The sequence below is a fragment of the Monodelphis domestica genome, chromosome 4 (assembly GCF_027887165.1).
Source record: "Monodelphis domestica isolate mMonDom1 chromosome 4, mMonDom1.pri, whole genome shotgun sequence".
NCBI classification, from domain to species: domain Eukaryota; kingdom Metazoa; phylum Chordata; class Mammalia; order Didelphimorphia; family Didelphidae; genus Monodelphis; species Monodelphis domestica.
Window position 1 is genome coordinate 423,467,338 of NC_077230.1, and position 72,089 is coordinate 423,539,426.

Genomic DNA, 72,089 nt, shown 5'->3' on the forward strand with positions numbered 1-72,089 from the left:
TGTCCTCTACGAAACCTTTCTTGGGGCCATCATCTGCTAGTGTCCTCCCTCCCTAATTACTTTGTATATAACTAGGGAACCTGCCTTGAAGCCAAGAAGAACTGGGTGCAAGTTCTGCCTCAGACACATACCAGCTTCTTAATTTTTTTTCAAGCTGCTTTTTCTCCTCACTGACCAAAAGAACTCAAAGGCTAGTAGTGGTTAAGAACCAGGGCCCAAAAACTGGAAAACGAGGGGATGCCCATCTATTGCGGAATGGCTGAGCAAATTGTGGTATTTGTTGGTGATGGAATACTATTGTGCTAAAAGGAATAATAAAGTGGAGGAGTTCCATGGAGACTGGAACAACCTCCAGGAAGTGATGCAGAGCGAGAGGAGCAGAACCAGGAGAACATTGTACACAGAGACTAATACACTGTGGTATAATCGAACGTAATGGACTTCTCCATTAGTGGCGGTGTAATGTCCCTGAACAATTTGCAGGGATCTAGGAGAAAAAAAACACTATTCATAAGCAAAGGATAAACTATGGGAGTGGAAACACCGAGGAAAAGCAACTGCCTGAATACAGAGGTTGAGGGGACATGACAGAGGAGAGACTCTAAATGAACACTCTAATGCAAATATTATCAACAAAGCAATGGGTTCAAATCAAGAAAACATGTAATGCGTAGTGGATTTACGCATCAGCTATGGGGGGTGGGGGGGAGGAAAAAAAATGATCTATGTCTTTAATGAATAATGCTTGGAAATGATCAAATAAAATATATTAAAAAAAAAAAAAAGAACCAGGGCCCCCCTTGCATTGGCAGGGAAATTTGCCTCCCCCAAGATTTCCACCTCCCAGTCCAGGGTCCATCCCTGTTCCCCTAACATTTGTTGCATGTTCACATTTATATGTTCCCCCAATAGAATGCAGCCATTCTATTTTCTCATGTTTTATCCCCAATACCCAGTAAAGTGCCTGGCACATGATAGGTGTCTGACTAAATGTTTCTGGATCAACAGCTGGGTGATCCTTGGGTCCTGCCTCCCACAATCTCCTCTGCCCAGGTATTGGGTGACAGGAAGTCAGCTAGAGAAGAGCAACCCTGTGCAGACTCCTGCATCTCACTCTGGAGCCATTGAACGCCTCCTGCCACCGATGGCCGCCTAGGACAATTTCCCACAAACACACTCTGCAACAAATCCCCAGTTACCCTGCCTTGTCACCACTCTCCTGTAGACCCCAACACCTCATGGCCAGACATTCCCCAGAGGGCCTCTGGAATTCCTCCATGTTGGACCACTGAGTCATTTGGAAACCAGACCTGGTTGCGGCGCTGTAAACCTTAAAATTTCTTAGACTTATAAATGTTGGAAATTTCACCATTGGGAAATTTCATACTTGGAAAATTTCTTACTGATAGTCTATTGGAATGTGAAGCCCATTGGCATGGGAGGTTCCTCCTCCTCCCTTCTTAAGATTACTTTAGGACTGAAACCTTTTGCTGAACAATGGAAAGGACTTTGACCTATGGTTAAGCACAGAACAGGAATTTCTTTGAGTCATGATTGATTTTAGAATTGTTACAATGGAGATACTTGGAATCAATCTCCACCCTACTCAGTCCTAACGGGATTGAGGAAGGGCTGCAGCATAGATCAAAATTTAATTATTCCAATCTCTACCCTACTCAGGGTAACAGGATTTAGGAAGGGCTGTAGCAAAGGATCAAAGATTTAATTATTTGAGAATATGACTTTCAACAGACATGTGCAAAGCCAGAGACCTCTGGGTGGTCCTGGGTTAAGCTAAAGCCTCCATTGGCACAGGGAAATTGATGGACAGTGATTGGTAGATGTGAAAACTGAGGGGAGAGAACTTGGATGGTTTCCTTAAAGATAGAGGGGGCTGAAGACTCGGGAGGGAGTTGAGGAGTTTGTCTGAGTGGTTGGAGTGTGCTCTGAGAAGCTTGCTCTGAAGGAAGCTGAAGGTGGGGGCCTTTGAGACTGTTTCTCCATTTTGGTCACGTGAGTAATAGGAACTGATCTCTTTTCTTTGCCCCAGCTATCTAAGGGCTTGGGCCTTTTGGCCCAGCCTAAACAGAGGGGGTATTTAAGCCCTATTCCCTTCTCTCCCCTTCTCTCTCTCTCTCTCTCTCTCTCTCTCTCTCTCTCTCTCTCTCTCTCTCTCTCTCTCTCTCTCTCTCTCTCTCTCCCTCTCTCTCTCTCTCCCTCTCTCTCTCTAATTCCTTTCTTCTTGTAAACCTCAAAATTTCTTAGACTTATAAATGTTGGAAATTTCACCATTGGGAAATTTCATACTTGAAAAATTTCCTATTGATAGTGGGTCTGTAAAGATTAAAATTTAGAGGAGATGGGGAGACTGAGGCAGGTAGAAATTAGTTTCTCTCTGCAAGGAGTATTATATTTTTTAGAGGTTTAATAAAGGTTAAAGATTAAAAAATATACAAGTAAGAAACATGTGCCTAGGCTAGAGGTCTAGACAAAATAACCTCACATCATGGAAGAGACGAGCCTGCTCCAAAACGGAAGTCCAAAAGAGCCAAGACCGCCTTCAAAAGCCTTTGAATCAGCTTAAATACCTTCGTGATCTCAGCCCAGGTGAGATTACAAGGCATTCTGGGGAAGTGGAGCAAAGGCTCATGGGGATTGTAGTTCTGTATTTGAGTCTATTTTTTACATTTCCCCCCTTTGATCGTTTGCAAATAAATTAATTTTTTTCCAAAGGATCATGAAAACATAATCAATTTAAAGATTACAATAATTTGAAGATAAGAGAAAGAAAAGAATAAAACCAATAATTACTGGATGCATTGACAGTAAGCCAGTTAAGGGGCAGTCCCCTTTGGCATGAAAGTATGCATGCAAATAAATGTTCATTAACTACACCCAAAGTTCATTTTGTGCAGTTCGTGGTCTGGAGGCTTCTTCATGATGGCTTCTCCAACAGTTCAGTTTCTGAATTCAGGGAAGTAGCATCTCCTTTACCTAAAATTCTTCTCAAAAGGAATTTAAACTTTGCAATTTAAATAATGATATTTTTTTACATTCCCCCCGTTAAGAGGGTGATATATAAAAAAAAGGGATCACTTAGGGATGCATGGCTGAGGTATGAGGTATATGAATCAATTGGCAAGAGATATTAAAAAGACATCAGAAAAATCAAAAGGAAAGAAAAATTTCTGGATGAAAATATAGACTATCAAAGTCTTATGTATAAAAATTCCAAGTAGAAGAAAAATAAATCTATAACAGGTCCTTCAATCAGGGCCCACTCAAAATGATCTAAGTAATGATACATTTACCCAGTCAGTGCCAGGACTACAGAAAGGTACCACACTATGAGAGGCAGAAAAAGGGACCAGATTATAGGAGCCAAGGTTTCGGGATTACTCGTCTGTGAGTATCTTCAGGGTGAGTGTGGAGACAAGGAAAGCCTATGTCTTAACACATGTTAAACATAGTAACCTCGAGTCTTCACACTAGGTTCAAGACCTTTGTATTGGCCTAGAAGTGCATCAATCCATCCTAGATTGGCCTTTCTTTGGCTCTATGAAATGGCTCTTGTGTGTATCTCTTGTCCTGGAATCAGACAGAATCATTAAGCAAAGTCCCTTCGTGGTCGCCATCTGTAAAGATTAAAATTTAGGGGAGATAGGGAGACTGAGGCAGGTAGAAATTAGTTTCTCTCTGCAAGGAGTATTATCTATTTTAGAGGTTTAATAAAGGTTAAAGATTAAAAAATATACAAGTAAGAAACATGTGCCTAGGCTAGAGGCCTAGACAAAATAACCTCACATCATGGAAGAGACGAGCCTGCTCCAAAACGGAAGTCCAAAAGAGCCGAGACCGCCCTCAAAAGCCTTTGAATCAGCTTAAATACCTTCTTGATCTTGGCCCAGGTGAGATTACAAGACATTCTGGGGAAGTGGAGCAAAGGCTCATGGGGATTGTAGTTCTGTATTTGAGTCTATTTTTTACAGGTCTTGACTATTGGAATGTGAACCCCATTGGCATGGGAGGTTCCTTCTCCTACCTTCTTAAGATTACTTTAGGACAGAAACCTTTTGCTGAACAATGGAAAGGACTTTGACCTATGCTTAAGCATAGAACAGGAATTTCTTTGAGTCATGATTGATTTTAGAATTGATACAATGGAGATACTTGGAATCAATCTCCACCCTATTCAGTCCTAACAGGATTGAGTAAGGGCTGCAGCCTAGATCAAAATTTAATTATTCCAATCTCTACCCTACTCAGGTCAACAGGATTTAGAAAGGGCTGTAGCAAAGGATCAAAGATTTAATTATTTGAACATATGACCTTCAACAGACATGTGCAAAAGCCAGAGACCTCTGGGAGGTCCTGGGTTAAGCTAAAGCCTCCATTGGCACAGGGAAATTGATGGACAGGTGATTGGTAGATGTGAGAACTGAGGGGAGGGAACTTGGATGGTTTCCTTAAAGATAGGGGGGTCTGAAGACTCGGGGGGTTGGAGAAGTTGGTCGGTGTGGTTGGTGTGTGCTCTGAGAAGCTTGCTCTGAAGGAAGCTGAAAGTGGGGGCCTCTGAGACTGTTTCTCCATTTTGGTCACATGAGTAATAGGGACTGATCTCTTTTCTTTGCCCCAGCTATCTAAGGGCTTGGGCCTTTTGGCCCAGCCTAAACAGAAGGGGTATTTAAGCCCTATTTCCTTCTCTCCCTTTTCTCTCACTCTCTCTCTAATTACTTCCTCCTATTGTAATTAAACTCCATAAAAGATTGACTGCTGACTTGAGTTTTCATTTAGGAATTACATAGCTGAATTCCTTGGCGACCTTAAATTAATATATATCAGTCTTTTAAAAGTGATTTCCTTGTCACATTGTGGCTGACCACACGGGAGTCTAAAGAATCCTCTCAATAAACTTCTGAAATTCCTTGCCTTTTTTCTATACCGTCTCACCACTTAATCCTTTTTTTTAACAAAAAACTTGGCTTAAAGACACAGCTGCTAGAACACGTGAGTATAAAAAACTTTTTCTCTTTTCTCTTTTCTCCTTAAGTTAAATTGGAATCAGCAGTTTTTTCTTTTTCTTCCCTTTAATCTTAAGGGACAGCTAGGTAGCTCAGCGGATTGAGAGCCAGGCCTAGAGACAGAAGGTCCTGGGTTCAAATCAGACCTCAGATACTTCCCAGCTGTGTGACTCTGATAGACAGAAAACAGCTGTTTTTAATCTCAGCAACAGGACTCTAAACTCCTGGCTGGAAGAGCTGTTTCTAAATATCCTTTCCCTTAAGGAACAACTTCCTGGATTAAGAAAAAAAAAACAACCTTGTGGAAAGTTTGTGGCTTTGCCTTGCTCCCCACGTGTTTTGTGAAATTACAAAATATATTAAAAAAATGAGTACTACATTCTTTGACAATTATATGGCAGCTGAAGAAGTAGGGGTATTGAGGAATTGCAGGATACCTCCAAATTTTTATATTAATAGGTACTGTCATTTTTGTACTCCTCAATACTATATTTAGAGATGATAAAATAAAAAAAAATTGAGGATAAAATAAAAAAATGAGGATAAAATTAAAAAATGAGGATAAAATAGAAAATATTGAGGATAAAATAGAAAATGTTGAGGATAAAATAGAAAATATTGAGGATAAAATAGAAAATATTGAGGATAAAATAGAAAAAATTGAGGATAAAATAGAAAAAATTGAGGATAAAATAGGAAATATTGAGGATAAAATAGAAAATGTTGAGGATAAAATAGAAAAAAATGAGGATAAAATAGAAAATATTGAGGATAAAATAGGAAATATTGAGGATAAAATGGGAAATATGGAGGATAGAATAGGAAAAATTGAGGATAAAATGCAAGCCCAATTAGAAGATCTAAAAAGTTTCTTACAGGATCAATTGGCAAACAACCACTTTACCAGAAACAGACCTGTTTCTGAACCTTTGAATGAGGAAATTTCCTTCCCTGAAATAGAGATGGAAAACACCTTCCCTATAGCCCAGTTAACAGACTGCTTCTCTCATGCAGTGCAAATCTTGACTGAATTTAATCCCCAAAACCCTTCCCCTGCAATCCCAGTTTCTCATGTTCCCTCTCCTACAGAAAACCAAATTCCAATGCAAAGGAGATCTTGTCCTCCTAGAGAAACCTGTCTTTGTCAAACTGACCCACAGGCACAAAATTCAACTAGAGGCCTGTTTCCTCTAAGAGAAGTACCTGAAATAGGACGGAATGGGGATGTGGTGACTTTAAGACATAGGATACTGTTTACTCCCCAAGAAATTAATGAATTTACACGAAATATCCCCACATATGAACAAGATCCTTTTCTAGTAACAAAAAAGATGGGAGACATATTTTTTCAGTATAATCCGTCTTACAAGGACGTTGAGAACTTACTACAGGCTTTTTTAAGTGAACGTGAAAAAAATAAAATAATTGCTCATGTCAACAAAACCTGGAGGAGTAATGCAGCACATTGGCCATCTCAGGATCCCAAATGGGACTATAACAATCCTGAGGATTATCTACAACTATACCTTTGTAGAGAGGCCATCCTCACGGCCATGAAGGAATGTGCAGACAGTACAGATAAGTGGATGGAACTGGAAAAAAATAAGCAAAAGGAAGAAGAAACACCCTCCAGATTTATGGATACAATTATCGAGTTTGGGGACAGATACTTAGATTGGGACTTAACTAAAGAGAGTAGTTTAAGACAGGTTAGAAGAATCTTTGTAAATAACTCTTGCAAAGCAATTAAGAATTATTTTAGAACGCAATGCCCAAGATGGTCAGATATGGACCTTGAAGAACTGCGAAAAACAGCTATATATGTTTTAAAGGGAAACAAGGAAAAGGAGGAAGAAAATAATGATGACATGGAGGAAATGAAGAAAAAAATGAGATATTTAATAGATAGGATGACTAAATTAGAAAGTGGGCATGATAATGAACCAACGACAATTGCCCCTCTCCAGAAATCCAATTATCAATCCATTACTTGCCACTTGTATGGGAAGAAGGGCCACAAAATGATGGAATGTAGAACCTTTCTTAAGATGTTTGGAAGGAATCCACAGTTTAATAATAGTTTTAGAAATAATAACTATAGAAATGATGATAATGGTTATAGAAACCAGAATTCTAGAAATTATAATAATGACTATGGAAATAACTATAATGAATATAGAAATAAGAAGTTTAGAAACCAGAATTATAGAAATAGGAATTGGGAAATTAATGACAATGCTCAAATTGAAGAAAATTATAATGATAATGAACAACAACAATATATGAGAAATGGCGCTCGTCCAAAAAATACTCGAGGTACTAATGACCCTCAGAGAGGTGCCCTTCAGGGGGGTGCCCAAGGAATATCCCAAACACAATGATGGTGTCTGCGGGGGGCTGGGGCACAGGAATCAGAGGATACAACCTTTGATTTCCCAGACCCTGGTGTCCTACTACCTGTTGTCCCTATCCACTGTCCTCCCCATACTATTGAACCCCATGTTACCTTAGAGGTGGGTAACACCTCTTATGATTGTCTATTAGACACCAGAGCTTCCTGGTCTGTATTAAAGAGAACACCTGATTTACAATGTTATTCTATTGGCTCAGAGAATGTAATGGGAGTATCAGGAATAACCCAAAGAGTTAAAAGACTTCCTCCTAGAATGGTGTCTGTAGGACCCCTAGAGGTACAACACTCCTTCCTTTTGATGCCTGACTCCCCTTTAAATTTACTGGGGAGGGACCTTCTATGCAAACTCAGAGCCACAATAACCTGCTCCCCAGATGGCTCATTATCATTAGAAGTACAGAGGAATCTTTAAATTTACTCCCTGTACTTCTCTTGGAAAACCAGGAGGCAAAAGAGCCTTCCATTTTTGAAATACCTAAAGATATACCGGAGTCTCTTTGGGCCACATCTTCTTCTGATGTAGGCTTACTTAAATCTGCTGTTCCTGTTCAGATAAAAACTAAATCTAGCCCACCTCCTTCTATCCCTCAGTATCCCCTCTCAAAGGAGGCAATTGAGGGTATTACACCAGTTATTAACTCATTAATAGAACAGGGAATAATAATCCCTTGCAAATCTGAATACAACACGCCCATCCTGCCAATTAAAAAACCAAAAAAAGGGCCCGATGGCAAGCACATCTATAGATTCGTACAGGATCTAAGGGCAGTGAATAATCACGTTATAGACACTCCGTAGTTTCTAACATACATACTATTATTTCATCTATTCCTAGCACAGCTACATACTTTACAGTAGTAGACTTGTGTTCAGCTTTCTTTTCCATACCTATACATGAGAACTCCAGGCATATTTTTGCTTTCACCTGGAAGGGCTCACAATATAACTGGTGTTGGCTGCCACAGGGTTATGTCGAAAGTCCGAGCTTATTTGAGCAAATTTTGAGCCAAGACACAGACAATATAACATTTAAAAATGGCAAATTAATCAAATACGTAGATGATCTACTATTGGCTTCAACAGATGCAAAAACATGTCAAGAATATAGCAAACACCTTCTTTTGGAATTGCACAAAAGAGGACATAAAATCTCTAAGGATAAAGTTCAATAGTGTCTCCAAAAAGTAGAATATTTGGGATTCATCTTGACTGCGGGTGCTCGTTATATTTCTCCAAAACAAATTGAGAACATTCAAAAATTGAGTGCTCATACCACTAAGAAACAGCTGAGAGCAATTTTAGGAGCAACAGGGTTTTGTAGACAATGGATTCCTTGCTATGGGGAAATCACAAAACCCCTTATAGCATTAACAAAGGATTCAGTTCCTGAACCCCTCAAATTAGAGCCTGAACACTTGTCAGCTATATCAGATCTAAAAAAGCCTATCATGTCTGCCCCTGCTCTAGGCATCCCAGATTACAACAAGCCATTTACTTTATATGTGCATGAGCGAAGAGGAGTAGCCTCTGGTGTGTTAACTCAGACTTTGGGACCTTCTCAGGGCCCAATTGCTTATTATTCTGCCCAACTAGATCCAGTAGCAGCAGGAGCACCACCATGCCTTAGAGGAGTAGCTGCTACAGCCTTACTAGTAACAAAAACCATTGATTTAATATTGGGATGTCCATTAACAATAATGTGCCCACATGAGATTGAAGCATTATTGATAAAACATAGAACACAGGCATTCTCGGATCAATGAATTACAAGGTATGAAATAACCTTATTAAATAGTGAAAATATTACCTTGAAACGCTGTTCAACTCTTAACCCTACCACCTTGCTTCCAGATTTACCTACTTCAGGAGAACGATTACATAACTGAAACATTAGTGTCCATGGCAGAAAAGCCTCGAGATAATCTCTTGGACACTCCCTTAGACAATGCAGATTTGATTTTATTTACCGATGGTTCCTCTTTTATGAGGGATGGCATACATTATCCTGGAGTTGCCGTAGTCTCAGAATTTGCCACTGAATGGTCAGCTTCACTACCTTCTAACATTAGCTCTCAAGGAGCAGAACTCATAGCTCTAACACAAGCTTGTATAATTGCCAAGGATAAAAAGGCAACATTTTATACGGATTCTAGATATGCTTTTGGCATTTGTCACTCAGTCGGGATGCTATGGCTCCAGAGAGGATTTTTAACCTCAGCTGGAAAATCCATAGCTAATGCAGAAATTATTAATGAAGTTCTTTCTGCTCTCAAAGTGCCTAAAGCCCTAGCTGTAGTTCACTGCTCTGCCCATACAGGTGGCTCTGACCCTGTCTCTAGAGGAAATGACCAAGCAGATGCAGCTGCAAAACTAGCAGCCATAGAAGGACCTGTATTAATTTTAACATTAACAACCACTGATAATTTAAATTTATCACTTTCCTATAATGAAAAGGAAGTGGAAAAATGGAAACAAAATTTTAAAGCAAAACAAATTAATGGAGTATGGGTGTCATCTGAAGGAAAACCCCTGCTCCCTAGAAGTTTCTATAATCAAATTTGCCAATCTATTCATAAAAATGGTCATTTTGTCACCCAGGGCATCGTGGGCTCTGTCAAGAGAGTATGGATAGCCCCTGGTATAACTACTATAGCCTCTAAAGTATGTTCAGCCTGCCCTATCTGCCAGGCATATAACCAACATGCATATCATGGAAAAGCCTTTTGGGGACATCCTCTGGCTTACACACCTTTTGAACATCTACAGATAGATTTCATAACAATGCCAAAGGCTGAACGTTATAAATTTTGTCTAGTAATTGTAGATCAACTAACCAGATGACCGGAAGCATTTCCTACGACCCGAGCCACAGCAGATTTTGTTGCAAAGATACTTTTAAAGGAAATTATTCCTCTTTTTGGCCTGCCAGCACGTATTGACTCCGATAGAGGGAGTCATTTTACCGATTCTGTCTTAAATCAAATATATTCTTGCTTGGGGATAACTCCAAAATTCCATGTTCCATATCACCCCCAGAGCTCAGGCCAAGTGGAGAGGATGAATAAAGAACTTAAGACTATGATTGGCAAATTATGCACTGAGACCCATTTAAAATGGCCTGAAATTCTCCCTCTGGCCCTATTTTATCTTAGAAGCAGGCCTAGAGGAGACTTACATATTTCACCATTTGAGATGCTTTTTGGACATCCGCCTATACAGGCTAAGCCTTTCTCCCCGGCTTATACATCGCTATTAGGGGGAGATATTACTATTGCTTCCTATATACAGGAGTTACAGCACAAATTACGTGAACTTTATGAATCCAGAGCTGCAGTACAAGCTGGACCATTAGACTTTTCTCTGCATGACCTGAACCCAGGAGATAAAGTTTATATCAAGAATTTCAAGCGAACTGGAGCAACTGAACCTTCATGGGAAGGACCATTCCAAATATTATTAACTACTCCAACATCTATAAAGATTGGAGAAAGAGACTCTTGGATTCATTGCTCACATGTGAAGAAAGCATCTTCTGCTGAGACTGATTGACTCTATCCTATCATATGAATTGTGACTCTATCTTATCATATGAATTGGAGATAATAATCCATAGACAAATGGATGCTTTTTTTTCCTCAAGAATATATTGAATTACGGATTTTTTCCCTTATTTCCCTTATTTTTTTCTTTTATTTTTTGAGCAGAATATTTGATTTTTTTTCTCATTTTTTGTACTGAAGGTACACATAATTAATATTAATATTATTTTTTCCTGCAGTAATACAAGTTAATATATATACTCTTGCTATAATATCAATATATGCCTAAAAGCTTTAAACTATGGGAACCTGCCATTTATTGATAAAATATTATAGGACTGTGATTAATGTTTGTGTCTGATTCCAGGAAAAGGGATAAAAACAAGGAGCACAGACTAAACCTGAATAGTGCCAATAGAGCACACAAGAAATATTAAAGTGAGACTCGAGGTTGCGACGCTTAACTTATGTTTAAGTCGTAGGACTTCCCTGTATCTACACTCTTTTCGAAGTACTCAAACAAGTACAAAGCTTGACTATCATGCTGGCTCCCTATATCCCTGAGGAAAAAATCAGACAAGGGAATGACATTTCCCCTGAGGTGATTATCTGTAGTGGATGGAATGTTGGACTTGGGGTCAAGAAGGCTTGAATTCAAATCCTGCCTGTGCTAGTTAATAGCTCTGTGACTGGCCAAGTGACTCGGTCTCTTTCTGTCTCATTTTCTTCCCTGATGAAAAATGGTGCCACAATTGCAGGGTCATTGTGAGAATCCAATGAACTATTCTACTTGAGCACTTCGTATGCCCTCTGGCACTTGAAAGGTAATATTGACATTTTTTCCTTAGGGAAAAGCTTTCCTCTTTGGGAAAGTTGCTCCTGGGTGGAGCCCCAAATGATCTCTTTAATCCTCTCCTTGCATTGAATTTGTCTCCTCTTCTTTCAGCAGAGACCTCAGCAGGATCCACGACCTTCTGTCCCAGTTTTACCCTACAGAAGGGGGCCCCTGGGAGCCTCTCTCTTGGACTTTCCTGGAGGAAATGGAGGTAAGAAGGGCAGGTAGGTGGCTTGGTGGAGAAAGACAAGGTTGGAGATTTATCCTCAGACACTTCTTAGCTATGTGACCCTGGATAAGTCACTTAATCCCAATTGCCTGGCCCTTACCTCTTTTCTGGTTTGGAACCAATGTCTAGTACTAAATCGAATACGGAAAGCAAGGGTTATTTAAAAAATACAAGACAAAAACAGAGGAGATGCTGCAGGTGTTCTCCCCCCTGTCATCCCTGTTTAAACGGGATCCTCTCTTTCTTTCACAGAATTGGGAGTTTGGGGATGAACAGACCTCCAAGGCAGCCAGGCCTCTGGCTCGCCAGCAGTAGGTAGTCTGGAGGGCAGACCTGCTGGACCCACCTGGAAAGGGTACATCAGTGACCATCTTCTCACCCAACAATACTCCGCCTGCCTCATATCCTTTTAAATGTGTCAACATGAAATCTAGAAAGCCCCAACGTGTAGCCCAGTAAGACCTAAAGAACCCCAAGTTTCAGGACTAGCTTGTAGGTTGGAGACCCCAAAGCTTGTCCTTGTTCCCTGTTCCTGTGAGAATCCACCCTGAAGGGAATCTCAGGCTGGCAGTTTCAGACTGAATGCTGGACCCCAAGGTAAGACGATCCCCATCAGGTGGGGCCAAGCCCCAGCCAAGCGAGTCTTTAGCACAGTGGGCGGCTCTTCAGTCTCATAAACTGAAGGCCCCAAGTTCGACCGCCGAAAGGGGGATGTGGTACAATGGGGAAGCTTCCAAGGCAGAAAGAGGCACTCAGCTTGTGCTTAGTTCCACCACAGTGTGATTGTCCTTTCCCTTGGGGTCCATTATTCAGACTGAATCTGCTAGCCTGGTCTTCTGTCTGGGTGGATTCTCAGGGAACAAGCACAAGCTTTAGGGTCTCCAACATACAAGCTAGTCCTAAAACTCAGGGCTCATCAGTTCTTACTAGACTACACGTTGGGGTTCTAGATTCCACATCGCCATTATGTAAGGCTAATATAAGACAGAGCCGGCAGAACCAACCTACCTTGGCCCTGACTGACCTGGACTTCCAGATCTTCCCTGAGGTGAATCAGCTCTCCTGGGGCAGGCAGTGGCCTGGGTGACTTGGTGCAAAGTGGCCAAGACAACTTAGCCCACATGGAAATAAGCAGCCAAGTCCTCCGGAAACTTGTCTGGAGAGTGTAGAAGCCCTTGCATTCCCTCAGTCTTGGGGACCTCCACAGCCAGGAACCTCTGAACTCTCATGTGATCTCTGGGGGTGATAAGCAGGAAGGTATGAGGGGGCAACTGGGTAGCTCAGTGAATGGAGAGCTAGGCCTACATATGAGAAGTCCTGGGTACATATCTGGCCCCAGACACTTCCCAGCTGTTTGACCCTGGGCAAGTCACTTGACCCCCATTGCCTGGCCATTACTGCTCTTCTGCCTTGGAGACAATACACAGCATCAATTGTAAAGTGAAAGGTGAGGGTTTCAAAAAAGCAGGAAGCTCAGAGTTCAGGGAGTCTCCCCTCCTCAGGCTCCTTCCTGTGGGAGTGGGTCACGCTGGGGCTTCTTCCTGCTCACTGGCTAACTGACCCCTCAGAGAGCAGGGTCCTCTGAAACAACAGTAACCCTCAGGGCTGGCAAAAGAGGCTCCGGAGCCGGCTATTCTGAAGGCCACATCCTGAAAACAACTTGACCCAGTCAAGGGGGCACCCAGACAGCTTGGAAACAGAAAGAGACAGGGGAGCCTGTAGCCCCCTAACCAGATCATTCCATCTGAGTCTCAACTAAGGTCCCTGCCTCAGGGCATACTCAGTCTGAGCTTAATCTTATCACCAGCCCTCAGAAGCCACGGCCCCTCCCCCTTAGAGTGCAGGCTCGTCTGGCCAGCAAAGGCATTGAAATACATCTGAGAGTATCAAGCCAGGCTCAGAGTATAGAAGTAAGGCAACAGAGAAGCATCGGGAGGGAAATGAGGAGGGTTGTAACACCAAAACACTGAAACACCAGCAATTCCGGGCTTCCTGAGGAAGACAGACAATTTGCCTGGGGCTAAAGCCACTGAACACCAGACAGATAACAGAAGAGCCAGCCCCCCTCACTCAGAGAGAGATGGCAAACAGCACAGAAGCAAAAAAGCCTCAAAACAACAAGAAAAACAAGAAGGGGGCAACTTTGGACACACTTTATGGAGCAAAAATTCAAAATACAGAAGAGATAGAATAAGAAACACAAGCAAATGCGCCGAAACCTTCCAAAGGAAATGGAAACTCTCCACAAACTTTGGAAGAATTTGAATTAAAAATGATCAAAAAGATGGAAGCCTTCTGGCAAGAAAAGTGGGAATTAATGCAAAAAAATTTCACGCAACTACAAAACTGGTTTGACCAAACTGAAAAGGGAAACCAGGCTTTAAAGGTCAGAAATAGGCAACTGGAAGACAACGAGCAGGTAAAAGAGCAAGAATCAATAAAGCAAAGCCAAAAGATCAAGAAATTAGAAGAGAACATAAAATATCTCACTGACAAGGTGACAGACTTGGAAAATAGAGGAAGAAGAGATCATTTAAGAATAATTGGACTACCAGAAAAGCCAGAAATAAACAGAAAATTCGACATCATAATACAAGGTATAATCAAAGAAAATTGCCCAGAGATTCTAGAACAAGGGGCCAATACAGCCACTGAAAGAGCTCACAGAACACCCTCTACACTAAACCCCAAAAGACAACTCCCAGGAATGTAATTGCCAATTTCCAAAGCTTTCAAGCAAAAGAAAAAATGCTACAATAAGCCAGAAAAAGACAATTTAGATATAAAGGAATGCCAATCAGGGTCACACAAGACCTTGCAAGTTCTACTCTGAATGATCATAAGGCATGGAACATGATTTTCAGAAAGGCAAGAGAGCTGGGTCTTTAACCAAGAATCAGCTATCCAGCAAAACTGACTATATACTTCCAAGGGAAAGTATGGGCATTCAACAAAATAGAAGATTTTAAACTTTTTGCAAAGAAAAGACCAGAGCTCTGTGGAAAGTTCAATATTGAAAAACAAAGAGCATGGAATCCCTTAAAAGGTAAATAGGATGGAAAAGGAAAAGGAGATAATTGTTTCCTTTTCATTTATTCAAACTCTCTTCTATAAGGACTACATTTATATCAATCTATATATATATTAATATATGGAAAATGTAATGTGTAAAAAGTGGGAAAAGAAAAATCAAATAGAATGATCTTTCTCACACAAAGATTCACACGGGAAGGGGAGGGGAAGAAAACTCCTTTACGAAGGAGAGGAAGAGAGTTTTACTTAAAGCTTACTCTCAGGGAAATCAACTCTGAGAGGGAAAAAACATCCAGATCCATTGGGATCTTGAATTCTATCTTACCCAACAAGGGTAGGGAGAAGGGAAAACCAAGGGGGGAGGGAGAAGGGAAAACAAAAGGGGAGGGAAGAAAAGGGGGGTTGGGGAGGGAACAAAAAGGGAGGGGCTAGAAAGGGAAACATCAAGGGAGGGGACAAGGGGGACTGATTTAAAGTAAATCACTGGATTAAAATGTTATAGCTAAAGAAGAAAGGTTAGAATTAGGAAAGGATATCAAAATGCCAGAGAATTCAAAAGTCACAATCATAACTTTGAATGTGAATGGGATGATCTCACCCATAAAACGTAGAAGAATCGCAGAATGGGTTAGAATCCAATACACTACCATATGTTGTCTTCAAGAAACACACATGAGGTGGATAGACACCCACAAGGTCAGAATTAAAGGATGGAGTAAGACATTATGGGCCTCAACTGATAGAAAGAAGGCAAGATTTGCAATCATGATATCTGATAAAGCCAAAGCAAAAACAGACGTGATTAAAAGGGATAAGGAAGGTAATTATATTTTGTTAAAAGGGACTTTAGATAATGAGGAAATATCACTAATCAACATGTATGCACCAAATAATATAGCACCTAAATTTCTAATGGAGAAATTAGGAGAATTGAAGGAAGGAAGACAGTAAAACCATATTAGTGGTAGACTTGAACCAACCATTATCAAATTTAGATAAATCGAATCAAAAAATAAATAACAAAGAGGTAAAAGATTTGAATGAAATCTTAGAAAAAGTAGAGTTAATAGACATATGGAGAAAAATAAATAGGGACAAAAAGGAATACTCCTTGTCAGCACCACATGGCACATTCACAAAGATAGACCATACACTAGGTCACAGAAACATGGCATACAAATGCAGAAAAGCAGAAATAATAAATGGAGCCTTTTCAGATCAAAAGGCAATAAAAATAATGATCAGTAACGGTACTCAGAAAACCAAATCAAAAATTAATTGGAAATTAAACAATATGATACTCTAAAATCATTTAGATAGAGAGGAAATCACAGAAACAATTAATAATTTCATCAAGGAAAATGACAAATGAGCGACATCCTTTCAAATCTTTTGGGATGCAGCCAAAGCAGTAATCAGAAATAAATTCATATCCCTGAATGCATATATTAATAAACTCGGGAGAGCAGAAATCAATCAATTGGAAATGCAAATAAAAAAACTCGAAAGCGATCAAATTAAAATCCCCCAGCACAAAACCAAACTAGAAATCCTAAAAATTAAGGGAGAAATTAATAAAATCGAAAGTGATAGAACTATTGATTTAATAAATAATACAAGAAGCTGGTACTTTGAAAAAACAAACAAAATAGACAAAGTCCTGGTCAATCTAATTAAAAAAAAGGAAGGAAGAAAAGCAAATTAACAGCATTAAAGATGAAAAGGGGGACAGCACCTCCGATGAAGAGGAAATGAAGGCAATCATTAGAAATTACTTTGCCCAATTATATGGCAATAAATACAGCAATCTATGCAATAAGGATGAATATATACAAAAATACAAACTGCCTAGACAAACAGAAGAAGAAATAGAATTCCTAAATAATCCCATATCAGAAAATGAAATCCAACAGGCCATCAAAGAACTCCCTAAGAAAAAATCCCCAGGGCCCGACAGATTCATAAGTGAATTCTATCAAACATTCAGAGAACAGTTAATCCCAATCCTATACAAACTCTTTGACATAATAAACAAAGAGGGAATTCTACCAAACTCCTTTTATGACACAAACATGGTACTGATTCCAAAACCAGGCAGGTCAAAAAAAGAGAAAGAAAATTATAGACCAATCTCCCTAATGAATATAGATGCAAAAATCTTAAATAGGATACTAGCAAAAAGACTCCAGCAAGTGATCAGAAGGGTCATCCACCATGATCAAGTAGGATTTATAGCAGGGATGCAGGGCTGGTTCAATATTAGAAAAACCATCTACATAATCGACCATATCAACAAGCAAATCAACAAAAATCACATGATTATTTCAATATACACAGAAAAAGCCTTCGATAAAATACAACAACCATTCCTATTGAAAACACTAGAAAGCATAGGAATAGGAGGGTCATTCCTAAAAATAATAAACAGTATATATCTAAAATCGTGAGCCAATATCATCTGCAATGGGGATAAACTAGATGAATTCCCAATAAGATCAGGAGTGAAACAAGGATGCCCATTATCACCTCTACTATTTGACATTGTATTAGAAACACTAGCAGTAGCAATTAGAGAAGAAAAAGAAATTGAAGGCATCAAAATAGGCAAGGAGGAGACCAAATTATGGCTCTTTTAAGACGACATGATTGTCTACTAAAAGAATCCTAGAGATTCAACCAAAAAGCTAATTGAAATAATCAACAACTTCAGCAAAGTTGCAGGATACAAAATAAACCCACATAAGTCATCAGCATTTCTATATATCTCCAACACAGCTCAGCAGCAAAAACTAGAAAGAGAAATGCCATTCAAAATCACCTTAGATAAAATAAAATACCTAGGAATCTATCTCCTGAGACAAACACAGGAACTATATGAACACAACTACAAAACACTCTCCACACAACTAGAACTAGACTTGAGCAATTAGAAAAACAATAACTGCTCATGGATAGGACGAGCCAATATAATAAAAATGACCATCCTACCCAAACTTATCTATCTATTTAGTGCCATACCCATAGAACTTCCAAAAAATTTCTTTACTGATTTAGAAAAAACCATAACAAAGTTCATTTGGAATAACAAAGGATCAAGAATATCCAGGGAAATAATGAAAAAAAAATAGAATTGAAGGGGGCCTTGCAGTCCCAGATCTCAAAATATATTACAAAGCAGCAGTCATCAAAACAATTTGGTACTGGCTAAGAGAAAGAAAGGAGGGTCAGTGGAATAGACTTGGGGCAAGTGACCTCAGCAAGACAATATATGATTGATAAACCCAAAGATCCCAGCTTTTGGGTCAAAAATCCACTATTTGATAAAAACTGCTGGGAAAACTTGAAGACAGTGTGGGAGAGACTAGGATTAGATCAACATCTCACACCCTACACCAAGATAAATTCAAAATGGGTGACTGACATGAACATAAAGAAGGAACCTATAAGTAAATTAGGTAAACACAGAACAGTATCCATGTCAGACATTGAGGAAGGGAAAGACTTTAAAACCAAGCAGGACATAGAAAGAGTCACAAAATGTAAAATAAATAATTTTGACTACATCAAATTAAAAAGCTTTTGTACAAACAAAACCAATATAACTAAAATCAGAAGGAAAGCAACAAATTGGGAAGCAATCTTCATGAAAACGTTTGACAAAGGTTTAATTACTCAAATTTACAAAGAGCTAAATCAATTGTACCAAAAATCAATGCCATTCTCTAATTGATTAATGGGCAAGGGACATGAACAGGCAGTTCTCAGCCAAAGAAATCAATAGTATTAATAAGCACATGAAGAGTGCTGTACATCTCTTATAATCAGAGAGATGCAAATCAAAACAACTCTGAGGTATCACCTCACACCTAGCAGATTGGCTAACATGACAGCTATGGAAAGTAATGAATGCTGGAGGGGATGCAGCAAAGTAGGGACATTAATTCATTGCTGGTGGAGTTGTGAACTGATTCAACCATTCTGGAGGGTAATTTGGAACTATGCCCAAAGGGCGATTGGCTGCTCTTTGATCCAGCCATAGCACTGCTGGGTTGGTACCCCAAAGAGATAATAAGGAAAAACACTTGTACAAGAATATTCATAACTGCGCTCTTTGTGGTGGCCAAAATTTGGAAAATGAGGGGATGCCCTTCAATTGGGGAATGGGTGAACAAATTGTGGTCTATGTTGGTGATGGAATACTATTGTGCTAAAAGGAATAATAAAGTGGAGGAATTCCATGGAGACTGGAACGACCTCCAGGAAGTGATGCAGAGCGAAAGGAGCAGAACCAGGAAAACATTGTACACAGAGACTAATACACTGTGGTACAATGGAAGGTAATGGACTCCTCCACTAGGGAAAATGTAATGTCTCTAAACAATCTGCAGGGATCTACAAAACACTATCCATTTTATCCAGAGGATAAACTGTGGGAGTAAAAACACCGATGATAAGCAACTGCTTGACTACTGGGACTGGGAGGGAATGACTGAGGAGAGACTCTAAATGAACACTCTAGTGAAAATACCAACAACATGGAAATGGGTTCGAACCAAGAACACATGTGAAACCCAGTGGAATTGTGCACCGGGAATGGGAGAAGTGGTGGGAGAGGGGTGGGGGGAGGAAATGATAATGATCATTGTGTCCAATGAATAATGTTTGTAAATAACCAAATAAAATAATGTTTAAAAAGTCAAAGAATAAAAAAATAAAATAAAAATAAAAAATAATAAATCCCACCTGGTCATAGTGAATAATCCTTGAGATAAGTTGCTATAGTCTCTTTGCTAGTATGTTATTTAAGATTTTTCTATCTATGTTCATTAAGGAGCTTGGTCTCTAATTTTCTATGTTTTTAGTCTACCTGGCTTAGGTATCAGTGCCATATTGGTTTCATGAAAAGAATTTGGTAAGACTATTGTCACATAGTTTGTGTGGTACTAGGATTAGTTGTCTATTTTGATGTTTGATAGAATTCTTTTGTAAATCCATCTGTCCCTTGGAATTTTTTCATTGATGGCTTGTTCAATTTCTTTTTCTGATAAGGAATTATTTAATTATTTTATTGCCTCTTTTGTTAATCTAGGCAATTTATGTCTTTGCAAATATTCATCCATTTCACCTAGATTGTCATATTTATTGCCATATAATTGGGGAAAATAGCTCCAAATAATTACCTTAATTTTTTCTTCATTAGAGGTGAGATCACCCTTTTCATTAGATACTGGTAATTTGATTCTCTTCCTTCTTCTTTTTTTTCGTTAAATTAACCAATACTTTATCTATTCCATTTGCCCCCCCCCCAATAATTCATTAGTTCAATAGTTCTATCACTGTCAATTTTTAAAAAATGTCTTCTTTAATTTTTATGACTTCCAATTTCATCTTTATCTATGGATTTTTAAGTTGTTCCTTTTCTAGTTTTGTTTTGTTTTGTTTTTTAGTTGCATTCCCAATTCCTGGATCTCCTTTTCTTCTATTTTGTTGATATGGGATTTTGATTTGCTGACTCCTCATTGTCATTCTCATCAAAGAAATCGGTGATTATTTCTATGATTTCTTCAGGCCAGTTTTGATGGCCTGAGCATGTGTGTAATTTCCCCTGGTGTGGAGATATTTAAGAGGATTAAAAGTGATTAACTAAAGGATTAAAACTGAACAGGTCTGTTACCTTTAACTTTGCAGCTGGCAGTGGGAAAGATGGGAATGGCCCTACAAAGGATGGCGTTTGCCATGGTCCTTGTCTAGGAGCTGTGGCAGACGGTTAGTAACTGGAGGAAAAAACGTCCGTGGACCAGCCTTGTTCGGGCGGACGTGGGGCCAAGCCCAGCACTCTGTAGGGACTAGGTAGCCCTGTTGTGGTATTGGAGTCCCACCTGACAGGATGTTGATAATAGCCTTTCCTGCACCCCATTCTCTATGAGAAGAGTGAGCTGAGGAGGGGAAGGCCACGTGCAGTGCTGCTGAAATCCCAAACAGGCCGTGTGGTCAGGGTTGGATTATAAAGATATTAGGGGAAAGTGCAATAACTAGAAGTCCCGGGTGGGAACTCCATTTCCTAAGAGAGACTCCCAAGCAGGATGGGAAGGGGAGGGGTGCTGAAGAGAGAGCCGGGAGGAGGGGGCGGAGCCAGTTGCCAATCAGTCAGGCAGGCCGGGAAGGGGCGGAGCCAGTTGCCAATCAGCCAGGCAGGCCGGGAAGGGAGAGGGAATAGGGTCAGCCTCCAGGGGTGGAACAGAGCAGGGGCTTCTGGGAAACGGGAAGTCGAGAGCAACTTCTGTCCCCTGCTCCGGCAACACTTCCAAAGATTTGAGCAGCTTCGCGCATTAGCCGGCCAGAGAGGAACTTGCTCACGGACTAAGTGAACGGGTAATGAATTGCTTTATGAAGTGGTGGAATTAGGGGGGCTGGGAAGGGCCGCCATTCACGAGGAGGCTAGAGGGAAAAGGTGAACGGGGTCTAGAGGCTGAGGGCATGGCGTGTGGGGGAGGGTGGGATGGGATGGGGAGCAGGTAGGTCGGAGAGGAGGAGGGCCGGGTGCATTTTCCCCTTTTCTCTGGGTTATCGCTCCGAGCCCCAGGCAAAGTGGACCCCCTGGACGGCAGAGAGCTTCGGGTCTCCTTTTTGTAGGGCTTTTGGGCCGGGACCAACTCCTTCCTGTCTGTGCTATCTTGGGGCTCACCCCAAAGTTATGAAGCCAGACAGCATGCCAGATCGGGGCTGGAAAGGATTTACCACAGGAGCAGAACCCAACAACCAAGCTGTGCCTCCATGGCAACCGTGTGAATTTTAGTTGCTATGAACCCATCAGGCTCCTTTACTCGTGGGGAAAGTTTCCCTGGGACTCCCGAGTTATTTCCTGTGAAACGTCCTGACTACAAGGTTCCATTTTCCCAGACCTGTTGGACCCAGGCACCCTAGCTCCTCCCCCCCCCCCCCCCCCCCCCGCCCCTGCTCCACTTCTTTCCCAGCCCTCAGACCTCCTGTCAGGCAGCACAGTCCCAGTCAGCATCATGTCTCTGAGCCTCAGACTTCTGGTTTTCCCTGTGTCCACATGGAATCTAGAAATCCCAAACTTGTAGCCTAGTAAGACCTGATGAATCCCAAGTTTTAGGACCAGCTTGTAAGTTGGAGACCCCAACACTTGTCCTTGTTCCCTGTTCCCATGACGATCCACCCGGAGGGGAATCTCTGGCTAGCAGTTTCAGACCAAATAATGGACCCCTTTGTGATATAGTGGGAGAGGCTTCTGGAGACAAGAAGAGTCACTTGGTTCCACCTGACAGGGATTGTCTTTTACCTTAGGATCCATTAAACTTGGGGCTCATCAGATTTTACTAGGCTACAAGTTTGGGGTTTCTAGATTCCATGTTGACACCTGGCAGCTCCATCCCAGAGCTCCCCCATGTTGGAACTGCTCTTGTGACCTCTCTGGACATTCCCTACCCTTGGAACCTTGGATCTCATTAGATGTGTCACTCTTCCCCAGTTTCCTAGCGTTCCCCTCCCACCCCCGATCCCCAATCCCCACAGGGATGCAGAGATTCTAAGACTGAAGATCAGGGTTATTTTAAAAACAAAACAGATTTGCAAAGCTGAAAGTGATCTATAAATGTCAGCTCTTGTTCCAGGAAGTTCCTCCCTGACCTGTTGTCTCCTCCTTAGGGTCTTTTTTGTCCTGGAATCCTGAGCCCAGCTGGGCCTACTGAAGGTGCTTCCACCCTGCTGCTGGCTTCCTGGGTGCAGTGGTCTTTCTCTTGTGCTAACACTTACTGGATGCTCTGTCCCTGCAGGTTGTCTGGGGCTCACCACTGGAGCACTGGGAGGAACCTCTCTGACCTCTAAAGCTCCCAGGAATTCCCTGGGGAGAACTCATCTGACTAGAAAGGAACCCACAGTGTCCTGGAGATCAGGAAAAACTGAGGCCAAAGAGCTGTGGATTTCCAGTTACAAAGGGAGGCAGAACCCCCATTTTCCCCAGAGCGATTTGCTGCCAGCAGCTCCCAGTCCAGGGCTGGGCCCTCTCAGGAAGCCTGATGCAAGGTTTCTCTTTGTGGACTTTGTGCTCAGGAGGAGGGCAGGAGTACTCAGCAGAACTTTCTAAGCCCTTGGGGAAAGGAGAAAGAGACAAGCAGAGATTTGCTGCTCAGAGTCTACTTGGAGGACAGGAGCAAAGGGCTAGTGTGTGTCTGCCTCAGGGCACCTGTGGGGGGGGGGAGGTGAGGCCCTCTGATCCTGACTGAAGCAAGTGGGCTGAGTGGAAATACCCAGGCATTAGTTAGGGATCACTTTGGAGGTCCTGAAGGTCTCATCCTCCTGCTCTGGCCTCATGCTGGGTGTTCCAGGAGGATGGCTCCCTCCCAGACAAGCTTCTCACCCCCAGGTATCTGCTTTCTAATTACTTCCCAGAGTTGTCCCCATCTCCACAATTACCCTGGTCACACAGACTGTCCAGAGGGATCCAGGAGTCCTGTTTCTTCCAGGGTTCCAGCTCTCAGATTCCATTTTCCAGCCTCCAGATCTGCCTCCACCCTGTCAGTTCCATCTTCTTACCCACAAACCCACCTTGGGGGAAGGAACCCAAACTCTTTCCTGGGCTTGTGTCCTTGACATTTAGCTCCCTGTCTCCAGTTTCCCTTTAGGGACTGAAAGCCTAAACTCTTCCAGAAGCTCCCCAGAGTGCTCTGCACTACTAGTTCGACCTCGGTTCCCAGTCTTCCTACTTTTCTAAGGGTGAGCAGCCAGTGAAGGATCTTGTGACAGGGGCTCCTAAAATGGCAATGAGCATTGTACCTCACCTTGTGAGTTACTGTGCCATGAGGAATGGATGGTCAAAAGCAGGGCCATATCCTCAGAAGCTCCAGAGCCTGACAGGTAGGGACAGACGAGACTTCTAGCCTAGTCTAGTTACTCCTCATTGTCTTGTATTATCAGAGTCAGCTGATTGTTCTTAATTCACTAAGTGAAAAAGGCTCTTCATCCAGGAGGAAATGACATGAAACTTAATGCCATAATTTATAAATTGGTGGGATAAAATCAGTGATTGAAGATGGCCAGGGCTCTGTTCTCATGGGGTAGGGATCAAATTAGTTCTCCCACTCCCCTGAGAGCAGGTTAGGGTCCTGGGTAACTCCTGTGGGGCTGAATTCACCCTCTGTAAATCCCTGCAGGCTCAGCTCCTGTCCTGGAAGAGGAAGGAAAGGCATCTTCGCCCCTTCTGGGATCCTGCTCCTTCCTAGCTCAGTCTGCTGAGGACCAAGGTCTGGCCCAAGAAGAGGCAGAGAGAATGGCCCCTGGGAAGCCCAGAACCTCCTCCCTGGTAAGTGTAGTCTGTCCACAGACTTGACCAACATGAACCCATCAGGCCATTTCTGTAAACTCCGAAGATTGTCCAGTAGTCAGCAGTACCTTAGGGGTGGATCGTTTCTTTACAAAAATAGGCATGAAGTTGAGTAGACCAGTAACAACACTGCCCTGCTCACTTTTCTTTGAAACTGATATACATTCCCTCCCCCTCCCCCAAATTGCCACACCCCACCCCACCATAATTTGGTTTCATTACACCTGACTGACAAGGACAGACACTTCACTCATTGGAGTGGATGGAGGGATCATTTCTTTGTTCTTTTTTTGCTTGCCTAGTATCCCCCTGTCCCCACTATGCCCAATTTCTCTCCCTCCCTCCCCTTTGTTTCTTTGAACCAAGCTCTCCCTGTGTTGCCTGAAGGTTCAGGAAGACCCCTTCCCAGTGGAGTCTGGTGAGGATAGGCCTGAATCAGAACTCTGGCAGCTTCCTCAGCTCTTGTCTTTGACTGTGCTGTCATCAGAGCAGAAATTGTCCCCCTGGTGCTGCCCATTTCCTTTTTCCTCCAGTCAGCCAAGTCTTCCCTCATCCCTCTGGATCTCTCCTCTTTACCATATCTAAGGACATTTCAGTGAGCATTTAGTCAGGGTCTCCTCTGTGCCAGGCTCTGTTCAGTACATTGGAGGATAAAGAGGAAAGGGTATGCAATATAGGTACTCTGAGTGGGAAGGCTGAAACTCTTAGAGAACAGGAAAATCATTTTGTTGAGCAGGTGAAATTTTCTCTGAGCCTGGAATGCCAGAGACCAAGGTGAGAGAAGAGAATTTTAGATGGAGAGATTTGGTCAATAACAGCCAGGGGCCAGTGTGCCTGGGTAAGAGGGAGAGGATACGAGGAAGGTGTAAGACTGGAGAGGGTGTAGGTGTACCTACTATGTGCCAGGCACCTGTGCATTTTCTCTCATTTGATCCAGTCCTAAGAATTGTCATGGCCCCAAGAAGGCAGCATGGGTGTTAGCCAGGCAGGCGGGCTGCCATTTTTGTATCCACTCCAAGGGCACCATAGACTAAGAGTAGGGGATTGTTATATGTAAACCTTAAAATTTCTCACATATAATAAAATTAGGACTCTGGTCCTTATCATTTAATAAAGTTTATTAGAATTACTTGGCTAGGTAACAAACAAGAAATAGTTATAAAGAGTAAAATAGCCCGATCCGGCTCCCATGTGGGTGCTGTAAAGGTTAAAATTGTTGTTGAGACTGAATGTAATAATTATATTTGGTCGCTAAGGATTTCATTTATAAAATCCTAATGAAACAACCAAACTCAAATTTTTATGGTGATTTAATTGATATAGTGGAGGAGATTAAGAAGAAGGAAAAAGGAAGGAGCTAGTATTGGGCAGGGAGATTAGAAGATCTAGAAAGTAAGGGTTTGAGTGGGAAGGAGGAAAGAATCAGCCTGACCTCCAAAGGGGCTCAGCTAAAATGCCTGAACCTGAATCAACTCAAGGGCAAAACTCATCACCCAACACTCCAAGATGTCGAAATGCCTAGCACACTCTCAGCTGGAGTTGCCTCTCCACAGAAAGAGGAAGAGAGAGGAAGTGACGTGCCATAGATAGACAGTTTTATATCACTTTCCTGGGTCTTATTTGTACCAATGATGGCTTAGCTTGACTTAGGACAGCCCAGGGGTCTGTCTGCTTTTTCTGCACATGTCTGTTGAAGACCATCTCCTCAGATAATTAAATCTTTGAGTTTGGTGCAGACCTTTTTAATCTTGTTAAACTAAGGAGGGGGAGAAATGTAGAATTTCCAAGACCTGATTCTGTTATTCCAAATATCTTTATTATTACTGATCAGGAAATAGCTAAATCAGATCTTCTTTTTTTTTTTTTAATATATTTTATTTGATCATTTCCAAGCATTATTCATTAAAGACATAGATCATTTTCTTTTCCTCCCCCACACCCCCATAGCCGATGCGTAAGTCCACTGGGCATTAGATGTTTTCTTGATTTGAACCCATTGCTTTGTTGATAGTATTTGCATTAGAGTGTTCATTTAGAGTCTCTCCTCTGTCATGTCCCCTCGACCTCTGTATTCAGGCAGTTGCTTTTCCTCGGTGTTTCCACTCCCATAGTTTCTCCTTTGCTTATGAATGGTGTTTTTTTTTCTCCTGGATCCCTGCAAATTTTTCAGGGACATTACACCACCATTTATGGAGAAGTCCATTACGTTCGATTATACCACAGTGTATTAGTCTCTGTGTACAATGTTCTCCTGGTTCTGCTCCTCTCGCTCTGCATCACTTCCTGGAGGTTGTTCCAGTCTCCATGGAACTCCTCCACTTTATTATTCCTTTTAGCACAATAGTATTCCATCACCAACATATACCACAATTCGCTCAGCCATTCCCCAATTGATGGGCATCCCCTTGTTTTTCAGTTTTTGGCCACCACAAAGAGCGCAGCTATGAATATTTTGTACAAGTCTTTGTGTCCATTATCTCTTTGGGGTACAGACCCAGCAGTGCTATGGCTGGATCAAAGGGTAGATATTCTTTTGTCGCCCTTTGGGCATAGTTCCAAATTGCCCGCCAGAATGGTTGGATCAGTTCACAACTCCACCAGCAATGAATTAATGTCCCTACTTTGCTACATCCCCTCCAGCATTCATTAGTTTCCTTTGCTGTTATGTTAGCCAATCTGCTAGGTGTGAGGTGATACCTCAGAGTTGTTTTTATTTGCATCTCTCTGATTTTAAGAGATTTAGAACACTTCTTCATGTGCTTGTTAATAGTTTTGATTTTTTTTTATCTGAGAACTGCCTATCCATGTCCCTTGCCCATTTATCAATTGGAGAATGGCTTGATTTTTTGTACAATTGATTTAGCTCTTTATAAATATGAGTAATTAAACCTTTGTCAGAGGTTTCTATGAAGATTTTTTCCCAATTTGTTGTTTCCCTTCTGATTTTAGTTACATTGGTTTTGTTTGTACAAAAGCTTTTTAGTTTGATGTAGTCAAAATTATTTATTTTACATTTTGTGATTCTTTCTATATTTTGCTTGGTTTTAAAGCCTTTCCCCTCCCAAAGGTCTGACATGTATACTATTCTGTGTTTACCCAATTTACTTATGGTTTCTGTCTTTATGTTTAAGTCACTCACCCATTTTGAATTTATCTTGGTGTAGGGTGTGAGGTGTTGATCTATTCCTAGTCTCTCCCACACTGTCTTCCAATTTTCCCAACAGTTTTTATCGAATAATGGATTTTTGTCCCAAAAGCTGGGATCTTTGGGTTTATCGTATACTGTCTTGCTGAGGTCGCTTTCCCCCAGTCTATTCCACTGATCTTCCTTTCTGTTTCTTAGCCAGTACCAAAATGTTTTGATGACTCCTGCTTTGTAATATAGTTTTAGGTCAGGGACTGCAATGCCCCCATCATATGTGTTTTTTTTCATTATTTCCCTGGATATCCTTGATCTTTTGTTCTTCCAAATGAACTTTGTTATGGTTTTTTCTAAATCAGTGAAGAAGTATTTTGGTAGTTCAATGGGTATGGCACTAAATAGATAAATAAGTTTGGGTAGGATGGTCATTTTTATTATATTGGCTCGTCCTATCCATGAGCAGTTAATGTTTTTCCAATTGCTCAAGTCTAGTTTTAGTTGTGTGGCGAGTGTTTTGTAGTTGTGTTCATATAGTTCCTGTGTTTGTCTTGAGAGGTAGATTCCTAGGTATTTTATTTTGTCTAAGGTGATTTTGAATGGCATTTCTCTTTCTAGTTTTTGCTGCTGAGCTGTGTTGGAGATATATAGAAAAGTTGATTATTTATGTGGGTTTATTTTGTATCCTGCAACTTTGCTAAAGTTGTTGATTATTTCAATTAGCTTTTTGGTTGAATCTCTAGGATTCTTTAAGTAGACCATCATGTCATCCGCAAAGAGTGATAACTTGGTCTCCTCCTTGCCCATTTTGATGCCTTTAATTCCTTTATCTTCTCTAATTGCTACTGCTAGTGTTTCTAGTATAATGTCAAATAGTAGAGGTGATAATGGGCATCCTTGTTTCACTCCTGATCTTATTGGGAATGCATCTAGTTTATCCCCATTGCAGATGATATTAGCTGATGGTTTTAGATATATACTGTTTATTATTTTTAGGAATGATCCTTCTATTCCTATGCTTTCTAGTGTTTTTAATAGGAATGGGTGTTGTATTTTATCAAAGGCTTTTTCTACATCTATTGAGATAATCATGTGGTTCTTGCTAGTTTGCTTGTTGATGTGGTCAATTATGTGGATGGTTTTCCTAATGTTGAACCAGCCCTGCATCCCTGGTATGAATCTACTTGATCATGGTGAATGATCCTTCTGATTACTTGCTGGAGTCTTTTTGCTAGTATCCTATTTAAGATTTTTGCATCTATATTCATTAGGGAGATTGGCCTATAGTTTTCTTTCTCTGTTTTTGACCTGCCTGGTTTTGGAATCAATACCATGTTTGTGTCGTAAAAGGAGTTTGGTAGAACTCCCTCTTTGCTTATTATGTCAAATAGTTTGTATAGTATTGGGATTAACTGTTCTCTGAATGTTTGATAGAATTCACAGGTGAATCCATCAGGCCCTGGGGATTTTTTCTTAGGAAGTTCTTTGATGGCTTGTTGGATTTCCATTTCTGATATGGGATTATTTAAGAATTTTTTTTCCTCTTCTGTTACTCTAGGCAGTTTGTATTTTTGTATATATTCATCCTCTTCTCCTAAATTGGTGTATTTATTGCCATATAATTGGGCAAAGTAATTTCTAATGATTGCCTTAATTTCCTCTTCATCGGAGGTGCTGTCCCCCTTTTCATCTTTAATGCTGTTAATTTGCTTTTCTTCCTTCCTTTTTTTTAATTAGATTGACCAGGACTTTGTCTATTTTGTTTGTTTTTTCAAAGTACCAGCTTCTTGTATTATTTATTAAATCAATAGTTCTATCACTTTCGATTTTATTAATTTCTCCCTTAATTTTTAGGATTTCTAGTTTGGTTTTGTGCTGGGGGGTTTTAATTTGATCGCTTTCGAGTTTTTTCATTTGCATTTCCAATTGATTGATCTCTGCTCTCCTTTGTTTGTTAATATAAGCATTCAGGGATATGAATTTACCTCTGATTACCGCTTTGGCTGCATCCCAAAAGGTTTGAAAGGATGTCTCGCCATTGTCATTTTCCTCGATGAAATTATGATTTCTTCTTTAACTAAATGGTTTTGGATTATCATATTGTTTAATTTCCAATTGGTTTTAGATTTGCTTTTCCATGTACCATTACTAATCATTATTTTTATTGCCTTGTGATCTGAGAAGGCTGCTTTTATTATTTCTGCTTTTCTGTATTTGTGTGCTATGTTTCTGTGACCTAATGTATGGTCAATTTTTGTGCATGTGCCATGTGGTGCTGAGAAGAAGGTGTATTCCTTTTTATCCCTATTTATTTTTCTCCATATGTCTATTAATTCTAATTTTTCTAAGATTTCATTCACTTCTTTTACCTCTTTCTTATTTATTTTTTGATTTGATTTATCTAAATTTGATAATGGTTGGTTTAAGTCTCCCACTAGTATGGTTTTATTGTCTATTTCTTCCTTCAATTCTCCTAGTTTCTCCATTAGAAATTTGGGTGCTATATTATTTGGTGCATACATGTTGATTAATGATATTTCCTCATTGTCTAGAGTCCCTTTTAACAAAATATAATTACCTTCCCTATCCCTTTTGATCAGGTCTATTTTTGCATTGGTTTTATCAGATATCATGATTGCAACTCCTGCCTTCTTTCTATCAGTTGAGGCCCAGAAGGTCTTACTCCATCCTTTAATTCTGACCTTGTGGTTGTCAACCCACCTCATGTGTGTTTCTTGAAGACAACATATGGTAGGGTTTTGGATTCTAATCCATTCTGCTATTCGTCTACGTTTTATGGGTGAGTTCATCCCATTCATCCCATTATGGGTGAGTTCAAAGTTATGATTGTCATTTGTGGACTCCCTGGCATTTTGATAGCCTTCCCTAATTCTAACCTTTTCTTCTTCGGTTCTACCTTTTAGTCCAGTGATTTACTTTGAATCAGTCCCCCTTGTCCCCTCCCTTGATGTTTCCCTTTTTAGTCTCTCCCTTTTTGTTCCCTCCCCCTTCCCCCTCTCTTTCCCTCACTTTTTGTTCTCCCTCTCCCCCTCCCACCCTTGGTTTTCCCTTCTCCCTACCATTGTTGGGTAAGATAGAATTCAAGATCCCAATGGATCTGGATGTTTTTCCCTCTCAGAGTTGATTTCCCTGAGATTGAGGTTTAAGTAAAAAAAAAAAAAAACCCTCTCTTCCTCTCCTTCTTAAAGGAGTTTTCTTCCCCTCCCCTTCCCATGTGAATCTTTGTGTGAGAACGATTATTCTATTTGGTCTTTCTTTACCCCCTATTTATACATTACAATTTCCCCACATATTAGTATACATAGATAGATATAAATGTAGTCCTTATAGAAGAGAGTTTGAGTAAAAGAAGAAGATAACATTTTTCCCCTTTCCTTAATATTTACCTTTTCAGGTATTCCTTGCTCTTTGATTTTCGGTATCAAACTTTCCACAGAGCTCTGGTCTTTTCTTTGCAAAAAGTTGGAAGTCTTCTATTTTGTTGAATGCCCATACTTTCCCTTGGAAGTATATAGTCAGTTTTGCTGGGTAGCTGATTCTTGGTTGGAGACCCAGCTCTCTTGCCTTTCTGAAGATCATGTTCCATGCCTTACGATCATTCAGAGTAGAACTTGCAAGGTCTTGTGTGACCCTGATTGGCATTCCTTTATATCTAAATTGTCTTTTTCTGGCTTCCTGTAGGATTTTTCTTTTGTTTGATAGCTTTGGAATTTGGCAATTACATTCCTGGCAGTTGTCTTTTGGGGGTTTAGTGTAGAAGGTGTTCTGTGAGCTCTGTCAGTGGCTGTATTGCCCCCTTGTTCTAGAATCTCTGGGCAATTTTCTTTGATTATATCTTGTATCACCATGTCCAGTTTGGTGTTTATTTCTGGCTTTTCTGGGAGTCCAATTATTCTTAAATTATCTTTTCTCCCTCTATTTTCCAGATCTGTCATCTTGTCGGTGAGATATTTTATGTTCTCTTCTAATTTCTTGGTATTTTGGCTTTGCTTTATTAATTCTTGCTCTTTTACAAGATCGTTGTCTTCCAGCTGCCTGATTCTGGCCTTTAAAGCCTGGTTTTCCTTTTCAGTTTCATCACACCGGTTTTGTAGGTGCGTGAATTTCTTTTGCATTATTTCCCACTTTTCCTCCCAGAAGGCTTCCATCTTTTTGATCATTTTTAATTCAAATTCTTCCAAAGTTTGTGGAGAGTTTCCATTTCCTTTGGAAGGTTTTAGAGTATTTTCTTGTATATCATCTTCTATCTGCTCTGTATTTTGTATTTTGGCTCCATAGAATGTGTCCAAAGTCGCCCCTTTCTTCTTATTTTTCTTGGGATTTTGGGGCTTCTGTGCTTCTGTGGAGTTTGCCATCTCTGAATGTGGAGGATTAGTTTTTCTTATCTCTGTCTGGTGTTCAGAGGCTTTAGTCCTGGGCAGATTGTCGGTTCTATGAGCTTTCCCTGGGTTAAACTGAATATGCCTCACTGGAACTGGAGTGGAAGGGTCGGACCAGGAGGCCACACTCTCCCCCTGGCTCCCTGGGTCGGGTTGCTTTCCGGAAGTTGCCTTCAGAATAGCTGGCCGTGAGGCTGTTTTGTCGGCGGGGGGATGGGCTGCAGCTTCCCGGAGCTCCGAGGGCAGGGACTTTCACTGAGACTTGGATAGCAGGATCCAGCCCGTGAGGCTGTCTTGCCCGCCCTGAGGGTTGCTGTTGTTTCGACCCTGCTCCCTGCTGGGGGAGCTCCGAGGGCAGTGACTTTCACTGGGACTCGGATAGAAGGCCCTGAGTGTTGTTGTTGTTTCAAATGACCCTACTCTCTTAGCGGGGCGGGGCTGCGGCTTCCCGGAGCCTTGGACTCTGCGCTCCTACCCCTTAGGTCCGAGTGATCTCGGGTTCTGGCTTTTGAGTGGGGCCGTACCTTCTGATCCGGGTCCAGGTCCAGGAGGAGGGTTCCCAGGGTCGATGCTGTTGATCGTCTTGAATTTTGGCGCCTTAGGAGCTTATAGTTTGAGATCGGTCGGGAAGGGTTTTCCGGAGATCTGAACTTTAGCTTTTTCTAAGCCGCCATCTTGACCGGAAGTTCCAGATCTTCTAAAGTACAGTCTGATTAGGGTGGAATAGTTTTAAAATTCACAGTGCTTTGAGGGTGATCTCCAGCAGCAGCTTCCTTGGCCAGACACCAGAGGCCGAGGGCAAACACGTCCTTCTTCACCCCTCTTGTCCTCTCTTTTTACATCCCCTTTCAAATTCAGTCCTGTCCAGGTCAGCAGGACAACATCCTGTGAGCTTGGCTCTAGGAGAGGGGGTAAATTCCCTTCACAGGATGTGCAGCAGCCACTTCGTTTCTGTAATCGCTCTGTGTGCACATCACCGTGGGTTTTTCTCTCCTCCTCAAGTACCTCAACCAGGGACAGTCAAAGCAATTTTGGTTATGACTAAATAGGGCCTTAAGCTACAAGAGGTACAAAATCTCCCCCTGCCCTTTTTCTCTGAAAATTAGGACCTTCATGTTTCAAAGCTCATTTCCATTTGTAACAGACTCCCCAAAATAGTGTTCTCTTTGTGACTCCATGTGAGGTTTTTATTTGCAAGGATGTCAGAATGGATGGCCCTTTCTTTCTTTCTCTGGTTGATTTTACAGAAGAAGAACTTAGGCCAGAAAGATTAAGTGACTTGCCTAGGGTCATTCAGCTAAGTAAGTCAGTGTGTGAGGGAACTCAGGAAGTGTAAAAGAAAGAACTGGCACTTCTAGGACTGACTGATCCCCACAATCCTTAGAAAGGCAGAGTAGAAAAGAGTAAAGATATTTAAACAAGTTATTTGTGGAGTTGTAGTGATGACTGTCATTGCTTGTTTCTGGGTCTACAACATACTGTACAGCAGAAAGACCCACATGATTGTTGACTCTATTGACTACATAGGCAATGCGACCATGTTTATATTACAGTTGCCTTTTCAAACAGACCCAATACTCTGGCAGGTCCTGGTCCAAGTGTATGTGTTCTTAATGGCAGCCCTTCAGACTCTGACCCAAGTAAAGAAGATATTTAGATTTGTGATTCCCCTAAAGACAGAAAAGACACTGGCTATTGATAACAACCTGGAAAGCATGATTAAGACCTTGTTTGAGGAATTGATTAAGGAAAAAGGGCTAGATCAGGTTATGAGCAAGGACAGTGGATAGGCAGACAGTGCATCTGAAGAAAAGACAGCTAAAGTCAATGATAAGGGAAATGAAGGTGACAAGAACACTGTGTCTGCTAGTGAACTAGAAAAAATCTGTCCATTAAAAGAGGTCACCCAGCTATCCACTACTGCTGTTGTGCTACAGTCCAAAGTCCATAGACAATTCACCTCATAGGAACTTGAATCTCTAAAAAGACATTTCCCCAAATACATAGAACAATTATTCAGATCTCAAAAGGAACTGAAACGTGATTTTAGGATTTTTGATCCTGATTTTAAGGATGTAGAGTTCCTGCTATCCGAACTGTCCAGCCCCCATGAACAAAGACAATTCCTAGAAAAGACAACATCTGATAATCTGATAGTAGCCTTGCTAGTTGGCCCACTGTGGAGCAAAGGGAAGATCTGGACTTTGCAAATCCTACCAGCATATCCTACCTGAGGAAATGCAGGGAAGATTTACTACAGCTGATAAAACAATGCTGCTCAAAACCAGTTGCTTGGGCTAGGCTTGATAAAATTGTATAGAACAAAGGGGAACATCCTGCCACATATATTGACTGTTTATCAGAGATGGCAGAATCAATCTTAGGTCTAGAAACAAATAGTGAAGAATCTTCAAGCCATGTCTGTAGGCAATTTTTGAGGGGTTGCACACCTAATTTAAAACATTTCTTCAAGCACTATTTCCCTAAGTATGACTCGGTTAGCCTGATAGAATTGCATGACACACCAAGTTACTTGTTTGATAATCAGTCAGAACAAAACAAACAAGTCCAAGATCTAAAAGACAAATTAGAAATGACAGAGAAAAATCTGAAAGAAAAGGAGATAGAAGAGATCAAGGGACTCAACACGATTAAGGCTTTCACAAAATCTAGTTACACAAGACCTAGTTACAAAGCAAAGCCAGTGCAGAAAGAGACTAGGGAATGTTTCTTTTGCCACAAGAAAGGCCACTTGATTAAAAATTGTTTTTTAAAGAAGAAATATGAAGTCAATAACAGCAAGAACACACAAAATTCACAAACTAAGTACAAAAAGTCCACTTGTTGTTCTCATTTCATGTTAAAATCCTCAAAGCAAGCAAATGATTTGCATGAGATGCAAAAAGCCATAAACTCTGTAGCCAAAGCTAAGTACTCAGATATGGTTGGGAAAGAATTATGAAGCCAGGCCTGTAAGATATGTAGTGTGACAAATGGAGATAGAAGAGATGGGGGGAAAGAGGCTGCTGGAAATAGTAGACAAAAGAAGAGAAAAAATGAAAATTCAGTGTAAGAAAGTGCTTTTGTGAGTGATAGCCATTGCAATAAATCAAGAAAAAGGCAGAGAGAGATTAAAGAAATTGATGTTGAAATAAAGGAAATAACATCTCAAATAGTAACTGAGATAAGAGACTTTGCAAAGAGCTGCACAGAAACCACACAGGAAAAAAGTTTAAATGAAATAAAATGTTTATTAGAAAACTTTTTCCTGTGTAGAGTGCGCAATGGGATTGAATTGTGCAAAAGAGAAAGAAAGAAAAAGCCACAAGAACTCAAGCAGAAGTTTGTGACAGCTACAGAGACATATGATTTCAGTTTCGTAAAGGCTATTGTTGCTAAAGAATAAAATACTTTCAAATCATTCACAAAATTGCAGGAAATCCCACCAAATTTGATTAATTCGTACAATAGCTTTATGGCACATGTACCCTTAGAAAAGATATCTAATGTGAATCCAGAAGCTGACACCTTCCATCCTGCAGTGAGTGATTTAGATAAGACAGAATTAAGTGAAAATGGAGCTGAAATTACTTTTGAAAACAAAAACCCTATTCAAAGTAATGGAGGTGACATAATCGTTAAATTTGAAAGGGGGATGGAATGGTAGTCTTAGTAACTGCCAGGGATTCAAAAGGCATTCTTGAAGCCGACATTCTAAGTGGCAGAGGGGAATCTGGCCTAAGCAACAGCTATGATTTAGATTCATGTTCCAATGTAGTAGAGAATACAACCTCAAATGTAGATTTCATAAGAAATGAATTAAATCTAAAAGAATTAACTGATCAAAAAATACAACTGGTAGTGGGTAGCAAAGGAATGAACAATGACTCAGTGGCTATTATAAACCCCTTAGCTACTACTGGGGACAGAATGAAGGCATACATCCTACTGATGATGCAGGGGGAAATGCAGATGTACTAAACTTATTCCCAGAACAAAATAATAACATAGGGGGAAAGATTCATATCTCTACACAGTCAATACAGAGTGAAGATGAACATAAACCTCAGACTGGTGATAGCGTAATTTCTATGAATATTACTAACAGTATAGAAAACCTGCAAGAAGAAGCTAACCCCATACCATCAAGTTTACCAATTCAAAATGATAATCTAAAGCTTAGTAGTGAGAAACAAACAGAAATTGATTTGAGTAACACAGAAGCTGGTTACATAGGCTTAGATCAAAATGCAAAGCTGGAGTTACCAACATCTGACAAAAGTTTACATGGCATTGAGAAAAATCCAAAGAACATAATGATTGGATTCAGTGACTCAGATTCAGATACTGAATCAGAAGGAATACCAGAAGGTGTGATAATAATTGATCAAGATGATGTAAAACAAATGCCTTATCAATTTTATAAGCTTCATGAAGAGGTAGATGAAGAAGGGGAAGTGTGGAACACAAGTGAGAAAATTGAATACCTGAAACCAGTGCAATCAAAATCTCTCCAGGATTATGATGATGATATATTCTTTGGGCACAGAACAAGTTGCATACCATTGGAAGAACTTTATGCAAGATTAGGGGTTGATAATGAAGATGACTTTTATAAGAGTTAAAATGGTTGAGGTTATAAACTGTAGTGATTAAAATAGTAGATGATATAAATTGTAGTAGATATAAGAGTGGATGAGTAAGTTGTGACCGCAGGAAATATGTTTTCACTACAGTGTTTTGTTTTTAAATCAAATATAAGGTGGTCGCCAGGGAACGCATTCCCAATTATTATTACACCCAAGTCAACTGGGTTTTATAGAGATTTTAATTAAAAATACAATGAGGAATTAAAGAAAGAGAGAAAAAGAGGGAATAATGAGAAAGGGATAAGCCGGCCCTGGCCAGTCCTGGCCAACTCAGGCCTAAGCCCTAAGAGAAAGCATCAGTCAGTCCTTAACTGCTCCCTACAAGATCTGTCCAAGCAAGGATTCTAGTGACACCAGGCCAGCTCCATCTCAGCTGACTTCACCAGCTCAATCCTGAATTTGAATGTCCCCGAGAGAGTCTCAAGAGAGACCCTTCCAGGCAGCCTTTCCCAGCTGACTGTTTTCCAGAGAGAGCTTTTCATCTCCTTTTAAAGGGCATTTTATCCTTTGTTACCTCCCCTAAATTCTTACATCTACCAATCACAGTAGACATTTTTCAAAGGACAGACCATTCTTAGTTCACACCTAAGAAGTTGTGAACTTTTGAGTAATTCACACCAGGAAAGCTCTGAGTAAGTTTCTCAGCTCTTTGTTCCTTGTAAATTCACAAGTTGCTTGACCTTTATAGGTACTTAGCACCCCTTTGTATTAGTTCTAAAAACAGGCATGGCTTAAGTATGGGTTTAAGTACTTTTCATGGTTCAGCAAGGAGTTTTCTCCCCTAAAGCAGGCTTAAGTAAGGTGGAGTAGAGGTCTTCACATTTTTGATCTAAGTAGAGTTCACTGCCCAAATGGTGAATGGTCTTAATCCAATCTTATGAAGTAGGGTCTGGGAATTTTTAAGGTTCACACTTTATGGAAAAGTTGAATTACATGGCTTGTACAGATACAGCTTTTGAATGGGAAGGTGGATATCAAGGAACATATTGAGAACTAGAGGAGGAGAGATACACAATTTCACTTCTATTCTCTAACTTCAAAAACATGACAAGTACCATTCATGCTGTAAGAGTGAAACCTAGATTAGTTGGAGTTCCATAGGGTAACATACTACACAAAATCTTATGAGAATGAAGACTAGTCTTAGGTAGCATAACGTTATTCCAGCAATAGAAGAACAAGTAATTCAACAACAAGAACACTCCTAAACTTGTAGCAGATATCTCTCAATCTTCATCCTAAAACAGTCTCTACCAGGGGAAGGAAGAGAGAGAAGGTATACCATGAAGATGTTACTTCATAGTTTCAGATACCTCACTAGACACAACAATGTGATCATGTCATCAATGAAGATACATACAAATGACATCTGAGAGGGAAAAAAGAAGTCCCAGTCATGTACTGCAACATGAAGAAATCAAAAGCAATCCTTGTGAATGAAAGCCTAATGAGAACAAAGGAAAGCACATGAGAGTACTTATCAACAGAGTACAGACAAGAGAGCATTGCACATGTTAAGGTGACAACAGGAAAGCACCCCTAAAGCAAATAGTATGGTTCCAGAAAGAAGAGCCAGCACAACAAAAAGAAACATGCATTTGAGAGCTTAGCAGCCATATAAAAGCCTCTCTATATATTATATACAAAGTCTCTGCCAGCCAGAATAACAGAACAGAAAGAAACAATGTTATTTCAAATGAATACATAATTCTCTAAATTCTATCTCCAAGAAATAATTACAATAACCATACAATAAATCTCCTTGTGGAAAAGCCAAACATCAAAAAGATAAGCAAACTTACCTTATGCACAATGTTCACACCCACCCATGAAGATGTACATATCCAAAGGTTTACTTCCACTCATGAAGAACACATGTACAGCTTACTTTCATGTATGATGATGTACATATGCAAATCTTACTCCCATGTATGAAGATATACACACGTAATGCTTACTTGCACACATGAAGATTTACTAATGAATTCTGACAAGCATTCATGTAGATCTCAGCTTACTTCCATGCAAATGTAAATTTCAATCTTACAGACACTCACGTGTAAAAACCTTAAACACATGCATGTTCGTGTTTGTTCCTGAGTTTGTTCTGGAATGGAAGAACACAAGTCTTCATTCAAAAGTGATAGAATACAGGAGACTGGCATGCTGACCAGATGAAGGACTAGAGATGAAGACAGAGTTATACAATCAACATAAAAGGACATGGAAGGACTTTGAAATTTTGGAACTTTTGATCATGAGGATATGTAAGAATGCATCATACATGTTAGCATCACATATATTTATGCACATCCTACATAGAAAAGGAAGGTATCTCATGGAATGGGTAAGTATACAACACGCATAGTTGCAAAACAGGAGACACAATGATAAAAATTTCTGTGGAAAATTCATACTGAATAAGATATTTCTTATCTGCATGAGTTTGCACAGAAATGTAGAATGATGTACATGAGTAAATCTGTAATATAGACACAACCCATATACACATGTAAATACTAATTTACTAACATGCTAACAATGTTAGGAAAATTTCTTAATGTCCTAATTAATACCATTAGCGACAGCTTAGGGAATTTATTCAAGTCTTAGGGAAGTAGAGACAGATATAGAACCACTGAAGTATAGAAGTAGATTGCATCATAATTGTAGGTTAGCATTTATTAGTGATAGGAAATTTTCTTAGTTGAATTTATAGACATTAGGAAATAGGACAGTTGCATGTTCAAGTGATGACAGAAAACCCTTTTCTCAGAATCCAATTGGACTCTCAATGACTGTGGTTTCTGGTGTTGACTCTGACAGTCATGATGGGGGCTGCCTTTGGGCCAATCCCTTCTCTCTGCTTCATTTCCCTGCTACAAGTGGATGGGGGCTGCTCAGTGTCATTCTGAAGTGTCTTTCAGCCCTGTGTCCTATGTCTTTGGATGATATTAGGAATTGGTGACCTTCAAGGATGTGGCTGTGGACTTCACCCGGGAGGAATGGAGCCTCTTAGATGATCCTCAGAAGTTGTTGTACAAGGAGGTCATGCTGGAGAATGCCCACAACCTGCTCTCCGTCGGTAAGGACCACTTTTCTTGGTAAATGAGTCAGCAATCAAGAGGAATATTTTGATTCCCCAGGGAGCATGGCCTGGAGCATTCATCAGTTACTGGGCAGAGAAAAGCTCTGGTCTCCTGGGTCCAAGAGACAATGATCCTACTGCTGCCTGCTTTTCCTATATAAGGGCTTTGCATTGTGCAATAGGAGTTTGGTTCTCTGAAGAAATGCCCCCAAATCCTATCTTCCGATTCCAAACTGATTCCATGATCTCCTCCACAATAAATGGAAACCACAGAAACTGTTTCGGTTGTCCTTGGTACTATCCTGTAGTCCCTGCTTGCATGCCTCTATCTTGGTCAGGAATAACAAATTGGTCAATAAAGAGAATTTTCCAACTAGGGTTTTTTGGGGCTGTCATTAAGAGAATCATCCAAAGAGGCCTGAATGAATAAAACATAAGATTTAAGGAGGTTTCAGAGAGTGTGGAGCAGGGTAGGGGGACAGTTCAGAAGCTGATTTATCTGTCCTTGTTAAGACTCCTGACTGACCTGCCATAATTCACTTTTAGGCCCCTTGAAGCTTTACCTTTTGTATTAGAATCAATAACATGCCATAAGGGCTAGGCGATGGGGGCTATGTGACTCGCCCCTTGTCAAAGAGCGACCAAGTGTCTGTGGCCAGATTTTGACCCATGACCTGTTTCCACACCTAATCCCTATTCACTGGTCCACTTTGGTGCTTGTGTAATATCTGTTTTACCCAGTTTTGGATTTCAGACTTTCTGCCAGAATGGAGCATGACAGCATTGGGGGTGTGGGGGTGGGGAATGAAAGGAGACCAGAGGCATTGGCTGTTTCCCAGAAGACATTGCATTACATGATAACGTGGCACATGCAATTCTAGTTGTGTGCATGCTGTGCACTCATGGGCTTTTATGGACCCTAAAGTAGTGATTCTGGGAATAGAGGCATTCTGGATCTCCATCCCATTTTCTGAAGAGAACTCGGTGACAACTTTGTCTCCATCCCCATCCCTGACTGATTCCCCATGCTCAGGGCTTCCAGTTCCCAGAGAAGATTGGATGTCTTCTTTTGAGCAGGGAGAAGCACCATGGATGCTGGCAGAAGAAGGCCCAGGTGAGTGAGCTGAAAGCAGGTTGATAAGGGGTGTGATTACAAGAAGTATCTGTGTGTTGTACTGAAGCAAGGGCTAAGTTAGGGGGCAAAAAGACCTGACTTGGAATTCTCTTTCAGATATTTTTGAGCTGTGGCTTTCCGGGTGAGTCACTGAACTAGTAAGCCCCGTTTCCCCGCTCTGTAAAATGAAAGGGTTGGATTCCATGGCCTTTCAGCTCCCTTTTAGTAATCAATGTATGATCCTGAAAAAAGTCACTGCTAATGGAATTTGAGACTAGGGGATCCTGAAAGTAAAAAAAAAGGGGTTAGGCTATCCAGGATAAGTACTTTCTTTGAACTTTTGTGAGGAGTAGAATTCTGGGATGTTGGGTTCCTGATGAGAAAAATCAGTTTCTGGATTAAGCTGGCAGTAACCAATAAACTGATTTGTCTTTGGCGTCTCTTCGTGATCAAAGAGAATTTTCATTGTATCACTAAATTCAGTTTTGAAGCTCATTACTCAGCCTTCCCTTAGACAACTCCAGATGGTGAATATCAAAAGTGAAGATGGACCATATCTTTTCCATTTCGTACTTGATCCCCTCATAATGGTGAGGAATGTCATGGGATTGCACAGAGTATTTGAATATCCTTACCATTCTGGATGAGCAAATCACATTCAGTCTACTTAAGTTTGATTTCCTGCATTCATTTCAAAGGGAGAATAGAGGACACAGTCACAGTTCACTGACCAGATTTGGCCAAAATTATTTTTGTTTCCTGGGCATGATGGAACTCCTGTTCTCCTAGTTATCCCAGTATTTGAAATTGCTCAGTGGAAGGGAATGAGAGGATTTTCAGGACAAGGAATGAGGAAAAAGCCTTTTAAAATGACAAAGCCCTATTAGAAATGAGTCAGAACCTTATTTAGAAAGATAGAGATGCAAGGCACAGCTCCTGCTTTCACGGAGCTCCCAGTGTGTTGGGACAGAGGCCTTGCAAATCCTATATAGAAACCTTTCATGGAATAGGAAAATGGAAAATGAACAAGAGTGGGATGGCATTAAAGTTAAGGAGGATGGATGAAAGGAATGGACCAGAGCATAATCTCTTATGCCTCAGATAAATAGTGTTGGAATAAATTATGTAATGTCTGATAATATAACAGAAAAAATAAGATTGAAAGCAGTCAATAGGGAAATCACATTATGCATACAAATAAAGTAGATCATGAAATAATGGGAATATTTAGTATATATATACCCAGTATTAAAATATCTACAAAGAAAGATTTGAAATTGTAGAGATTGAAAGTGGAGATTTTTTACTTAGTTTAGTAGGAAGCCATTTAAAGGATTCGAGATCTTGTCTGAGCTGCTAGAAATTGGGTCAGTCACTCAACAATGACTAATATTCTGACCTAGGTGATTCATGTAATGCGAATATTGTCCCTGGCAACATTAAAAGTTTGTTGTGAAGAGACAATGTGTGTGAAGCTCTTCAGAGATTAAATTATCTGGGAATTGAGAACCATGTCTAGAAATGGGAGGTTCTAGGTTCAGTTCTGGCCCCAGACACAGCTCTGTGACCCTGGTCAAGTCACTTGACCCCTGTGTAAACCTTGAAATGTCTTAGACTTGTGAATGTTGGAAATTTCACCATTGGAAAGTAGTAGACTTGTGTTCAGCTTTCTTTTCCATACCTATACATGAGAACTCCAGGCATATTTTTGCTTTCACCTGGAAGGGCTCACAATATACCTGGTGTTGGCTGCCACAGGGTTATGTCGAAAGTCCGAGCGTATTTGAGTAAATTTTGAGCCAAGACACAGACAATATAACATTTAAAAATAGCAAATTAATCAAATATGTAGATGATCTACTCTTGGCTTCAACAGATGCAAAAACATGTCAAGAAGATAGCAAACACCTTCTTTTGGAATTGCACAAAAGAGGACATAAAATCTCTAAGGATAAAGTTCAGTGGTGTCTCCAAAAAGTAGAATATTTGGGATTCATCTTGACTGCGGGTGCTCGTTATATTTCTCCAAAACGGATTGAGAATATTCAAAAATTGAGTGCTCCTACCACTAAAAACAGGGTTTTGCAGACAATGGGTTCCTTGCTATGGGGAAATTACTAAACCCCTTATAGCATTAACAAAGGATTCGGTTCCTGAACCCCTCAAATTAGAGCCTGAACACTTGTCAGCTATATCAGATCTAAAAAAGGCTATCATGTCTGCCCCTGCTCTAGGCATCCCAGATTACAACTAGCCATTTACTTTATATGTGCATGAGCGAAGAGGAGTAGCCTCTGGTGTGTTAACTCAGACTTTGGGACCTTCTCAGCGCCCAATTGCTTATTATTCTGCCCAACTAGACCCAGTAGCAGCAGGAGCACCATGCCTTAGAGGAGTAGCTGCTACGGCCTTACTAGTAACAAAAACCGTTGATTTAGTATTGGGATGTCCATTAACAATAATGTGCCCACATGAGATTGAAGCATTATTGATAAAACATAGAACACAGGCATTCTTGGATCAGAGAATTACAAGGTATGAAATAACCTTATTAAATAGTGAAAATATTACTTTGAAATGCTGTTCAACTCTTAACCCTGCCACCTTGCTTCCAAATTTACCTACTTCAGGAGAACCATTACATAACTGTGAAACATTAGTGTCCATGGCAGAAAAGCCTCGAAATAATCTCTTGGACGCTCCCTTAGACAATGCAGATCTGACTTTATTTACCGATGGTTCCTCTTTTATGAGGGAAGGCATACGTTACACTGGAGCTGCCGTAGTCTCAGAATTTGCTACTGAATGGTCAGCTTCACTACCTTCTAACATTAGCACTCAAGGAGCAGAACTCATAGCTCTAACACAAGCTTGTATAATTGCCAAGGATAAAAAGGCAACATTTTATACGGATTCTAGATATGCTTTTGGCATTTGTCACTCAGTCGGGATGCTATGGCTCCAGAGAGGATTTTTAACCTCAGCTGGAAAATCCATAGCTAATGCAGAAATTATTAATGAAGTTCTTTCTGCTCTCAAAGTGCCTAAAGCCCTAGCTGTAGTTCACTGCTCTGCCCATACAGGTGGCTCTGACCCTGTCTCTAGAGGAAATGACCGAGCAGATGCCTCTGCAAAACTAGCAGCCATAGAAGGACCTGGATTAATTTTAACATTAACAACCACTGATAATTTAAATTTATCACTTTCCTATAACGAAAAGGAAGTGAAAAATTGGAAACAAAAATTTAAAGCAAAACAGATTAATGGAGAATGGGTGTCATCTGAAGGAAAACCCCTGCTCCCTAGAAGTTTCTATAACCAAATTTGCCAATCTATTCACAAAAATGGTCATTTTGTCACCCAGGGCATCGTGGGCTCTGTCAAGAGAGTATGGATAGCCCCTGGTATAACTACTATAGCCTCTAAAGTATGTTCAGCCTGCTCCATTTGCCAGGCATATAACCAACATGCGTATCGTGGAAAAGCCTTTGGGGGACGTCCTCTGGCTTACACACCTTTTGAACATCTACAGATAGATTTCATAACGATGCCAAAGGCTGGACGTTATAGATTTTGTCTAGTAATTGTAGATCAACTAACCAGATGACCGGAAGCATTTCCTACGACCCGAGCCACAGCAGATTTTGTTGCAAAGATACTTTTAAAGGAAATTATTCCTCGTTTTGGCCTGCCAGCACGTATTGACTCCGATAGTGGGAGTCATTTTACCGATTCTGTCTTAAACCAAATATATTCTTGCTTGGGGATAACTCCAAAATTCCATGTTCCATATCACCCCCAGAGCTCAGGCCAAGTGGAGAGGATGAAAAAGAGCTTAAGACTCTGATTGGCAAATTATGCACTGAGACCCATTTAAAATGGCCTGAAATTCTCCCTCTGGCCCTATTTTATCTTAGAAGCAGGCCTAGAGGAGACTAGTTGGGCCAAGAGGCCTATTCAATTTCACTTACATCATGAGAGACACATCTGCTGGGAAGCAGAAGTAGGAAGAGACCCAGCCATAGGTGGAGACTCTTTAAATAATAATTTGTTTTCGGCCCAGGTGAGAATTCAGGCTAGGTTACAAAGCATCTCAGGAACTAGAGCAAGGACTTCTGGGGATTGAAGTCCTAGGTTCAAATCTCCGTTTTTACAATGTGGCGTCTAAAGTCTGTCTCATTCTTTTATTTCATATTAGAGAATAATTTAATAATAGTATATATATATATATATATATATATATATATATATATATATATATATATATATATACATATATATATATATATATATATATATATATATATATATATATATATATATATATATATATATACATATATATATGTATGTATATGTATCCATGAAAGTGTATTTTTTACTATTTATTTCTTTCAGGAGAGGACAGACCTGAAATGAAAAAGGCTTCTACAAAGATAGCTCTTTCTGTGGAAGGACTTCAGACTGTAGAGAAAGCACATGAGTATCCTGAGTGTGGTAAAACTTTTAGTGAGAATTCATCCACACCGAGGATCCACACAGGAGAAAAACATTATAAAAATAATGAGTGGGAAAAGTCTTTCCTGCAGAATGGCAATCTTTCTCATCTTCAGAGAATCCACAGTAAGGAGAAAGCTTTTCAGGGCAGAAAAGGATTCACACTGAGGTCCAATCTTACTAGACATCAGAGAACCCACTCTGGAGAAAAATCTTATGAATGTAATCTGTGTGGAAAGGTATTCACACGAAGCTCCTATCTTTGTATACACCAGAGAATCCATACTGGGGAGAAACCTTATGAATGTAATCAATGTGGAAAAGCATTCAGAAATAGCTCCACTCTTATTATACATCAGAGAATCCACACTGGGGAGAAACCTTATGAATGTAATCATTGTGGAAAGGCATTCAAAGAGAGCTCCAGTCTTGCTCAACATCAGAGAATCCACACTGGAGAAAAACCTTATAAATGTAATCACTGTGAAAAAACCTTTAGACAAAGTTCCTATCTTTGTATACACCAGAGAATCCACTCTGGGGAGAAACCGTATGAATGCAGTCAATGTGGAAAAACATTCACAGGAAGCTCCTGCCTTGCACAACATCAGAAAATCCACACTGGGGAGAAACCTTATGAATGTAATCAGTGTGGAAAGGCATTCAGATACAGCTTTAATCTTATTATACATCAGAGAATTCACACTGGGGAGAAACCATATGAATGTAATCAGTGTGGAAAGGCATTCAAAGAGAAATCCAGTCTTGCTAAACATCAGAAAATCCACACTGGGGAGAAACCTTATAAATGTAATCAGTGTGGAAAGGCATTCACAGATAGTTCCAGTCTTGCTAAACATCAGAGAATCCACACTGGGGAGAAACCCTATGAATGTAATCAATGTGGAAAGACATTCAGAATCAGCTCCAAACGTACTATACATCAGAGAATCCACACTGGGGAGAGACCTTATGAATGTAATCAATGTGGAAAGGCATTTACAGTGAGCTCTGGTCTTGCTAAGCATCAAAGAATCCACACTGGGGAAAAACCTTATAAATGTAATCAGTGTGGAAAGGCATTCACACAGAGCTCCAATCTTGCTAAACATCAGAGAATCCACTCTGGGGAGAAACCTTATGTATGTAATCAATGTGGAAAGGCATTCACATACAGCTATGATCTTATTATACATCAGAGAATCCACACTGGAGAAAAACCTTATCAATGTAATCAATGTGGGAAGACATTCACAGGAAGCTCCTATCTTGCACAACATCAGAGAATTCACACTGGGGAGAAATCTTATGAATGTGACCAATGTGGAAAGGCATACGTAAATAGCTCCAGTCTTGCTAAACACCAGAGAATTCACACAGGGGCAAAACCTTATGAATGTAATCAATGTGGAAAGGCATTCAGATACAGCTTCAATTTTATTATACATCAGAGAATCCACACTGGGGAGAAACCTTATGAATGTAATCAGTGTGGAAAGGCATTCACAGGTAGTTCCAGTCTTGCTAAACATCAGAGAATCCACTCTGGGGAGAAACCTTATGAAGGTAATCAATATGGAAAGGCATTCCCATGAAGCTCCACTCTTGCACAATATCAGGAAATCCACTCTGAAGGGGAACCTTATGAATGTAATCAGTTTGGAAAGACATTCACATACAGATCCAGTCTTGTTCCACATCAGAGATTCCACACTGGGGAGAAATCTCGTGAATGTAATTAATGTGGTGAAACATTCCTCCAGAAGTCTGTCCTTATTTTCCCATTGGAGAATTCTTACTACTTATAAATCTTAGTATATGATGAGGAAAGCCACTGAAATGAAAAGCAGAGCTTCTAAGTAGATGACTGTCTCTGGAAAATAAAGGTCATCCATGAAAGCTTAAATTTTGTTTCTCAATGTGAGTGAATATTGAAATGAGAGAGTGATTTGTACCCAGCCATCAGGTAGTAACATAGCAAAAAGAGGCAATCGAGTTGCTTGTAAATTGGTGGCAGAATAAAGTGCAAAAAAAAGTTATCTTTACGTTCTGAATATTCTCATGTCTTTATTGAAGGAAAGCAACTTTTGTCAGGGTTTCCCCTAATGGACTTGGGTTGGAGCAGAATCAGCCTGCAATGATTCAACCACTATTCAACAGGTAGGAGTCTTTGAAATTTTTGTCTAAATTTTTCCCATGGTGGCTCCTGCTCTGTCTGCCTGAAAGTGGTATCTAAAGCAATTTCATGTAAGAGAATCTGTGCTTCTTGTCTAGTGTAGACATGGCATCTGGACAGTCAAAGGGACCTTCAGGAACTTCTAGAAGAGATAGTTTTGTTAATCCAAATTGATCTTTTCCTGCTGCCTGATCAGTCAAAGGAAAAAAAGGTAGAAAGAGAATATACTATTTTTCTGAGAAATTTTAAGGATCCTTAACAAACTGTATTCTCTCTTTGTTTTCCCAACTATCCAGATTGGGTAGGCACATAAGAGATACACAAATGGAAGGAAATATTTTTCCCAGTATAAAAAAAAATTATGAATTTGTAAACTAAGTAAAAACTTGATTTGAGGAATTAAATTGGAATAAAGAAGGCTAAGGCTTTTTCCTACCCCTCTCAATTCAGTCTGGGGCCCTGTACATTGTCTGGACTTTCAAAGTGGTGTGGTCTAAGAGGATTCCCTCCTGCTCAGAGTTCTGCAACTCCCTGTTGCAAATTTGGGTCTCTCAGTTAAGGTATGATTGAGTTTTAGCTGATTGCTGTTGGACCCTGTTACTGAATCTACTGAGAGATCATTTAGATTCGTAGGGACTGAACTGCTGGCTCTCTTGCTCCTGAATTTTCAACTCTGAATTGGGTGAAAAAATGATAGGGCTAAAAGGTGCAGTGGATTCTCTGTCCTTTACAAAGTGAAACCCCTTAGTTTTGGATCTGGGAATCCTTCTTGGCCTAATGGAAAGCATCTTCCTGAGCAGGAATACTCTGTAATATCCTTCCTGCTTGGATTCTTTTCTTGGTAGGCACAGACCTCCTCCCATCTCCTGCAATTTCTGTCTGTCTGTCTCTCTTCCAACTCCCTCTCTTCCTTTCTCTCTCTCTACCTACACTGCCTTGATCTGAAACCATTCATTGTTCTGCTTTATTGTATTTCCCCATCAACAGTCCCTCAACAATACCCTCAATCTTTCTACTTTTCTTGACTTTTCCTTTACTTTTGTGACTATTCCTAAGTCAGCTTTTAATAGCTTGTTTTAGTCTCACATTCCACAGCTGCCATAGGCAAGTTCAATTTTTTTTTCTTTTTCTCTTTAAAAATAAATATAGCAGTGCTGCTTTTAATCTTAGTGACTGGACCCTGCGGCCCCACCTGGGGAAATTTTCCACCTCTTGCAAAACAACCCAATTAGCAGACCCTGAGAGATGTTGTCTCTTAATTAGCTGTGAGGACAAAAACCTGGGGAAAATAGTTCTCCAACTGCTCCAACAGAAAATCTACTTTATTTTTCCAAAACCCACCATCTCTAGGGTTAAACTTAAGTGAGAACTAAAACCTGGAGACATCAGTCAGGAAGAGTAGTATTAAAGTAACAACAACAACAACAAACTGGTCCTCTTTACCCTAAGAGGCTTTCACAGCCCAAATAAGGTAAAAAATAATTTATGAAACCTTTTTGACACATGTCCAACTCAAGAAAGCAGCCCAGAAGTTGCTCCTCAGAAGCATGTGATAGAAACACATCATTCTGGCATTTTCACCCTGAGAGGGAAGTTAGCTGCTTCCCGTTGTACCTCCTATACTTAGCCTATGTAAAAATTAAAATTTAGGGAACTGAGGCAGTAGAAATTTGTTTGTCTCTGCAAGGAGTTAATCCTCTCCCACCCTCCAACCAAGGAGTTAAATCAAGATATGACTCTCTTAAAGGGACCACACCCTTACCTTTAATTTTCACACCCTGACTTTAACTCCTAGCCAGTAGTGTCATCTACTGACTAAAACCAGAATTATAAGCAATTTAACACATAAATAAATGAATATATATGTATATATATACATAAAATAAAAAAGATGCACTACTCTACATGAACATTTTATGGCTTTTGCACAATTGGGAACCTTAAATGTTTCAGAATGCCTTCTATTCCCTATGTTCTTAGGTAATTTTATTTTTCTATTCCAAAATATTGTGATAAGAAATGGTACCACACAAAAAATTAAAGCTGAAATGCAGACAGACATGAAAATCCAATTTCGGATTTCAGATTTCAGATGATTTCAGATACTTTTTTACTTGATCAAAAGGCAAATACTGACCCAATCCAAAACATGCCTAATTTTTACAAGCCTGTTCCTGAACCACTGAGAGGAAAATCCTTCCCCTGAAATACAGATGGAAGACTTCTCTCCTATATCTCAACTGCAGAACTACCTCTTTCATGCTCTACAACCAATTCCAGCCCCAAGGAAATCTCATCCTTCTAATAAACTTTTTCCTCCCTAAGCTGACTCACCATTACCTAATTCATATAAATTCCTTTTCTCCTTAAGGGAAGTACCTGAAATAGGCTGCAATGAGGATGAAGTGACCCTAAGATAACATATACCTTTTACTCTGCAAGACATGAATGAATTGACATGAAATATATGAAGAAGACCCCTTTGTGGTAATGAAAAAGATGGCTGACTTTTTTTTTTTCAGTATAATCTGTCTTATAAAGACGTTGAAAATCTACTCTAGGCTTTCCTAAAGGAATGTGAGAAAAATAAAATAATTTGATGGGACTATAACAACTCTGAAGATTATTTATAATTATCTCATTGTAGGGAGTCCATTTTAACTGCAATGAGAGAGTGCTCTGAAAACATAGATAAATGGACAGAATTTGAAAAACTTTAGCAAAAAGATGGTGAGACACCCTCCAGATTCATGAATAGGCACATTGAGTTTGGGGGTTGGTACCTGGATTTTGATCATTCTAAAGCAAATTACATAAGCCAAATTAGAAGACACTTTGTCAATAACTCTTGCAAAGTGATCAGGGATTATTTTGGAACTCATTGCCCAAGGTGGCCTGAGATGGATCTTGATGAATTGAGAAAAAAACTGCTGTTTATGTTTCAAAAGGCAACAAAGAAAGAGGAAGAGACTAATGATTTCATGGAGACAGGGAAAAAAAGTGAAATATTTAAAAAATAGGATTGGTAAACAGAAAAAAGGGCATGATACTCAACCAATGGCCCTTGGTCCCTCTCCAAGAATCTAACTATTGATCCTTTACCTACCACTTCTCTGAGAAGGAGGGCCACAAAATGAGGGAATGTAGAAATTTATTCAAGGCAGTCAAAAATAATATGCAGTTTAATAACTGCAGAAATAACTATAGAAATGACTAGAATAATGATCATAGGAATCACAACTTCAGGACTGATAGAAATAACTATAATGACTATAGGAATAAAACTTTTAGAAATGAAAATTGTAAGAGTAGAAATTGTAAAAATGATAACTCACACCAACTAACCCCTCAACAGTATAACTTACGTAGAACTCGTCCAAAAGATACTGCCTGTCCACATGGGGCAGAAGGTGGTATCTCACTCTAATGTTTTTGCAAATATTAACCCTTTTCAGTTTTGTCTCCCACATAGTAACAAAGAAGATAGAAGAAGAAATGGATTTTTGAACACAGTACCTCTGTGATTGTACAATAGAATAAGCTAAGATATCTATGAAAACCTGCCATTTATTGATAAATGTTATGTGACTATGATTAATGATTATGTCTGATTCTAGGAAATAGGATCAAAGAAGGAGTACAGACTTTATCTATACAGTACCATAGATGCATGGACATAACCTGAATAGTGCCAAAGAGCACACAGGTCAAAAAAGAAACCAATCCAAGTGGGATTGATGAACTTCTATGCCAATACAAAACAACTTGAACCTAGCGTGCTAGTGTGATACTCGAGATTGTAGCACTTGACATATGTTAAGACACAGGACTCCTTGAACCACACTCCTTGTGAAATAATTTCTATGAAAGTACCTAACAATTGGCTCTTCTGGCTCCCCTATCCCTGAGAAATGATAAAAGATCAGACCAGGGAATGACACTTCCCTTTTACACAAAAATCTATTCCTTTTTTCTCTCTTATAGTATGGAAACTTCCTGTAGCCCTGGCTTATAATGGGTTAATACAATATTACTGCATTTTTTTCCTACATAATTGTGGGAGAGAAATTTACTTTAATTGAACCCTAATACAAGGGTCTGTTATGAATTTATTCTTGTTGTATTCAGAATTTTTATGTACATAGTTTTTTATACTTTGATGTTGAATTTTTTATTTCTCCCAAAGTTAATTTTTCTTTTATTCATGTTTCTTTTTATGTTTCTTGTTTTTCTTCTGATAATTGACTCATACACCCCATAACTCAGTCACTTTTGAGTTGATCCAGATGTTGGTGAACAACCTCTTCAGGGAGAATTACATTATATTTTTATTTAAAAAAAAAACAAACAAACCCAAGATTTAAAATTTTATTTGAGAAAAATTTCAGGAAAAGAAGCTTGCTAACTCCTTGAATCCGGAGAATGAACTGTTTGGAGAGAGATACCTGCAGAAACCTACACTGCATCAAGAAGATCCAGAATGAAATTTGGGTACAATTGATTGAACTGAAGGGGGTTGAACATTTATTGTAAATGTACACTTTTATGCCAAAGGGGACTGCCCCCTAATTTGCTTTTTCTCAATGTGCCTATCAAAATACTGGTTTTGCTTTCTCTCTCTTCCATTTCTTGCTTATCTCTAACTATTCTAGTTTCCTCTTAGAAGGTGAAATATTATATACATCTGTAGTTAGAAATTTTTAGGGGTACAAGATGATTATGTTAAATGATCAATGGGGAGAGTAGTTTGATCATCAGGGGGGTTGTGAAGATTAAAATTAACTATCCCCTGATTGTGAAGATTAAAGTTGTAACCCTTGCCTATTTTTAGATTTAATCACCAAAAGTGTAAATACCCTACTTAAAATTTGAGTGTGGAGATCTGCCCACTTTTAGATCTAATCACCAAAACTGATTAATCATTAAGTGGGAGGTCTGTTGCCCACGTGTGCAATAGTGGGTGACAAATAAGAATTAAACTAACTGCCCCTGGACAGTCTTAAAGCAAAGCTTCAACTGTGAAGATTGGTAGATGTGAAATTAGGGGAAGACATGGGAAGTGATGCAAAAGAAGAGTCTTTAAAGGGAGCTATCACTTCCTGTGAGGGACAGTTCTTCATTTTTTGGAAGTGGAGACTGGAAACATTTTTTCATTCTTTGGAGTTGTAAACCTTAAAATTTCTTAGACTTATGAATGTTGGAAATTTCCCCATTGGGAAATTTCATACTTAAAAAAATCTACTGATAGTAAGAACTCTATTGGAATATGAAACTCCTTGGCATGGGAGGATCCTTCTCCTCCCTACTTAGGACTACTTTAGGACAGAAACCTTTTGCTAAACAATGGAAAGGGCTTTGACCTATGCTTAAGCATAGAACAGGAAGTTGTTTGAGTCATGATTGATTTTAGAATTGCTACAATAGAGATACTTGGAATGACAGAACCAGGTCTTGGAAACTACAATCTCCACCCTACTCAGAGTAACAGGATTTAGGAAGGGCTGCAGCAAAGATCAAGATTTAATTTTTTGAGAATATGACCTTCAACAGACATGTTCAAAGGGGGCAGACCTCTGGGCGGTCCTGGGTTAAGCTAGAGCCACCATTGGCACAGGGGAGACATTGACAGTGATTGGTAGATGTGAGAACTGAGGGGAGGGAACTTAGATTGTTTGCTTAAAGATAGTGGTGTAGGATGAAGAGGTTTTTGCTCTGAAGGAGGTCAGAGAGGAGAGGTCCTGGAGGAAGAGTTCCTGGAGAGTTTTTTTATGCTCTGAAGAAGCTCTGAGAGGAGAGAGGTCCTGGAGGGAGAGCTCCAGGAGAGGTCTTGAAGGAGGCTGTGGAAGGAAAAATCAGGAGGAGTCAGGAGGAGAATTCTCTGGAAACATTTCTTGAAAGGAGGCTCTCTTGAAGGTGGAGCCTGAGGTTAACATAAGAAGCCTTACCTAGAGAGATCTTGGGGTGAGTGATAAAACCAACTGACTGATTTATCTCTTAGGACTGAGGTCTAGGCCTTATTGGCTTGAGGCCCTTCATTCTCATTCCTTTCTTACTTTCTCTCTTTTTCTATTGATTAATCAGTGTATTATAAATTAAATTTCTCTATAAAACCCAGTTGGCTTGGGCATATTCATAAATTGGGAATATATTCCCTGGCGACCATCTTATATTTATATAAAACCAAGACACAGTAGAAAACATATTTCAGCGGTTATAATTGTTATATATTTCCCTTGCTCCCAAACATTTCAATTATCACAGTTATTGGCTCCCACTCTCTTATCTACAACTATTTAAAGCTCAAAACTATTATAAATCTAACAGAGTGGGGGCTGGATCCAAGATCCTGTTCCTGGTGAGGCTGCTCCAAAATCTCTTCCTTTAAACTGACACATGGTGAGTGAAAAGCTGACTCTGAACTGCTGGATTTTCTGAAAAAACTAACCTCAGGAGAGACTTACCTTATCCTCTCTCTGATTTTCTTATTTAATAATTTATTTAAGTAATCCAGTCCAACTCTTTTAAAATGAACACTAGGTGCCACCCACCCCATATGAATATTACAAACCAGGGTTGATAATCATTCAGCTATAACCTGTAACTAGCTCATGTTTTTGCCCCATATAGAAGGTAACTAGGAATAATAAGGACTTGTATGAAATTAAGTGTATTAATTGTCATCTTTGTCATTGTATAAATTCTATTCACAGAGACGTTTCAATTATAATTATGTACCAAGAATCGTTTGTATACATCCCAGTGAATCTCCCTGAGGCCTGGGCATCTACATCATCTTTTAGTTTCATACACAAGGCATTCCAGCATATCTTGTACCACACAAAACACTTTGGATTAGTTTTCATCTGAGCTGTAGCAACCATAATTACTCTAATTCCCTCTCGTACCCCCACCTCTATTGCTCTATCCTCTATACAAAGCTATGTATTTCTACCAGAGGTTGTTTAACTCATCTCAGCATTGGCATATGCAGCAAAAGACAGATTTGGCTTATAGGGATGAATTAGATGCTTTAAAGGATGTTTTTGTGTTGGTAAAGAAGTTGAGGTGTTACCTACTAGGATTACTTACCCTCGTCATTCTAATCAAACAGGGCACTGCGCCACACCGCTAAGGGATGATGATGATTCTTTTGGATGGGATAAGGTGGTCCAGCACATATAGGGAGCTTGGGGACACCATAACACTACATTAGGCATTATTCAGCTACAAAAAGAAATGAACAGTCTAGACAATATAGTCTTTGAAGGAGAAGCGGTCAAAGTAGTTCACAACTGGAAAGAGGTCTGGTCTTATCTTCCTTAGATCCAAAGAGTTGGTTTGGCCTCCCAAACAGGGAAGCTTAGTCACAGTCAGAGCTCTAAATTATGTTAATTTGCTCATTTGCAGTCTGTAGAAGAGGATGTCTAAATCAAGCATATATAAAGCAAATGCAGCCCAAAAGTACCTTCTATGAACTCTGAGCTCCTTTAAAAACAAAAAGGGGAAATGAAGGAAACCCAAGCACTGATGAACCCTGAGATCAACAAAATGGTCACACTGGGCTACAGGGAAAGGCCAACGTTCAGTAAGAACCTTATATCTTTGCAAAGGCAATTTTCTTGTGACCTCAGGGGCACTTGCAGGGTTAATAAGTACTGAAACCTTTGCTGAAGTCCTTGGTCAGTCTAGTATTGCTCTACAGACTGCTTCAAGTGGTGATTACCCCAGCTCTCCTGATTGTCATTGCAAACAGCTTTGGAATTTACTCATCAGGTGTTTCCCTACAGCTAGATAGTACCCTTTACCAGGAGTTGTCAGACTTGTAGTCTTCCAGAAAACTTCGCAATCAAGAAATTTTTTCCTCTCAAATTTTTTTTAATTTTTACAATTTTAAAATATTTTTTCCACATTTACATGATTCATTTTTCTCTCCTCCCCCCTGCCAGAGTTTACAAACAATTTCCCTGGGTTGTACAATTGTTGTCACTTGATATACCTATTTCCTTCTTACTCTTTTTTGCTGTAGAGTGATCTTTTAAAGCCTAAACCCCAAATCATGTACCCCTATATACAAGTGATAAGTGATGTCATATGTTTTGCTTTTGCATTTCTACTCCCATGGTTCTTCCTCTCAATGTGGTTAGCATCTCTCATCTTCTCTGCTTCCTTAACAAAAATTACAGACACATAAAAAATATGACCTTTGATTGTAACAGAAATTTGGGATAAAACATATTGAAACAGGCCTAATAACTCTGATGTTACCCCACTGCGTTGTTGTTGTTTTTTTGTCTATCTCTGATGTCAGTCAGATAATGAGTGAGTTGATTTGCAGATAAAAGCTATAGCTGGAAGCCCCTGTGAGAGCCGAGGCCAGTGAGATCTTCCCTGAACCTAACCTTGTCTACAAGTCTTTAGTTTTGGTTTTCACCATAGAGACAGCTTTGTAAATGCAATCACTCTGAAGGATAGACTTGAGACTCTTTCTGACATCTCAGAGCCCCCACTCAATTTAGATCTGCCTCATTTCAAGAATATTGCTGGAAAATAGAACCTATGAAATTCAAGAGAGTGCTATCAAGCCAACCTGAAGGTGTTTTAGATGCTGGAGATGCTTTTGTGGCCATTTTCCCCTTGAAGCATATTTAGAACCTGTGGGAAAATGTGATTGATTGCATTTTTCATAGGGGCCGTTGAAGAGCTGAGAGCCGTCCCATTAACATGGAAAAATGATAAGCCTATATGGGTAGATCAGTGGCCCCTTACAGCTTCTAAGCTCTCAGCATTGAAAGAAATATTTCAAGAGCAATTAACAAAGGGACATATTAGACCAAGTACTAGTCCCTGGAAAATTCCTGTGTTTGTAATACAGAAAAAATCTGGCAAGTGGCGTATGCTTACTGATTTACGCCGAGTTAATGAGTCCATGGAGGAGATGGGGGCCCTACAGCCAGAGCTGCCGGTTCTTTCTTGGATACCTATTAATTGGAAAACATGGGCTATAGATTAGAAAGACTGTTTTTACACTATTCCTCTGCAGGAAAAGGACTGCAAGCTTTTTGCCTTCTCGGTCCCTAGTATTAGTCAACAATACGGGGACCGAGCCCTCAGCTCTATTAGAAGTAAACATCCAAAAGTCATGATGATTCATTATATGGATGATATTCTTTTGGCAGCAACTACTGTAGAACAGCTTGAAGCACTATTTCCTGTGCTTCGGCAACATTTGTCTGAATTTAACCTTGTAATAGCTGAAGAAAAAATTCAAAAAGGAGAATAGATTAGTTATTTAGGGAGTCTAATTGGACCTCGTGAAATAAGGCCTCAGAAAATACAGATTCGGATGGATAAATTACAAACTTTGAATGATTTTCAAAAAAATGTTAGGAGACATTAATTGGATACGTCCTTTTCTTCAACTTACTACAGAACAATTACGTCCTCTTTTTCAATTATTAGAGGGAGATGCTAATCTAAAATCTCCCAGAACATTAACCCCTGAGGCCATCTCTGCTTTAAAAAATGTTGAAGAAGCTCTTAATACAGCTCTTCTGACACGCTTTGACCCTCAGCAGCCTGTGGAGGTCAAAATTTTATGAACACCACATGTTCCTACAGCAGCTGTAGTTCAGAGTGACAAAGTGATACTATGGATACATTCCAAATCTCAATCAGGCAAGGCAATTCCTCTTTATCCCTTATTGATGGGACAAATTATTAAAAGGGCTATAAAAGTAGTTCTTCAAGGAATAGGACAATATCCTGAAGTTATTCATATTCCTGTTACAAAAGCACAATTACAGGATTGGATAGAATCTTATACAGAGTGGGTTAGTCTTCTGCAATTCCCATGTTTCTTCTGCCCACAGACTAACTTGTGTCCCTTTTGGAAAATTTTCAATCAATACTGCATAGTTTCAAATCCTATTTCCAATCATCCAGTTGATGTTCCTAATATTTTTGTGGATGCGAACCTGCAAGCAGCTGCTATATTTTTTCCTCCTAATCAGCCTATGCTTTTTCGTACCCCTTTTTCCAGCACTCAACAGAATGAACTTGCAGCAGCTTTATTGGCTTTGTGGAAACATCCGGAGTCCTTTAATATTATTGTTGATTCCCAGTATGTTGCACAAGCCTTACCTAAATTGACAAATGCAATCTAAACGAGGTACAGTCAATCTTATTTTTTCAAAATTGCAGCATGTTTTACGTGATCGCTTGCGCTCAGTGTATGTTCTTCATGTCCGTAGTCATACTTCTTTGCCCGGTCCGATTATTTTGGGCAACCATATTGTGGATCAGGCTCTTGAAGCCCCGTTACTGTCTTTTTCATCTCCAGCAGCCGAAGCTCGGAAAGCTCATGATAAATTCCATCAATCTGCTTGAGCCTTACAAAAACAATTTCAACTAACTAAGGCACAAGCCAGACTAATTGTCAAGGCTTGCCCCAAGTGTGTTCCATTTCAACCTGCAAGCAACAAGGAGGGTGCTCAGAACCCTCGAGGAGTGCATCCATTGCACATCTGGCAGATGGATGTGACTCATGTCAATTCTTTTGGTCTTGCCAAATATGTCCATGTTACTATAGATACATATTCCGGATTCTTGTGGGCCTCGGCTCTACGATCTAAATCTGCTAGGGCAGTGAAAACCCACTGCCTCTTGACTTTTCAAACACAACGTCCCCCTGAAATTCTAAAAACTGATAATGGCCCGGCTTACACTTCTGAAGCCTTTGCCACTTTTTGCTGTGATTGGCATATTACACATATAACAGGCATCCTATACAATCCTACTGGTCAAGCAATGATTGAACATGCCAACCATACCTTGAGAATGGTGCTTGTTAAACAAAAAGGGGGAGCTTGGCGGTCCCCTCAGGATCATTTGGCCACGGCAATTTTTACTATTAATAATCTTATTTGGACACAACAAATTACTAAAGCTGAAAAATTTTTTTGAACATTGGCACTGCATGGTACCGGCTCAGCAGGAAGATACTCTTGTCCCAGCTGATGATTCGTACTATGTTATGTGGAAGGATGAAAATAACACCTTGTATGGTCCTGATAGAGCTTTAATCAGGGGAAAAGGGTTTCTTTGTGTCTCCACAGGTCAAGGACAACGATGGATCCCTTGTAGATGGACCAGACCTATCCTGCAGTCTGAAGAAGATGAAACCTCGACGTCAACCAAGGGGCAGGAAAAGGCCCCGGGTGCAACAGAGAAAAGAGAGACAATTGATCCTGTTCCTGGCGACTGATGAACACTCTCAACATGGCTAATACAGAGACACAGACTCATTGGGTTTTGTGGGAAAAACCCCCATGGATTAATTTTGTATAATTTGAGGAGGACTTTCCTGAGGTATCTCTTCATGTACAACAATTTGGTCCAGGATGGAAATGGCCTGCTAAGAATGAAGAGACTGGGGAAAGATTTCATATTATGGATGGTATCACTCACCTGCAGATAGAGCAATGGAAAGATTATCTCAACTAATTAGCTTTAGGAAAAAGAGATGTATTTCTTCCATAGTTTTAGGTATTGTAGCTTTGATAGTCGCTCTTATTGCTACAACTGTCAGTAGTGTTTCTCTAGAACAAAGTGTAGTTAATGTTCGTGTCCTGGAACATGATGCAGAATATTTACACGGGCTTGCACAGAATGTAACCAAGGTTTTGCATATACAGCAAGATATTACTACAAGGGCTTTTTATGCTTTACAACAAATATCTAAAGATGTATTGTTACTAACTAATCAAGTAGAAATTTTAGCTATTAAGGGTAAATTACGGTGTGATTATCGTTATTCAGCTTTTTGTCTTCCCGTTAAAGTCAACACGTCTGATGCATTTGAAAAAATTAGAAATGATCTACAAGGTCTTTGGCTAAAAGCAATATCTCTGAAAACATTCAACAATTGAACCGTATTATTGAAGAAATGGATAGTTCCTTAGCTGAGGATCTTTATCCTGAACATATTGCTGATTCTATATACAATTGGATTAAATCAAGCCAAAGTTGACTGTCTCCTTTAGTTCAAATGAGTATAACCATATTGACTTTCATACTGTTTGTAGTTATCTTATTGGTCCTTCCTTGCCTATTCCGGCTCCTTGTGTCCAGCGTGAGCAGGATTGGACAAGTTCTGACCCAACACCGAGTACTGTTGCAAAACAAAAAGGGGGAATTGTAGTTAAGGCATTGCCGTAAAGGCAGAACTGTAAGGGTTAAGCCTCTTCTTCTCTCTGTTTGGGATGCATAGTCAGGGTCGTGGATTGAACTGTGTATGACCTGCACAGCTGTGTGCTCAAGGTTGGAGTAACAGCGGCGGGAGGATTGATAAGGTCTGTGAGAAAGAAACTGTAAGGTCGGAGTAGCCAGCAGAAGACTGATAAGGGTTGTGAGAAATGATGAGAGGCTGTGGGAATGTTATTTCTCTGCCTTTGTTTGGAATCTTCTCGGTTCTTCCCTGTGCCTGGCAGGTAACGTCATGAATTCCTATGAATCTGCTCAATTATTGGTTCCTGCTATTGCTGGACGGTAACATTATATCTTCCTGTGTGTTAACCTATATATTGCTTTGTTTGAACACAATAAAGGGTCATTATGTTTTTTCATATAGCGTCCATTTGTCACTCTGTATGTTCCGGCAAGGTCACGAAAGGTTGGCCACCTTTTTGATGAGCCTTGCAGTTTCCCCATCATCCCTACAATGAGGGAGCTGGATTAGCTGTGCCATACTTTGCTGGTTCCTCGCAACCCACTTCACAAAGGAGAAAATGGAGGTCCAAAAAGGCTGATGGGATTGCTAAGAAGGTGAGTGACTACTCCTTTTCCAGGGTCTCAGCTCTTCCCTCTTTACCCAAAGGTCCTTGTGGGACCTTCTCAGACCAGGAACCTGAAGGCTCAGGGCTCACAGAGACAGTGAGGACCGAAAAGGTCACCAGGGACGGCTTTTAGCCTTATCTAAAATACACTCTTAACTTTTCAGGGACAAAAACTGGGCCTCCCAGGCTGAGAGACTCATACAAGGCTCATCCAATAATACATAAGAGCCCTGACTTTGGCAGCCAGTGTCTTGATTCAGAAGCCAGGCTCTCCTCAGAGCCCACTCCCAAGTTCTCTCTCTATAGGATGTTGTGTCCCTATAGAAATGGGAGTGACTGACAGAGAGACATGAGACACGAGAGAGAGAGAGATAGAGAGAGAGAGAGAGAGAGAGAGAGAGAGAGAGAGAGAGAGAGAGAGAGAGAGAGAGAGAGACGAGGAAGTCAGATTCAGAAGGATGAATGTCACTCCATTCCGAAAGCCTTCGACTAGGAAGGCTGTGGAGCTCCAGAGAATGGGCTCTGGAGGCTCTCACTTGAAGGTATTTCTGTTAGTTAGTTTGGGGCTTTGGCTCCAGGGTGAGTGTGCTCTTCCAAGAAGGTCCAAGAGGGAAGTGGATTCTCCATGGCCAAACTGGATGACCCAGATCGATTCTCTTGCGATCCCCAAGTAGGCGAGAGAAGGGAGGGAAGGAGACGTCTCGGCTCTTGTAATTTTGGAAACCCCGTGTTGAAAATTATTGTTACACGTAATTGGAAAATAATATAACTCTGAATTTTAAAGAAAGCTTTCAGGATCTCCTGAGGTGATTATCTGTAGTGGATGGAATGTTGGACTTGGGGTCAAGAAGGCTTGAATTCAAATCCTGCCTCTGCTACTTAATAGCTCTGTGACTGGCCAAGTGACTTGGTCTCATTCTGGCTCATTTTCTTCCCTGATGAAAAATGGTGCCACTATTGCAGGGTCCTTGTGAGAATCCAATGAAATATTCTACTTGGAGCACTTCGTATGCCCTCTGGCACTTGAAAGGTAATATTGACATTTTTTCCTTAGGGAAAAGCTTTCCTCTTTGGGAAAGTTGCTCCTGGGTGGAGCCCCAAATGATCTCTTTAATCCTCTCCTTGCATTGAATTTGTCTCCTCTTCTTTCAGCAGAGACCTCAGCAGGAACCATGACCTGCTGTCCCAGTCTTACCCTACAGAAGGGGGCCCCTGGGAGCCTCTCTCTTGGACTTTCCTGGAGTAAATGGATGTAAGAAGGGCAGGTAGGTGGCTTGGTGGAGAAAGACAAGGTTGGATATTTATCCTCAGACACTTCTTAGCTATGTGACCCTGGATAAGTCACTTAATCCCAATTGCCTGGCCCTTACCTCTTTTCTGGTTTGGAACCAATGTCTAGTACTAAATCGAATACGGAAAGCAAGGGTTATTTAAAAAAAACAAGACAAAAACAGAGGAGATGATGCAGGTGTTCTCCCCCCTGTCATCCCTGTTTAAACGGGTTCCTCTCTTTCTTTCACAGAATTGGGAGTTTGGGGATGAACAGACCTCCAAGGCAGCCAGGCCTCTGGCTCGCCAGCAGTAGGTAGTCTGGAGGGCAGACCTGCTGGACCCACCTGGAAAGGGTACATCAGTGACCATCTTCTCACCCAACAATACTCCGCCTGCCTCATTACCTTTTAAATGTGTCAACATGAAATCTAGAAAGCCCCAACGTGTAGCCCAGTAAGACCTAAAGAACCCCAAGTTTCAGGACTAGCTTGTAGGTTGGAGACCCCAAAGCTTGTCCTTGTTCCCTGTTCCTGTGAGAATCCACCCTGAAGGGAATCTCAGGCTGGCAGTTTCAGTCTGAATGCTGGACCCCAAGGTAAGACGATCCCCATCAGGTGGGGCCAAGCCCCAGCCAAGCGAGTCTTTAGCACAGTGGGCAGCTCTTCAGTCTCATAAACTGAAGGCCCCAAGTTCGACCCCCGAAAGGGGGATGTGGTACAATGGGGAAGCTTCCAAGGCAGAAAGAGGCACTCAGCTTGTGCTTAGTTCCACCACAGTGTGATTGTCCTTTCCCTTGGGGTCCATTATTCAGTCTGAATCTGCTAGCCTGGCCTTCTGTCAGTGTGGTTTCTCAGGGAACAAGCACAAGCTTTGGGGTCTCCAACATACAAGCTAGTCCTAAAACTCGGGGCTCATCAGTTCTTACTAGACTACACGTTGGGGTTCTAGATTCCACATCGCCATTATGTAAGGCTAATATAAGACAGAGCCGGCAGAACCAACCTACCTTGGCCCTGACTGACCTGGACATCCAGATCTTCCCTGAGGTGAATCAGCTCTCCTGGGGCAGGCAGTGGCCTGGGTGACTTGGTGCAAAGTGGCCAAGACAACTTAGCCCACATGGAAATAAGCAGCCAAGTCCTCCGGAAACTTGTCTGGAGAGTGTAGAAGCCCTTGCATTCCCTCAGTCTTGGGGGCCTCCACAGCCAGGAACCTCTGAACTCTCATGTGATCTCTGGGGGTGATAAGCAGGAAGGTATGAGGGGGCAACTGGGTAGCTCAGTGAATGGAGAGCGAGGCCTACATATGAGAAGTCCTGGGTACATATCTGGCCCCAGACACTTCCCAGCTGTTTGACCCTGGGCAAGTCACTTGACCCCCATTGCCTGGCCGTTACTGCTCTTCTGCCTTGGAGCCAATACACAGCATCAATTGTAAAGTGAAAGGTGAGGGTTTCAAAAAAGCAGGAAGCTCAGAGTTCAGGGAGTCTCCCCTCCTCAGGCTCCTTCCTGTGGGAGTGGGTCACGCTGGGGCTTCTTCCTGCTCACTGGCTAACTGACCCCTCAGAGAGCAGGGTCCTCTGAAACAATAGTAACCCTCAGGGCTGGCAAAAGAGGCTCAGGAGCCGGCTATTCTGAAGGCAACAACCTGACCCAGTCGAGGGGGCACCCAGACAGCTTGGAAACAGAAAGAGACAGGGGAGCCTGTAGCCCCCTAACCAGATCATTCCATCTGAGTCTCAACTAAAGTCCCTGCCTCAGTGCATACTCAGTCCAAGCTTAATCTTATCACCAGCCCTCAGAAGCCACGGCCCCTGCCCCTCAGAGTGCAGGCTCCTCTCGCCAGCAAAGGCATTGAAATACATCTGAGAGTGTCAAGACAGGTGCAGAGCATAGAAGTAAGGTAACAGAGAAGCATTGGGAGGGAACTGAGGAGGGTTGTAACACCAAAACGCTGAAACACCAGCAATTCCGTGCTTCCTGAGGAAGACAGACAATTTGCCTGGGGCTAAAGCCACTGAACACCAGACAGATAACAGAAGAGCCAGCCCTCCTCACTCAGAGAGAGATGGCAAACAGCACAGAAGCAAAAAAGTCTCAAAACAACAAGAAAAACAAGAAGGTGGCAACTTTGGACACACTTTATGGAGCAAAAATTCAAAATACAGAAGAGATAGAATAGGAAACAAAAGGAAATGCGCCAAAACCTTCCAAAGCAAATGGAAACTCTCCACAAACTTTTGAAGAATTTGAATCGAAAATGATCAAAAAGATGGAAGCCTTCTGGCAGGAAAAGTGGGAATTAATGCAAAAGAATTTCACACAACTACAAAACCGGTTTGACCAAACTGAAAAGGAAAACCAGGCTTTAAAGGTCAGAAATAGGCAACTGGAAGACAACGAGCAGGTAAAAGAGCAAGAATCAATAAAGCAAAGCCAAAAGATCAAGAAATTAGAAGAGAACATAAAATATCTCACTGACAAGGTGACAGACTTGGAAAATAGAGGAAGAAGAGATCATTTAAGAATAATTGGACTACCAGAAAATCCAGAAATAAACAGCAAACTCGACATCGTAATACAAGATATAATCAAAGAAAATTGCCCAGAGATTCTAGAACACGGGGGCAATACAGCCACTGAAAAAGCTCACAGAACACCCTCTACACTAAACTCCCAAAAGACAACTCCCAGGAATGTAATTGCCAAATTCCAAAGCTTTCAAGCAAAAGAAAAAGTCCTACAAGAAGCCAGAAAAAGACAATTTAGATATAAAGGAATGCCAATCAGGGTCACCCAAAACCTTGCAAGTTAAGGCATGGAACATGATTTTCAGAAAGGCAAGAGAGCTGGGTCTTCAACCAAGAATCAGCTATCCAGCAAAACTGACTATATACTTCCAAGGGAAAGTATGGGCATTCAACAAAATAGAAGATTTCCAACTTTTTGCAAAGAAAAGACCAGAGCTCTGTGGAAAGTTCAATATCGAAAAACAAAGAGCATGGAATACCTGAAAAGGTAAATATGATGGAAAGGGAAAAGGAGATAATTGTTACCTTTTCATTCATTCAAACTCTCTTCTATAAGGACTACATTTATATCAATCTATATATATATTAAGATATGGAAAATATAATGTGTAAATAGGGGGAAAAGAAAAATCAAATAGAATACTCTTTCTCACACAAAGATTCACACGGGAAGGGGAGGGGAAGAAAACTCCTTTACGAAGGAGAGGAAGAGAGTTTTTACTTAAACCTTACTCTCAGGGAAATCAACTCTGAGAGGGAAAAAACATCCAGATCCATTGGGATCTTGAATTCTATCTTACCCAACAAGGGTAGAGAGAAGGGAAAACAAAGGGGGAAGGGGGGAGGGAAAACAAAAGGGGAGGGAAGAAGAGGGGGGTAGGGGAGAGAACAAAAAGGGAGGGGCTAGAAAGTGAAACAAATCAAGGGATGGGACAAGGGGGACTGATTTAAAGTAAATCACTGGATTAAAATGTTAGCGGTAAAGAAGAAAGGTTAGAATTAGGGAAGGATATCAAAATGCCAGAGAATTCAAAAGTCACAATCATAACTTTGAACGTGAATGGGATGAACTGACCCATAAAACGTAGATGAATCGCAGAATGGGTTAGAATCCCAAACCCTACCATATGTTGTCTTCAAGAAACACACATGAGGAGGGTAGATACCCACAAGGTCAGAATTAAAGGATGGAGTAAGACCTTATGGGCCTCAACTGATAGAAAGAAGGCAGGAGTTGCAATCATGATATCTGATAAAGCCAAAGCAAAAATAGACCTGATTAAAAGGGATAGGAAAGGTAATTATATTTTGTTAAAAGGGACTTTAGATAATGAGGAAATATCACTAATCAACATGTATGCACCAAATAATATAGCACCCAAATTTCTAATGGAGAAACTAGGAGAATTGAAGGAAGAAATAGACAGTAAAACCATATTAGTGGGAGACTTGAACCAACCATTATCAAATTTAGATAAATCAAATCAAAAAATAAATAAGAAAGAGGTAAAAGGTTTGAATGAAATCTTAGAAAAAGTAGAGTTAATAGACATATGGAGAAAAATAAATAGGGACAAAAGGGAATACTCCTTCTTCTCAGCACCACATGGCACATTCACAAAGATAGACCATACACTAGGTCACAGAAACATGGCATACAAATGCAGAAAAGCAGAAATAATAAATGGAGCCTTTACAGATCACAAGGCAATAAAAATAATGATCAGTAACGGTATGTAGAAAACCAAATCAAAAATTAATTGGAAATTAAACAATATGATACTCCAAAATTGTTTGGTTTGAGAGGAAATCACAGAAACAATTAATAATTTCATCAAGGAAAATGACAACAGAGACATACTTTCAAACCTTTTGGGATGCAGCCAAAGCAGTAATCAGAACTAAATTCATATCCCTGAGTGCATATATTAAGAAACTAGGGAGAACAGAAATCAATCAATTCGAAATGCAAATGAAAAAACTGGAAAGCGATCAAATTAAAACCCCCCAGCAGAAAACCAAACTTGAAATCCTAAAAATTAAGGGAGAAATTAATAAAATAGAAAGTGATAGAACTATTGATTTAATAAATAAGACTAGCAGCTGGTCCTATTTGACATTTTACTAGGAACACTAGCAGTAACAATTAGAGAAGAAAAAGAAATTGAAGGCATCAAAATAGGCACGGAGGAGACTAAGCTATCGCTCTTTGCAGATGACATGATGGTCTACTAAAAGAATCCTAGAGATTCAACCAAAAAGCTAATTGAAATAATCAACAACTTTAGCAAAGTTGCAGGATACAAAATAAACCCTCATAAGTCATCAGCATTTCTATACATCTCCAACATAGTTCAGCAGCAAAAACTAGAAAGAGAAATCCCATTAAAAATCACCTTAGATAAAATAAAATACCTAGGAATCTATCTCCTGAGACAAACACAGGAACTATATGAACAGAACTACAAAACACTCTCCACACAACTAAAACTAGACTTCAGCAATTGGAAAAACATTAACTGCTCATGGGTAAAACAAGCCAAGATAGTAAAAATGACCATGCTACTCAAACTTATCTATCTATTTAGTGCCATACCCATAGAACTTCCAAAAATTTTCTTTACTGATTTAGAAAAAACCATAACAAAGTTCATTTGGAAGAACAAAGGATCAAGGATATCCAGGAAAATAATGAAAAAAAAAATAGAAAGGAAGAGGGCCTTACAGTCCCAGATCTCAAACTATATTACAAAGCAGCAGTCATCAAAACAATTTGGTACTGGCTAAGAGACAGAAAGGAGGATCAGTGGAATAGACTTGGGGCAAGTGACCTCAGCAAGACAATATGATAAACCCAAAGATCCCAGCTTTTGGGTCAAAAATCCACTATTCGATAAAAACTGCTGGGAAAACTGGAAGACAGTGTGGGAGAGATTAGGATTAGATCAACACCTCACACCCTACACCAAGATAAATTCAAAATGGGTGACTGACATGAACATAAAGAAGGAAACTATAAGTAAATTAGGTAAACACAGAACAGTATCCATGTCAGACCTTTGGGAAGGGAAAGACTTTAAAACCAAGGAAGATATAGGAAGAGTCACAAAATGTAAAATAAATAATTTTGACTACATCAAATTAAAAAGCTTTTGTACAAACAAAACCAATATAACTAAAATCAGAAGGAAAGCAACAAATTGGGAAGCAATCTTCATAAAAACCTCTGACAGAGGTTTAATTACTCAAATTTACAAAGAGCTAAATCAATTGTACAAAAAATCAAGGCATTCTCCAATTGATTAATGGGAAAGGGACATGAACAGGCAGTTCTCAGCCAAGGAAATCAAAACTATTAATAGCCACATGAAAAAGTGCTCTACATCTCTCATAATCAGAGAGATGCAAATCAAAAGAACTCTGAGGTATCACCTCACACCTAGCAGATTGGCTAACATGACAGCTATGGAAAGTAATGAATGCTGGAGGGGATGCAGCAAAGTAGGGACATTAAATCATTGCTGGTGGAGTTGTGAACTGATCCAACCATTCTGGAGGGTAATTTGGAACTATGCCCAAAGGGCGATTGTCTGCTCTTTGATCCAGCCATAGCACTCCTGGGTTTGTACCCCAAAGAGATAATAAGGAAAAAGACTTGTACAAGAATATTCATAGCTGCACTCTTTGTGGTGGCCAAAAATTGGAAAATGAAGGGATGTCCATCAATTGGGGAATGGCTGAAGAAATTGTGGTATCTGTTGGTGATGGAATACTATTGTGCTAAAAGGAATAATAAAGTGGAGGAGTTCCATGGAGACTGGAACAACCTCCAGGAAGTGATGCAGAGCGAGAGGAGCAGAACCAGGAGAACATTGTACACAGAGACTAATACACTGTGGTACAATGGAAGGTAATGGACTCCTCCACTAGGGAAAATGTAATGTCTCTGAACAATCTGCAGGGATCTAAAAAACACTATCCACAAGCAGAGGATAAACTGTGGGAGTAAAAACACCGATGAGATAAGCAACTGCTTGACTACAGGGGCTGAGAGGAAATGACTGAGGAGAGACTCTAAATGAACACTAATGCAAATATGAACAACATGGAAATGGGTTTGAACCAAGAACACATGTGAAACCCAGTGGAATTGTGCACCGGGAATGGGAGAAGTGGTGGGAGAGGGGTGGGGGGAGGAAAAGATAATGATCATTGTGTCCTCAATGAATAATGTTTGTAAATAACCAAATAAAATAATGTTTAAAAAGTCAAAAAATTAAAAAATAAAATAAAAATAAAAAATAATAAATCCCACCTGGTCATAGTGAATAATCCTTGAGATAAGTTGCTATAGTCTCTTTGCTAGTATGTTATTTAAGATTTTTCTATCTATGTTCATTAAGGAGCTTGGTCTCTAAGTTTCTATGCTTTTAGTCTACCTGGCTTAGGTATCAGTGCCATATTTGTTTCATGAAAAGAATTTGGTAAGAGTACTTTCTTGGCTTATTTTGTCAAATAGTTTGTGTGGTACTAGGATTAGTTGTCTATTTTGATGTTTGATAGAATTCTTTTCTAAATCCATCTGTCCCTTGGAATTTTTTCATTGATGGCTTGTTCAATTTCTTTTTCTGATATAGAATTATTTAATTATTTTATTGCCTGTTTTGTTAATCTAGGCAATTTATGTTTTTGCAAGTATTCATCCATTTCACCTAGATTGTCATATTTATTGCCATATAATTGGGCAAAATAGCTCCAAATAATTACCTTAATTTCTTCTTCATTAGAGGTGAGATCACCCTTTTCATTAGATACTGGTAATTTGATTCTCTTCTTTTTTTTTTTTGTTAAAATTAACCAATACTTTATCTATTCCATTTACCCCCACTCGCACCCCACAGAACCAGCTCCTAGTCTAATTCATTAGTTCAATAGTTCTATCACTGTCAATTTTAAAAAATTTCTTCTTTAATTTTTATGACTTCCAATTTCATCTTTATCTATGGATTTTTAAGTTGTTCCTTTTCTAGTTTTGTTTTGTTTTGTATTTTAGTTGCATTCCCAATTCCTGGATCTCCTTTTCTTCTATTTTGTTGATATGGGATTTTGATTTGCTGACTCCTCATTGTCATTCTCTTCAAAGAAATCGGTGATTATTTCTATGATTTCTTCAGGCCAGTTTTGATGGCCTGAGCATGTGTGTAATTTCCCCTGGTGTGGAGATATTTAAGAGGATTAAAAGTGATTAACTAAAGGATTAAAACTGAACAGGTCTGTTACCTTTAACTTTGCAGCTGGCAGTGGGAAAGATGGGAATGGCCCTACAAAGGATGGCGTTTGCCATGGTCCTTGTCTAGGAGCTGTGGCAGACGGTTAGTAACTGGAGGAAAAAACGTCCCTGGACCAGCCTTGTTCGGGCGGACGTGGGGCCAAGCTCAGCACTCTGTAGGGACTCTGTAGCCCTGTTGTGGTATTCCTGTCCCACCTGACAGGATGTTGATAATAGCCTTCCCTGCTCCCCATTCTCTATGAGAAGAGTGAGCTGAGGAGGGGAAGGCCACGTGCAGTGCTGCTGAAATCCCAAACAGGTCGTGTGGTCAGGGTTGGATTATAAAGATATTAGGGGAAAGTGCAATAACTAGAAGTCCCGGGTGGGAACTCCATTTCCTAAGAGAGACTCCCAAGCAGGATGGGAAGGGGAGGGGTGCTGAAGAGAGAGCCGGGAGGAGGGGGCGGAGCCAGTTGCCAATCAGCCAGGCAGGCCGGGAAGGGGCGGAGCCAGTTGCCAATCAGCCAGGCAGGCCGGGAAGGGAGAGGGAATAGGGTCAACCTCCTGGGGTGGAACAGAGCAGGGGCTTCTGGGAAACGGGAAGTCGAGAGCAACTTCTGTCCCCTGCTCCGGCAACACTTCCAAAGATTTGAGCAGCTTCGCGCATTAGCCGGCCAGAGAGGAACTTGCTCACGGTCTAAGTGAACGGGTAATGAATTGCTTTATGAAGTGGTGGAATGAGGGGGGCTGGGAAGGGCCGGCATTCATGAGGAGGCTAGAGGGAAAAGGTGAACGGGGTCTAGAGGCTGAGGGCATGGCTTGTGGGGGAGGGTGGGATGGGATGGGGAGCAGGTAGGTAGGAGAGGGGGAGGGCAGGGTGCATTTTCCCTGTCTCTGGGTTATCGCTCCGAGCCCCAGGCAAAGTGGACCCCCTGGACTGCGGAGAGCTTCGGGTCTCCTTTTTGTAGGGCTTTTGGGCCGGGACCAACTCCTTCCTGTCTGTGCTATCTTGGGGCTCACCCCAAAGTTATGAAGCCAGACAGCATGCCAGATGGGGGCTGGAAAGGATTTACCACAGGAGGAGAACCCAACAACCAAGCCGTGCCTCCATGGCAACCGTGTGAATTTTAGTTGCTATGAACCCATCAGGCTCCTTTACTCGTGGGGAAAGTTTCCCTGGGACTCCTGAGTTATTTCCTGTGAAACGTCCTGACTACAAGGTGCCATTTTCCCAGACCTGTTGGACCCAGGCACCCTAGCTCCCCCCCCCCCCCCCCCCCCCCCCCCCCCCCGCCTCTGCTCCACTTCTTTCCCAGCCCTCAGACCTCCTGTCAAGCAGCACAGTCCCAGTCAGCATCATGTCTCTGAGCCTCAGACTTCTGGTTTTCCCTGTGTCAACATGGAATCTAGAAACCCCAAACTTGTAGCCTAGTAAGACCTGATGAATCCCAAGTTTTAGGACCAGCTTGTAAGTTGGACACCCCAAAACTTGTCCTTGTTCCCTGTTCCCATGAGAATCCACCCTGAGGGGAATCTCTGGCTAGCAGTTTCAGACCAAATAATGGACCCCTTTGTGATACAGTGGGAGAGGCTTCTGGAGACAAGAAGAGTCACTTGGTTCCACCTGACAGGGATTGTCTTTTACCTTAGGGTCCATTAAACTTGGGGCTCATCAGATTTTACTAGGCTACAAGTTTGGGGTTTCTAGATTCCATGTTGACACCTGGCAGCCCCATCCCAGAGCTCCCCCATGTTGGAACTGCTCTTGTGACCTCTCTGGACATTCCCTACCCTTGGAACCTTGGATCTCATCAGATGTGTCACTCTTCCCCAGTTTCCTAGCGTTCCCCTCCCACCCCCATCCCCAATCCCCACAGGGATGCAGAGATTCTAAGACTGAAGATCAGGGTTATTTTAAAAACAAAACAGATTTGCAAAGCTGAAAGTGATCTATAAATGTCAGCTCTTGTTCCAGGAAGTTCCTCCCTGACCTGTTGTCTCCTCCTTAGGGTCTTTTTTGTCCTGGAATCCTGAGCCCAGCTGGGCCTACTGAAGGTGCTTCCACCCTGCTACTGGCTTCCTGGGTGCAGTGGTCTTTCTCTTGTGCTAACACTTACTGGATGCTCTGTCCCTGCAGGCTGTCTGGGGCTCACCACTGGGAGGAACCTCTCTGACCCCTAAAGCTCCCAGGAATTCCCTGGGGAGAACTCATCTGACTGGAAAGGAACCCACAGTGTCCTGGAGATCAGGAGAAACAGGCCAAAAAGCTGTTGATTTCCAGTCACAAAGGGAGGCAGAACCCCCATTTTCCCCAGAGCTATTTGCTGCCAGCAGATCTTTCTAAGCCCTTGGGGAAAGGAGAAAGAGACAAGCAGAGATTTGCTGCTCAGAGTCTACTTGGAGAACAGGAGCAAAGGGCAAGTGTGTGTCTGCCTCAGGGCACCTGTGGGGGTGGGGAGGGGAGGCCCTCTGATCCTGACTGAAGCAAGTGGGCTGAGTGGAAATACCCAGCCATTAGTTAGGGATCACTTTGGAGGTCTTGAAGGTCTCATCCTCCTGCTCTGGCCTCATGCTGGGTGTTCCAGGAGGATGGCTCCCTCCCAGACAAGCTTCTCACCCCCAGGTATCTGCTTTCTAATTACTTCCCAGAGTTGTCCCCATCTCCACAATTACCCTGGTCACACAGACTGTCCAGAGGGATCCAGGAGT

The 72,089-nt window shown here is 40.6% G+C and overlaps 2 protein-coding genes and 1 long non-coding RNA gene across 12 annotated transcripts in view; 2 read left to right on the forward strand and 1 right to left on the reverse strand.

The window, feature by feature from the left end:
* Positions 1 to 20,407: 20,407 nt before the first annotated feature.
* On the reverse strand, positions 20,408 to 22,226 carry LOC130453964 (uncharacterized). The gene is made up of 2 exons (XR_008911657.1): positions 22,054 to 22,226; positions 20,408 to 20,675 (listed from the first exon to the last, which is right to left on the reverse strand). It is a non-coding gene; the product is annotated as an uncharacterized LOC130453964 (long non-coding RNA).
* LOC103093751 (zinc finger protein 883-like) lies at positions 21,259 to 53,590 on the forward strand. 6 transcript variants are annotated; one of them, XM_056796397.1, is made up of 8 exons: positions 21,259 to 21,442; positions 22,867 to 23,806; positions 24,244 to 24,392; positions 39,560 to 39,686; positions 40,723 to 40,803; positions 45,202 to 46,866; positions 47,377 to 47,460; positions 49,848 to 53,590. In XM_056796397.1, exons 3-7 carry the CDS (start codon positions 24,360 to 24,362, stop codon positions 47,439 to 47,441), a joined length of 1,971 nt encoding a protein of 656 aa, XP_056652375.1. In that variant the 5' UTR covers positions 21,259 to 21,442; positions 22,867 to 23,806; positions 24,244 to 24,359; the 3' UTR covers positions 47,442 to 47,460; positions 49,848 to 53,590. The 6 variants fall into 6 exon arrangements, with proteins under 6 accessions (XP_056652375.1, XP_056652376.1, XP_056652377.1 ...); XM_056796398.1 differs by having other exon boundaries at positions 22,867 to 23,256; XM_056796399.1 differs by having other exon boundaries at positions 23,705 to 23,806.
* Positions 53,591 to 69,898: 16,308 nt separating this feature from the next.
* Positions 69,899 to 72,089, forward strand: part of LOC100022415 (zinc finger protein 665-like) — a 17,142-nt gene continuing 14,951 nt past the window's right edge. The window contains exons 1-2 of one of the 5 annotated variants that reach the window (XM_007491518.2): positions 69,899 to 70,089; positions 71,518 to 72,003. In XM_007491518.2, coding sequence (XP_007491580.2) covers positions 71,970 to 72,003 — 34 coding nt within the window. In that variant the 5' untranslated portion in view covers positions 69,899 to 70,089; positions 71,518 to 71,969. The remainder of the gene's footprint in view (positions 70,090 to 71,517; positions 72,004 to 72,089) is intronic. The other 4 variants (XM_056796402.1, XM_056796403.1, XM_056796404.1 and 1 more) reach the window with 4 other exon arrangements.

What these genes read in the sequence shown, in the direction of transcription:
- LOC103093751 (XM_016422135.2), top strand. Translation starts at nt 23,423, where the DNA reads ATGGCTCCCTCCCAGACAAGCTTCTCACCCCCAG. An exon ending in GCTGGCAGAAGAAGGCCCAG is followed by an intron (nt 40,804 to 45,201) that starts GTGAGTGAGCTG and finishes TATTTCTTTCAG; the next exon opens with GAGAGGACAGACCTGAAATG. An exon ending in TGGGGAGAAACCTTATGAAG is followed by an intron (nt 46,867 to 47,376) that starts GTAATCAATATG and finishes TCTTTATTGAAG; the next exon opens with GAAAGCAACTTTTGTCAGGG.